This window comes from Apium graveolens, unplaced genomic scaffold (assembly GCF_009905375.1).
Source record: "Apium graveolens cultivar Ventura unplaced genomic scaffold, ASM990537v1 ctg7544, whole genome shotgun sequence".
Taxonomy (NCBI): domain Eukaryota; kingdom Viridiplantae; phylum Streptophyta; class Magnoliopsida; order Apiales; family Apiaceae; genus Apium; species Apium graveolens.
The window spans coordinates 104,980-177,068 of NW_027420410.1; the positions used below are offsets into that span (position 1 = coordinate 104,980).

Genomic DNA, 72,089 nt, shown 5'->3' on the forward strand with positions numbered 1-72,089 from the left:
CTAATTTCTCCATATGAAAATAAGTAGTTTAATTCATTTCATATAGTTTCTATAAAACATAGAAAACAATTAATTAAAGTGATATATAATTATATATGACAAGTCAAAGAAAAGGTTGTTATGACACAAAATACTTTTATGGAGGGTGATAATTTGGTTCTACACATGGCCTCTATCTAACATTTTATCAACTGTACCCTAGAATTCTGTATGTAAATAAGTTGTCCTATATTATGGTACTCCAGAATTTACAAATTTTAACAAGTTGTCTATTGAATAACAAATTTACAAACTTAAAGAGGCGTGAAATATTTAAAGAGACCTGAAATACTACTTACTATGTTCAAATATTTAATTAAACAATTTAGACATTGGAATATTAAGAATTTATTATATAATCAAAATTTCATATGTAAAAATTAACTTTTTTAATTAAATTTTATTCAAGTTAAGTGTGTATATGTTCTAGATTGATAGAAAAGAACAAAAATATCCCAAAACACCATTATTTGATAGAAAATTAATGATTAGTTTGATTATTTATTGGATATTCAAGTTCTAAGGTCATGAAAATTAACTCCATATAGTAATTATATTAACTTCATAAATGGCAAAGCAAGTAAAATACAATTTAGAATGAGATAGGGAAGGGAAGAGAGTCCTGATGACCTAAAGGATTCCATTACCACCATTCTGATCTTTACCTCCACTCAAGCTGTTCATCCCATTTCCCATGCCAAGAAAATCCCTGCTAAGAATATCACTATGCTCACTCTGAACTTTCATCTGCTGCTCCACCAAAACATTGTTATTCATCTCACCAATCAACATTCCATCAGCACATTGTTCACATCCGACATCATTCCTCCATATGCAACATTCATCTGATCACTTAAAGGCTCCATGCCACCTCGATACTGTTGTAAGATACTTCCACCCCCTCTCCCACCACCACCACTCGTTCCATCTCCCAAAGCTCCCCCATAGCTACTAAAAGCTGATCCAACCCATGGGCTTGATTGCAAACTCGTAAACGAATAAGGGCTTGAGGCCCCTTGTCCAAGCAGGGGAGTTAAGAGTTGCTGATGGCTCCATGGGATTAGTAAACCTCCAGCAGGGCCCAGGCTGGTGGAGCTAGTGTTACTAGCATTGGCGACAATGCCAGAAGCCATGCAGCTGTAGGGGGTGCAATTTGTTGTGTGCCTTGCCATCTTTTCATTAAGAGCCTCACAAATTGAACGATGATGGGTAAAACTTTCACCCCAGCTGTAAGTAATTATTTAATCTTTAAATAACATTCTTTGTATAAGTAAATATTAATTAAGACACATACTTGAAAAAAAAAACTTTTTGTAGGTATAAATACATAAAGAAAACTATATTTAAAATAAGCTCTTTATGGTCAAATGTGCACCGTTTCTAATTCTAGTTTAATTCCAAGTCTTAGAGTACGAAATAATAATTAATATGTTGTAAAGAAGAAAAGAAATGGAGTCTAAGATAAAAGGAATAATAATAGGAAAATGTTTGGTGCATAAAATTGTATATAAAATTGTGTAGAAAATGATATGTGTTTGGTTTTAACTGGAATGGTACATGTATTCACATCAACAGCCCCAATTAAAATATCACAAATCAATTGTCATGTCATTTTGTGCAAATTTTTGTACACAATTTTGTGCAAGTAGCAGTACTCATAATAATATCCAGAATATAATAACCTCGCTAAGATAATAATTTTTTTGCAGGGCTTATTTCAACTCATAAGAAATAAAAATAAGGGCTTATTTCAACTCATAAGAAATAAAAATAAAATCGCTAAAGCAAATTTTTTTTGGTCCAAAATAGCCTGCCATTTTGGTAAGACTAATTTCGACCGCTAGCCGTGGAATTTAGGAGCGCTAAATAATTCAGTTGGCGGGAAAATTCAGACCATTTTTTGATGGAGTCAAATTCAACCGCACAAAAAATCCAGTCGCATTTATTACTAAATTCAACTGCGGGCGGTTGTATTTAGCCTTGCCCAATGAAACAAGCGAAATCGGTCGAATTTAGGTCAGTTGAATTTAGGCTTACTTTTTTATAGTGTATTTTAAGAGAATTTTTCAAACTCTTTTCGTATTCAATTTCCAAACACATATTATATTGATAAAGAGATTCCATAAAATAATTCTAGATCAATTCACAATTTCAAGCACTAAAACACTGCATGACTTCTTCTACAGTCATGACTTCTTCCGGCTTATTAAACTAGACTCCTAAAACACTGCAACTACCTGAGACCAAGTCTGCAGCACTATCAAAACTACAGACACGTAAATTTATTCAAGGACCAAAACAAAATAGACAAACCAAATAAGTTTAGATTAAAAATAATTTCAACATAACAAAGTATAAAACTCATTATATTCAAATATGCAATTAAATATTCACAAAATCAACAAATTAACTAACTCATATTTTTACTCCATCTTCTCTCTACCCTCGTACTCTCTCCAATGAGAGTTGGCGGCTCTTTCCCATTCTATCCTTCATTCAGTATATCTACAATACTCTATCACCGTTTAATCATTTTCACTTTTCCATATTCTCTTTTATTTTATTGTTTTTCAAAATTTAGAATAAACATCTTTTATGGGTGTGATCTAATTCTTTTTGGTGAGATCTTTAGTGTACCTTATTATCAAGTTTGTTCCAAATCTGTTTTGGGTGTGAGTATATTTTATTTAAAGTATTTGTGTGTTTTGCAGTGGTTCCATTAGAAATAATTTATATGGTTTTTAGGATGTGGATTTCTTGCATATAAACTGAGACGGTGAATATCTCAACTGCTTAATTTTTCACAACTAAAGATTATTAATAGTTTGGGGTATTTTTTCCTCCTATTTTAGTTGATGTAACTAAAAATTCTGAATATTGGGCCATTAATGTGAAGGTTATCTTAACGGTTGTGTTCGCTGAATTGTGGGAAAGTTATTATAATCTTTTTATTTCAGAAAATATTATTTTATTTGTTAAGCAATGTGAAAATAAGACGACTATTTGTTTAGTTAGTTTATTTATTTCCCATTATTATCAATTGGAGGTTTGTTCCGTATTTTAATGAATACATTCTATTTTATTTGTAAAAAAAAATATGTAATTAAACAAACTATACCTGGAATATTATGAATTTAATATACAACCAAAATTTATATGTTAAAAATAACTTTTAAATGAAACTTTATTTAAGTTAAGTGTGTATATATATGTTCTTAATTGTACAAGTGTTTATTGTAAATTTAATAAGGAAAGAGGCTTAATTGTTAAATTTTAAAGCATAAATGCAACTTTCAAAACAAAGTTTATACTCCCTCTGTCCCTCCCATTTGTTTACACTTTTCTTTTTTGGATGTGCTTATAATTGTTTACATTTCAAAACTTTTCAAAAATAGTAAGATTTTTATAATTTTTAAAATAACTACATCCACTAGTTCTCTCCACTATACCCACTTTATACATATAATATTAATCGGTCTCACTACTTTACTCACTTTTCTAACTTTCCTCCACTATTTTATCATTTTTCTTAAACTCCGCGCCCCACCCAAATGTAAACATTTGGGAGGGAGGGAGGGAGTATATAAAGTTGAGATCAATAAAGATTCAAATCAACTTTCAAAGCATAAATGCAACTTTGTGAACAAAATGAAAAAAAAATATAAAATTAGCCTTTGATTTAAACTAACCATTTTTCATTTCAAATTAGAGAATATTAGAAACCAAGAAGAAGAAAATATCCCAAAACACCATTTGATAGAAGATTAATGATTAGCTTGAGAAGTTTATGGATGTTCTGTCAGGGAAATCAACTCCATACACCTGCCTTGATCACCAACTAGCTAAGATCTCCTGCACAAAAAGCTAATAGTTAGCCACTTTAAACATATATAGAGCAAATATTTGTACAAAATACTAAGTATATTTGATTGCACATGGAAAATAAATAGTAATTCAATTATTTTTTTGTTCTATAAAATTTTACATTCACATTACCCTAGACTAGCTGCTTACAATATATAGTAATAATTTTTTATTATGATAAAAAGTAATTAAAAAGAGAGGTGACTATTTTCCTCAGCCGCAATTTGCTACTGTGTTAGTGGATATATATTTAAACATGAAAATAATAACACTAGCTCCTTCTTTTTCAAAAAAAAAAGGTGAAAGTTGGTCTATGTATGGTAAAATAATCTGCCATATTTTTCCCCTTTTGGCTACATAGACCTTATTTTATGTAGATTTATATGGTCATGCAAACACATAGCGTACATATTGCTATAAAAACAGCACAGAGCATATAAGCATTGAGATAGAAAGGGAGACAGGGGCCTGACCTGAAGCATGGATGGCTTGAAAACCCAGGGCTACGGTGATGAATGAAAGGCCTGGCATCAGCTGATGTGGTAGCTTCCCTGTCCCACGAGTTGGTCGTCCCATTACCACTGTGATCATCACCCCCCATTCCACCTCCACTCACGCTGTTCATCCCAGTTCCCAAGCCAAGAAAATCCCTGGTAAGCCTATTACGATACTCACTCTCAACATTCATCTGTGGATCCCCCAAAACATTGTTATTTACTTCAGGACCAACCAACATTCCACCAGCATTTTTCACATCGGACATCATTGCTCCACGTGGAGCATTCATCTGATCAATTAAAGGTTCCATGCCACCGCCATATCCTCCACCACTTCCATAACTCCCACCACCCACATTCCAATTCTTGTACATTTCTTCCAAGGTGCGACCACCTCCATATACTCCAACACTGCTCATTCTATCTCCCAGAGCTCTCCCATAGCTATTAAAAGCAGATCCTATGGATTGTCCTGATAGCAAACTAGTAAACGAATTTGGATTTGAGGCCCCTTGTCCTAGCCGCGGAGTGAAGAGTAGCTGATGGCTCCCTGGAATTTGTGAATCTGCAGCTGGGCCCAGGTACATGGAGCCAGGGTTACTAGCATTTGCGGAAATACAAGCAGCATCACACATGGAACGATGGTAGGTAAAACTCTCAGGCCTGCAGCAAGTAATTATTTAACCTTTAGTTAATTATAGATAGAAAATTATAATTTGTTCATATTAAAACAATTTTTCTGCAATTTCCAAACACAGAGATTATATCAAGAGATACCAGAAAAAAGAACTTTACGAAACTCCAATGCTAATTAATTGGATACATCACAACTAACACCAAAACAGAAAACTATTTATGTAATCAATTAGAATTAAAAGAGAGACTTGTGGTATGACCATCACCTGGGAAAGGTAGTTCCACATTCACATTTATATTTTTTAGTACCACAAATCTTATTATGGTCTAAGGCATACTTCTTGTTACATTTATGGCAGCTAAATTTCTTTTCGCAATGTTTTCTAGAAAAGTGTTTCTTGATTCCGGTAATATCTCCAAGGGCCCTTGATGGATCGTGATGGACACAACCCATTTCAGGGCAAATGAAAACCTTTTTCCGGATTTCATGGCTTGTCTTTTGTTTGAGCTTCCCTGGCAAATTGTGTCTCCTTCTGTGGAGCTGCAAGTTCTGCTCCCTTGGAAAACCCTTCCCACACACATCACACGAAAACCTATCTGTGGCCAACAGAGTTTTGGGTGAGAGTGCGACAATTTCAGCATCTGGGCCTGTCACATACATACACATATATAGAGACGTCAGATAAACAGATTAAAAAACCATGTCAGAAACATTCTGACCCGGACATTAGATTTATTGAAATATATATCCTTGAAGACACAAAGATAAATTAAGACCAAAATACTCACACCGCACGTATATCTCTGTATATATAATATCTTACTTGAATTAATTCCTCGACGTTTTTGCTGTTTTCTCTCAGCAGCACTTGGTAAGGCAGAAGAAGCCATAACAGATAAAGTTGCAGATGAAGCCATTTCTCTAGGTGTTTCTTGAAACTAAAATTGATTTGTAGTAGAAGAATACTCAAAGCCTGGGATGTATGTGATCTATTTTTATCCTCTCTCAAATTTATAATAACATTTTAACCATGGTCACTTGACTCAGGTACCTTCCAGGGTTAATTCTAGCCACAATTAATTTTAAAAAAATATTTAAAAGCATTTCTTTCACCATATTAATTGTATTCAGGAAGGTAGTAAACAGGAAGGTGGTGAAAGGTAATGGTAATGTTATGGATTATGCACGCCCCTTTGGCCACATTTACAGCTGGGAATGAGGTCCCACTGACTTTTTTTTGTCATTTATTATATAGATTCCAGCTGGATTTTGGATTTTCTATTACTTTTTGAATGTCTTGGTCAGTTTCATTCTTGTAACTTTGAATTACAAGATATATTTAAATGACATATGATTTCGATATTAATTATATGATTCATAGGCAATTATCTCTAACTCAATGACCCCTAAAAAATTATTCACAATATAAATTGGAAAAAATTAACAAATAAACAATAGTAAAAGTTAATTAATTTATTAGCAAAAATGATTAATTTATTAGTTTAGGAGATTAGTACTACATTGAAATATAATTAGAGAATAATAGAAATATTATGTCATTTTGTCCTCGATTTTATGCATATAGGACAACTCATTTTGACCAATAACATAATCAAAAAGAAGAAAAAATTTGTTCAAATTAGCTAGCACCACATTTCTCACACGTTTCAATTTTGTACCTTAAATTATATCATCATCTTTTTATCTCACAACGACCGCGGACATAAATCTGTTTGTCATATATTTTTAACGACACACAATCAACCTGGGTTCCACACTGCATGTTAAGATGAGACATTGTAGTCGCATGGATTTATCTAACCGATTTAGCGACCCATGGCCAAGGGAGATGCAGCATGATCTCCCCAGTAGTGGTGAAGCCTTCTCAAATGCGCCCGCAAGGTTGGCTCAGTTGGTTAAAGGGGGATAATTATTCTCTTGGTTACATGTTCGAATCTCACGGGATGAAAATTAATGATTATGCCTCATGAACCAGAGTCTAACGCTTAAGTGTAGTTTATCTTGGTTCACGTGATTTGCACGCTATTATCTTGGTTCACGTGATTTGCACGCTATTATCTTGGTTCACGTGATTTGCAGGCTATTGCGTGAGCTTGTGGGATTTACAGCCTAAGGGTAGCGGCTGCGGGCCACCACTTTGGTTACACAATATGAACCTCGGTTATGAGGCGGAAGACAAATAGATAAATTATACACTTATCATTTCAGATATTTTTTATAATATTTACATATTTTTGTATTACAAATTTTAGCTATTTTAGTTATTTACAAAGTTTCTAACTTACAGACATAGGCGTCAGAGATGGCACGACAAGGCTGTGGCAAAAATACCAGCAGGAGCTAGGGAGGATATAGAGGGACAGGAAAGACGTGGAGGGAGACAGTGAGGATGTAGTAGGCAATGGCGGTGGCGCTTAGGTCGCTAGTTTGTTCTAAACTTTTGTTAATTTTATTATTGTTTATGATGGGAATTTAAATTGTTGGAATTAAGGTTTAATCTGTAAATATATATCATTATGTATTATGTGGGTTATTAATAGTCTAATAGTTTGATAGTATGTTTTATTATTTATGATTTGATTTAGTTTAATATTTTTGTGTTGTGGCTTGTAAGTGATTTGAACATGTTTGGATGATTGGCATTAATAATGTACACAATGGCATAACGGTTACATGAATTGCAGTAAAAATAAGTCTGGTAGATTATGACTAAAAGCAACTATTTGTACTATTCATAAACCAAAAAAATGACTACAATTTCTAGTGGGTAATACCGGCTGATTTTTATTGAATTACTTTTGGCTGATAAAGGCAATGTTACTTGTAGTACATATAGTCACACTTAAGTCACAGCTTATAGCATGGGTTGCATACAAATTTAAAAATGTTAATAAGTCAAAAATAGATTCATATCCTTGTCTCTTTTTATAATTGTCTTGACTTTGCTGACACATTCAATAATATGAGTCACCGGAGCACTATTCTCGAAAGCACTTGTACCGAGTAATTCAAGGAGAAAGTCGTTTATTAAAGGATCATTGGCCTACAAGTTTATGTATCATTTTTTTTCATTTTTAATTAGGGTATATGTAATAATATACAAGTTTTCAAGTATAAGCTAAATGAATAGAACTCTTTAGAAAACTCGTATATGTAATAATTGATATCTCATGTCTGTCTCGAGAGAAACCAAGGCGGCTCCCTCTCGAGAAACCACGGCGGCTCCCCGTCCACATCCTTGCCTCAGAACCTTGGGTAGTCGAGAATACTTCTTGACCCAAAAATATCATCATGACATTTTTAATATTTATTTTAAGTTGGCCAAGATGTTAAGTATTTTGTATACAATACACTCGGCATGTTACCCAAAAAAAAGTGAAAGTGTTTTTAACTAAATTTAAAGAAAAAGAAAGGTGCATATTGTTTTTGTTTTTGTATACGAGTGTGCATGTTGCCCTAAAAAGTGCACATTACAAGTTTTATGTCAATTTAAAGTTGAGGTAATTGTAATATCAGAAAATACCAAAAATACTAACTTTTCTAAATTTTTTTGCGATTTTACTATATTCAAATATAGTAACATTTATTTTCAAATATATATTACTGTTTTTATTCTAAAATTGTAGAAATTAAATTAAATTATACAAATTACAGTTCACATCCCCTATTTTGAAATCCGATTCAACATGCAGCATTTTTACCAAATTATTTAGTCATAATTGTTGCCTCCTACAATATATCTCATATTTCCTTTTCAAGAATAGATTAACTATATTATTGAAGACAAGAATTTGGGCTAAAAATTTGACAAAATTTGGCAAAAAGGGTGCAATTTGAATGGGATTTCAAAGAAAGGGATGCAAACTCGAATATTTGAAAGTAGGTATACAAAATTGATTTTTGGATAAATTTAAGGGGTGCAAAATGCAATTTTCTCTTGAAACAATTATATAGTTAAGATTTTGTTTGTTTAGGTGCCTGTTTTTTTTTACATATTTTTTATTTGAAAAAAATATATATTAAGTTAAATTAACTATTATTTTAAAATTTATATATTAAATATTTTGTTTGTTTAGTTCACTTTTACACTTTATTAAACCTTAACCGTTGATAGTTTATCTAGCAGCAATATAGGGTTGTGGGTTTGTGTAATATACTCGTTCCATCTCATATTATGTGTCACTTTTCCTTTTATAGAAGTCAAATTTACCAAACTAACGATTAAACATTACTGGTATATTATTTCAAAAAACTAAAAATTATATATTAAAGTAGATTAAATCTACTTTTCGGTGATGTAATTTTTTTATTTTGTTCAATTATAAATTATTAATAAATTTCAGTCAAACTTTAGTCAATTTGACACGCACAAATCGAAAGAAGACGCATAATATGAGATGGAGGGAGTACTTTTTATACTTTGATTAGCCTAAAGTTTGATATTTTGTTTAATCATAATATTTGAGTTAGGGTTGTAGATTTAAAGGTGTAGGTGTTTAACTATTACGAAATAAATTTTAGTTAAAGTTGTAACATTTGAGTCACAAATGTATATATATTTTGAGTTAGAGTTATAATATTTGAGTTAAGGTTGTATATTTGAGTTCAATGAATATAATGATCACCCGCCAAAGAAAAGGTTGTTAGGGCAGCGGAATGCTTATGGGGTGATTTGGTTATCAATGTTAACCCTACTTTAATGCGCCTTGTCCATATACCCTACCGTTATGTAAAAACAAGTTAACTATTTCATGAGCCCTGCAGGTAAAATAGTATATGTAACAAATTACCAAATTTAAATAGATGTAAAATTTTACACTAATTATAAATTTCAAAGCACAAATAAAACTACCAAATCAAAACAAAATATATACTATATAAGTTAAAAACTATAAAGATTCTAAATGAGCATATTATAAAACTGGCCACTGACTCAAAATTAACTGTCAAAAATTAAGGGTCATTCATTTCAAAGTAGAACATAATAAAAATTAAAACAAAAATATACCAAACACAATTATTATTATTTTCCCCGGCATATATTTGTTACAAAATATTAAATACACTTGATTGCAGATGAAAAATAAATGTTATACACTAAACCAAATTATCTATTAAATCATTTTATTTAAATACAAAAATTGTAAAAAAAAAGCAACTAAATTAAATCAGTAATTATCAAGCCAAGTTTGGTGTATTTTGCAGAACTAAAAATATTGACGAGAAAAATGTTTATATTTCCCATGGATGTTGCATTTCTAAATATAGGAAAGTTAAAAAGTGATATATAAGTTGGTGATGAAAAAAATATTCTTATATGCTATGATACTTTTAACTTTTGATTGTTATAAAATGTCACATTAAACTTGAATTTGTGCTACTATTGTATATTTAGATTGGAAAAATAAGTAGAGTGCAAAATCAAATTTAAACTTACGACCCGGTTAATTTAAGTCAATTATTAATTATTCTGTATAATTTACCTTTGTTATTAATTTGATGAAAGTCATTTTGTTCATTTTATACAATTATTAGTTATATGAAATCACAATTGGAACCATGTTTCTTGTAATTAATTATGTTGTTGAAATTAACATAGGAATTTGTTACTAAGTCTCTACTTCTAACAAAAATATTAACTTAATTTTCAAAAAAATGACTAAATTTTTCTATCATATTTGAACCGGTTTGTAACCACTTTAGCATAAAAATATCATGTGAATAAGGTTTGTTACAGAGAGATAACATAAAACAAATTTGAAATTCAAAAAGATGGTAAAGGAGATAAAAGAGGAAATGACAAAATTTAAGTACTATATCTTTAAATTAACAGGAGATGCATGCAAATGAGCATTTAAAATATTTAAATTACTACACAAAACAAAGGTTGTCCTCTATCCTAATTTTATTGATATCATTTAAAATATTTAAATTACTACACAAAACAAAGGTTGTCCTCTATCCTAATTTCTCCATATGAAAATAAGTAGTTTAATTCATTTCATATAGTTTCTATAAAACATAGAAAACAATTAATTAAAGTGATATATAATTATATATGACAAGTCAAAGAAAAGGTTGTTATGACACAAAATACTTTTATGGAGGGTGATAATTTGGTTCTACACATGGCCTCTATCTAACATTTTATCAACTGTACCCTAGAATTCTGTATGTAAATAAGTTGTCCTATATTAATGGTACTCCAGAATTTACAAATTTTAACAAGTTGTCTATTGAATAACAAATTTACAAACTTAAAGAGGCGTGAAATATTTAAAGAGACCTGAAATACTACTTACTATGTTCAAATATTTAATTAAACAATTTAGACATTGGAATATTAAGAATTTATTATATAATCAAAATTTCATATGTAAAAATTAACTTTTTTAATTAAATTTTATTCAAGTTAAGTGTGTATATGTTCTAGATTGATAGAAAAGAACAAAAATATCCCAAAACACCATTATTTGATAGAAAATTAATGATTAGTTTGATTATTTATTGGATATTCAAGTTCTAAGGTCATGAAAATTAACTCCATATAGTAATTATATTAACTTCATAAATGGCAAAGCAAGTAAAATACAATTTAGAATGAGATAGGGAAGGGAAGAGAGTCCTGATGACCTAAAGGATTCCATTACCACCATTCTGATCTTTACCTCCACTCAAGCTGTTCATCCCATTTCCCATGCCAAGAAAATCCCTGCTAAGAATATCACTATGCTCACTCTGAACTTTCATCTGCTGCTCCACCAAAACATTGTTATTCATCTCACCAATCAACATTCCATCAGCACATTGTTCACATCCGACATCATTCCTCCATATGCAACATTCATCTGATCACTTAAAGGCTCCATGCCACCTCGATACTGTTGTAAGATACTTCCACCCCCTCTCCCACCACCACCACTCGTTCCATCTCCCAAAGCTCCCCCATAGCTACTAAAAGCTGATCCAACCCATGGGCTTGATTGCAAACTCGTAAACGAATAAGGGCTTGAGGCCCCTTGTCCAAGCAGGGGAGTTAAGAGTTGCTGATGGCTCCATGGGATTAGTAAACCTCCAGCAGGGCCCAGGCTGGTGGAGCTAGTGTTACTAGCATTGGCGACAATGCCAGAAGCCATGCAGCTGTAGGGGGTGCAATTTGTTGTGTGCCTTGCCATCTTTTCATTAAGAGCCTCACAAATTGAACGATGATGGGTAAAACTTTCACCCCAGCTGTAAGTAATTATTTAATCTTTAAATAACATTCTTTGTATAAGTAAATATTAATTAAGACACATACTTGAAAAAAAAAAACTTTTTGTAGGTATAAATACATAAAGAAAACTATATTTAAAATAAGCTCTTTATGGTCAAATGTGCACCGTTTCTAATTCTAGTTTAATTCCAAGTCTTAGAGTACGAAATAATAATTAATATGTTGTAAAGAAGAAAAGAAATGGAGTCTAAGATAAAAGGAATAATAATAGGAAAATGTTTGGTGCATAAAATTGTATATAAAATTGTGTAGAAAATGATATGTGTTTGGTTTTAACTGGAATGGTACATGTATTCACATCAACAGCCCCAATTAAAATATCACAAATCAATTGTCATGTCATTTTGTGCAAATTTTTGTACACAATTTTGTGCAAGTAGCAGTACTCATAATAATATCCAGAATATAATAACCTCGCTAAGATAATAATTTTTTTGCAGGGCTTATTTCAACTCATAAGAAATAAAAATAAGGGCTTATTTCAACTCATAAGAAATAAAAATAAAATCGCTAAAGCAAATTTTTTTTGGTCCAAAATAGCCTGCCATTTTGGTAAGACTAATTTCGACCGCTAGCCGTGGAATTTAGGAGCGCTAAATAATTCAGTTGGCGGGAAAATTCAGACCATTTTTTGATGGAGTCAAATTCAACCGCACAAAAAATCCAGTCGCATTTATTACTAAATTCAACTGCGGGCGGTTGTATTTAGCCTTGCCCAATGAAACAAGCGAAATCGGTCGAATTTAGGTCAGTTGAATTTAGGCTTACTTTTTTATAGTGTATTATAAGAGAATTTTTCAAACTCTTTTCGTATTCAATTTCCAAACACATATTATATTGATAAAGAGATTCCATAAAATAATTCTAGATCAATTCACAATTTCAAGCACTAAAACACTGCATGACTTCTTCTACAGTCATGACTTCTTCCGGCTTATTAAACTAGACTCCTAAAACACTGCAACTACCTGAGACCAAGTCTGCAGCACTATCAAAACTACAGACACGTAAATTTATTCAAGGACCAAAACAAAATAGACAAACCAAATAAGTTTAGATTAAAAATAATTTCAACATAACAAAGTATAAAACTCATTATATTCAAATATGCAATTAAATATTCACAAAATCAACAAATTAACTAACTCATATTTTTACTCCATCTTCTCTCTACCCTCGTACTCTCTCCAATGAGAGTTGGCGGCTCTTTCCCATTCTATCTTTCATTCAGTATATCTACAATACTCTATCACCGTTTAATCATTTTCACTTTTCCATATTCTCTTTTATTTTATTGTTTTTCAAAATTTAGAATAAACATCTTTTATGGGTGTGATCTAATTCTTTTTGGTGAGATCTTTAGTGTACCTTATTATCAAGTTTGTTCCAAATCTTTTTTGGGTGTGAGTATATTTTATTTAAAGTATTTGTGTGTTTTGCAGTGGTTCCATTAGAAATAATTTATATGGTTTTTAGGATGTGGATTTCTTGCATATAAACTGAGACGGTGAATATCTCAACTGCTTAATTTTTCACAACTAAAGATTATTAATAGTTTGGGGTATTTTTTCCTCCTATTTTAGTTGATGTAACTAAAAATTCTGAATATTGGGCCATTAATGTGAAGGTTATCTTAACGGTTGTGTTCGCTGAATTGTGGGAAAGTTATTATAATCTTTTTATTTCAGAAAATATTATTTTATTTGTTAAGCAATGTGAAAATAAGACGACTATTTGTTTAGTTAGTTTATTTATTTCCCATTATTATCAATTGGAGGTTTGTTCCGTATTTTAATGAATACATTCTATTTTATTTGTAAAAAAAAATATGTAATTAAACAAACTATACCTGGAATATTATGAATTTAATATACAACCAAAATTTATATGTTAAAAATAACTTTTAAATGAAACTTTATTTAAGTTAAGTGTGTATATATATGTTCTTAATTGTACAAGTGTTTATTGTAAATTTAATAAGGAAAGAGGCTTAATTGTTAAATTTTAAAGCATAAATGCAACTTTCAAAACAAAGTTTATACTCCCTCTGTCCCTCCCATTTGTTTACACTTTTCTTTTTTGGATGTGCTTATAATTGTTTACATTTCAAAACTTTTCAAAAATAGTAAGATTTTTATAATTTTTAAAATAACTACATCCACTAGTTCTCTCCACTATACCCACTTTATACATATAATATTAATCGGTCTCACTACTTTACTCACTTTTCTAACTTTCCTCCACTATTTTATCATTTTTCTTAAACTCGGCGCCCCACCCAAATGTAAACATTTGGGAGGGAGGGAGGGAGTATATAAAGTTGAGATCAATAAAGATTCAAATCAACTTTCAAAGCATAAATGCAACTTTGTGAACAAAATGAAAAAAAAATATAAAATTAGCCTTTGATTTAAACTAACCATTTTTCATTTCAAATTAGAGAATATTAGAAACCAAGAAGAAGAAAATATCCCAAAACACCATTATTTGATAGAAGATTAATGATTAGCTTGAGAAGTTTATGGATGTTCTGTCAGGGAAATCAACTCCATACACCTGCCTTGATCACCAACTAGCTAAGATCTCCTGCACAAAAAGCTAATAGTTAGCCACTTTAAACATATATAGAGCAAATATTTGTACAAAATACTAAGTATATTTGATTGCACATGGAAAATAAATAGTAATTCAATTATTTTTTTGTTCTATAAAATTTTACATTCACATTACCCTAGACTAGCTGCTTACAATATATAGTAATAATTTTTTATTATGATAAAAAGTAATTAAAAAGAGAGGTGACTATTTTCCTCAGCCGCAATTTGCTACTGTGTTAGTGGATATATATTTAAACATGAAAATAATAACACTAGCTCCTTCTTTTTCAAAAAAAAAAGGTGAAAGTTGGTATATGTATGGTAAAATAATCTGCCATATTTTTCCCCTTTTGGCTACATAGACCTTATTTTATGTAGATTTATATGGTCATGCAAACACATAGCGTACATATTGCTATAAAAACAGCACAGAGCATATAAGCATTGAGATAGAAAGGGAGACAGGGGCCTGACCTGAAGCATGGATGGCTTGAAAACCCAGGGCTACGGTGATGAATGAAAGGCCTGGCATCAGCTGATGTGGTAGCTTCCCTGTCCCACGAGTTGGTCGTCCCATTACCACTGTGATCATCACCCCCCATTCCACCTCCACTCACGCTGTTCATCCCAGTTCCCAAGCCAAGAAAATCCCTGGTAAGCCTATTACGATACTCACTCTCAACATTCATCTGTGGATCCCCCAAAACATTGTTATTTACTTCAGGACCAACCAACATTCCACCAGCATTTTTCACATCGGACATCATTCCTCCACGTGGAGCATTCATCTGATCAATTAAAGGTTCCATGCCACCGCCATATCCTCCACCACTTCCATAACTCCCACCACCCACATTCCAATTCTTGTACATTTCTTCCAAGGTGCGACCACCTCCATATACTCCAACACTGCTCATTCTATCTCCCAGAGCTCTCCCATAGCTATTAAAAGCAGATCCTATGGATTGTCCTGATAGCAAACTAGTAAACGAATTTGGATTTGAGGCCCCTTGTCCTAGCCGCGGAGTGAAGAGTAGCTGATGGCTCCCTGGAATTTGTGAATCTGCAGCTGGGCCCAGGTACATGGAGCCAGGGTTACTAGCATTTGCGGAAATACAAGCAGCATCACACATGGAACGATGGTAGGTAAAACTCTCAGGCCTGCAGCAAGTAATTATTTAACCTTTAGTTAATTATAGATAGAAAATTATAATTTGTTCATATTAAAACAATTTTTCTGCAATTTCCAAACACAGAGATTATATCAAGAGATACCAGAAAAAAGAACTTTACGAAACTCCAATGCTAATTAATTGGATACATCACAACTAACACCAAAACAGAAAACTATTTATGTAATCAATTAGAATTAAAAGAGAGACTTGTGGTATGACCATCACCTGGGAAAGGTAGTTCCACATTCACATTTATATTTTTTAGTACCACAAATCTTATTATGGTCTAAGGCATACTTCTTGTTACATTTATGGCAGCTAAATTTCTTTTCGCAATGTTTTCTAGAAAAGTGTTTCTTGATTCCGGTAATATCTCCAAGGGCCCTTGATGGATCGTGATGGACACAACCCATTTCAGGGCAAATGAAAACCTTTTTCCGGATTTCATGGCTTGTCTTTTGTTTGAGCTTCCCTGGCAAATTGTGTCTCCTTCTGTGGAGCTGCAAGTTCTGCTCCCTTGGAAAACCCTTCCCACACACATCACACGAAAACCTATCTGTGGCCAACAGAGTTTTGGGTGAGAGTGCGACAATTTCAGCATCTGGGCCTGTCACATACATACACATATATAGAGACGTCAGATAAACAGATTAAAAAACCATGTCAGAAACATTCTGACCCGGACATTAGATTTATTGAAATATATATCCTTGAAGACACAAAGATAAATTAAGACCAAAATACTCACACCGCACGTATATCTCTGTATATATAATATCTTACTTGAATTAATTCCTCGACGTTTTTGCTGTTTTCTCTCAGCAGCACTTGGTAAGGCAGAAGAAGCCATAACAGATAAAGTTGCAGATGAAGCCATTTCTCTAGGTGTTTCTTGAAACTAAAATTGATTTGTAGTAGAAGAATACTCAAAGCCTGGGATGTATGTGATCTATTTTTATCCTCTCTCAAATTTATAATAACATTTTAACCATGGTCACTTGACTCAGGTACCTTCCAGGGTTAATTCTAGCCACAATTAATTTTAAAAAAATATTTAAAAGCATTTCTTTCACCATATTAATTGTATTCAGGAAGGTAGTAAACAGGAAGGTGGTGAAAGGTAATGGTAATGTTATGGATTATGCACGCCCCTTTGGCCACATTTACAGCTGGGAATGAGGTCCCACTGACTTTTTTTTGTCATTTATTATATAGATTCCAGCTGGATTTTGGATTTTCTATTACTTTTTGAATGTCTTGGTCAGTTTCATTCTTGTAACTTTGAATTACAAGATATATTTAAATGACATATGATTTCGATATTAATTATATGATTCATAGGCAATTATCTCTAACTCAATGACCCCTAAAAAATTATTCACAATATAAATTGGAAAAAATTAACAAATAAACAATAGTAAAAGTTAATTAATTTATTAGCAAAAATGATTAATTTATTAGTTTAGGAGATTAGTACTACATTGAAATATAATTAGAGAATAATAGAAATATTATGTCATTTTGTCCTCGATTTTATGCATATAGGACAACTCATTTTGACCAATAACATAATCAAAAAGAAGAAAAAATTTGTTCAAATTAGCTAGCACCACATTTCTCACACGTTTCAATTTTGTACCTTAAATTATATCATCATCTTTTTATCTCACAACGACCGCGGACATAAATCTGTTTGTCATATATTTTTAACGACACACAATCAACCTGGGTTCCACACTGCATGTTAAGATGAGACATTGTAGTCGCATGGATTTATCTAACCGATTTAGCGACCCATGGCCAAGGGAGATGCAGCATGATCTCCCCAGTAGTGGTGAAGCCTTCTCAAATGCGCCCGCAAGGTTGGCTCAGTTGGTTAAAGGGGGATAATTATTCTCTTGGTTACATGTTCGAATCTCACGGGATGAAAATTAATGATTATGCCTCATGAACCAGAGTCTAACGCTTAAGTGTAGTTTATCTTGGTTCACGTGATTTGCACGCTATTATCTTGGTTCACGTGATTTGCACGCTATTATCTTGGTTCACGTGATTTGCAGGCTATTGCGTGAGCTTGTGGGATTTACAGCCTAAGGGTAGACGCTGCGGGCCACCTCTTTGGTTAGACAATATGAACCTCGGTTATGAGGCGGAAGACAAATAGATAAATTATACACTTATCATTTCAGATATTTTTTATAATATTTACATATTTTTGTATTACAAATTTTAGCTATTTTAGTTATTTACAAAGTTTCTAACTTACAGACATAGGCGTCAGAGATGGCACGACAAGGCTGTGGCAAAAATACCAGCAGGAGCTAGGGAGGATATAGAGGGACAGGAAAGACGTGGAGGGAGACAGTGAGGATGTAGTAGGCAATGGCGGTGGCGCTTAGGTCGCTAGTTTGTTCTAAACTTTTGTTAATTTTATTATTGTTTATGATGGGAATTTAAATTGTTGGAATTAAGGTTTAATCTGTAAATATATATCATTATGTATTATGTGGGTTATTAATAGTCTAATAGTTTGATAGTATGTTTTATTATTTATGATTTGATTTAGTTTAATATTTTTGTGTTGTGGCTTGTAAGTGATTTGAACATGTTTGGATGATTGGCATTAATAATGTACACAATGGCATAACGGTTACATGAATTGCAGTAAAAATAAGTCTGGTAGATTATGACTAAAAGCAACTATTTGTACTATTCATAAACCAAAAAAATGACTACAATTTCTAGTGGGTAATACCGGCTGATTTTTATTGAATTACTTTTGGCTGATAAAGGCAATGTTACTTGTAGTACATATAGTCACACTTAAGTCACAGCTTATAGCATGGGTTGCATACAAATTTAAAAATGTTAATAAGTCAAAAATAGATTCATATCCTTGTCTCTTTTTATAATTGTCTTGACTTTGCTGACACATTCAATAATATGAGTCACCGGAGCACTATTCTCGAAAGCACTTGTACCGAGTAATTCAAGGAGAAAGTCGTTTATTAAAGGATCATTGGCCTACAAGTTTATGTATCATTTTTTTTCATTTTTAATTAGGGTATATGTAATAATATACAAGTTTTCAAGTATAAGCTAAATGAATAGAACTCTTTAGAAAACTCGTATATGTAATAATTGATATCTCATGTCTGTCTCGAGAGAAACCAAGGCGGCTCCCTCTCGAGAAACCACGGCGGCTCCCCGTCCACATCCTTGCCTCAGAACCTTGGGTAGTCGAGAATACTTCTTGACCCAAAAATATCATCATGACATTTTTAATATTTATTTTAAGTTGGCCAAGATGTTAAGTATTTTGTATACAATACACTGGGCATGTTACCCAAAAAAAAGTGAAAGTGTTTTTAACTAAATTTAAAGAAAAAGAAAGGTGCATATTGTTTTTGTTTTTGTATGAGTGTGCATGTTGCCCTAAAAAGTGCACATTACAAGTTTTATGTCAATTTAAAGTTGAGGTAATTGTAATATCAGAAAATACCAAAAATACTAACTTTTCTAAATTTTTTTGCGATTTTACTATATTCAAATATAGTAACATTTATTTTCAAATATATATTACTGTTTTTATTCTAAAATTGTAGAAATTAAATTAAATTATACAAATTACAGTTCACATCCCCTATTTTGAAATCCGATTCAACATGCAGCATTTTTACCAAATTATTTAGTCATAATTGTTGCCTCCTACAATATATCTCATATTTCCTTTTCAAGAATAGATTAACTATATTATTGAAGACAAGAATTTGGGCTAAAAATTTGACAAAATTTGGCAAAAAGGGTGCAATTTGAATGGGATTTCAAAGAAAGGGATGCAAACTCGAATATTTGAAAGTAGGTATACAAAATTGATTTTTGGATAAATTTAAGGGGTGCAAAATGCAATTTTCTCTTGAAACAATTATATAGTTAAGATTTTGTTTGTTTAGGTGCCTGTTTTTTTTTACATATTTTTTATTTGAAAAAAATATATATTAAGTTAAATTAACTATTATTTTAAAATTTATATATTAAATATTTTGTTTGTTTAGTTCACTTTTACACTTTATTAAACCTTAACAGTTGATAGTTTATCTAGCAGCAATATAGGGTTGTGGGTTTGTGTAATATACTCGGTCCATCTCATATTATGTGTCACTTTTCCTTTTATAGAAGTCAAATTTACCAAACTAACGATTAAACATTACTGGTATATTATTTCAAAAAACTAAAAATTATATATTAAAGTAGATTAAATCTACTTTTCGGTGATGTAATTTTTTTATTTTGTTCAATTATAAATTATTAATAAATTTCAGTCAAATTTTAGTCAATTTGACACGCACAAATCCAAAGAAGACGCATAATATGAGATGGAGGGAGTACTTTTTATACTTTGATTAGCCTAAAGTTTGATATTTTGTTTAATCATAATATTTGAGTTAGGGTTGTAGATTTAAAGGTGTAGGTGTTTAACTATTACCAAATAAATTTTAGTTAAAGTTGTAACATTTGAGTCACAAATGTATATATATTTTGAGTTAGAGTTATAATATTTGAGTTAAGGTTGTATATTTGAGTTAAATGAATATAATGATATTCGGCCGAAGAAAAGGCTTTTAGGGCAGCTGAATGCTTATGGGGTGATTTGGTTATCATTGTTAACCCTACTTTAATGTGCCTTGTCCATATAGCCTACAGTTAGGTAAAAACAAGTAAACTATTTCATGAGCCCTGCAGGTAAAATAGTATATGTAACAAATTACCAAATTTAAATAGATGTAAAATTTTACACTAATTATAAATTTCAAAGCAGAAATGAAACTACCAAATCAAAACAAAATATATACTATATAGTTAAAAACTATAAAGATTCTAAAGGAGCATATTATAAAACTGGCCACTGAACTCAAAATTAACTGTCAAAAATTAAGGGTCATTCATTTCAAAGTAGAACATAATAAAAATTAAAACAAAAATATACCAAACACAATTATTATTATTTTTTCCGGCATATATTTGTTACAAAATATTAAATACACTTGATTGCACATGAAAAATAAATGTTATACACTAAACCAAATTATCTATTAAATCATTTTATTTAAATACAAAAATTTTAGAAAAAAAAGCAACTAAATTAAATCAGTAATTATCAAGCCAAGTTTTGTGTATTTTGCAGAACTAAAAAAATTGAGGAGAAAAATGTTTATATTTCCCATGGATGTTGCATTTCTAAATATAGGAAAGTTAAAAAGTGATATATAAGTTAGTGATGAAAAGAATATTCTTATATGCTATGATATTTTTAACTTTTGATTGTTATAAAATGTCACATTAAACTTGAATTTGTGCTACTATTGTATATTTAGATTGGAAAAATAAGTAGAGTGCAAAATCAAATTTAAACTTAGGACCCGGTTAATTTAAGTCAATTATTAATCATTCTGTATAATTTATTTTTGTTATTAATTTGATGAAAGTCTTTTTGTTAATTTTAGATAATTATTAGTTATATGAAATCACAATTCGGACCATGTTTCTTGTAATTAATTATGTTGTTGAAATTAACATAGAAATTTGTTACTAAGTCTCTACTTCTAACCAAAATATTAACTTAATTTTCAAAAAAATGACTAAATTTTTCTATCATATTTGAACGGTTTGTAACCACTTTAGCATAAAAATATCATGTGAATAAGGTTTGTTGCAGCACAGATGACATAAAACCAATTTGAAATTCAAAAAGATGGTAAAGGAGATAAAAGAGGAAATGACAAAATTTAAGTACTATATCTTTAAATTAACAGGATATGAATGCAAATGAGCATTTAAAATATTTAAATTACTACACAAAACAAAGGTGGTCCTCTATCCTAATTTCTTTATATCATTTAAAATATTTAACTTACTACACAAAATAAAGGTTGTCATATATCCTAATTTCTTCATATGAAAATAAGTAGTTTAATTCATTTCATATAGCTTGTATAAAACATAGAAAACAATTAATTAAAGTGATTTATAATTATATATGACAAGTCAAAGAAAAGGTTGTTATGACACAAAATACTTTTATGGAGGGTGATAATATGGTTCTACACATGGCCTCTATCTAACATTTTATCAACTGTACCCTAGAATTATGTATGTAAATAAGTAGAATTTCAAATTTTAACAAGTTGTCTATTGAATAACAAATTTACAAACTTAAAGAGACTTGAAATATTTAAAGAGACGTGAAATATTACTTACTATGTTCAAATATTTAATTAAACAATTTAGATAATGGAATATTAGGAATTTATTATATATTCAAAATTTCATATGTAAAAATTAACTTTTTTAATTAAATTTTATTCAAGTTAAGTGTGTATATGTTCTGGATTGTACAAGTACGTATTTACGTATTTAGTATAAATCTAATAAGAAAAGTAACTTAATTCTAAATTTCAAAGCATAAATTCAACTTTTAAAACAAAATGTATATATAAAGTTGAGAACTAATAAAGATCTAAATCAACATTCAAAACAAAATGAAAAAAATATAAAACTAGCCTTTGATTTAAAACAGCGGTTTTTCACTTCAAAGTAGAGCATAATAAAAAAAGAACAAAAATATACCAAAACACCATTATTTGATAGAAAATTAATGGTTAGTTTGATTATTTATTGGATATTCAAGTTCTAAGGTCATGGAAATTAACTCCATATAGTAATTATATTAACGTCATAAATGGCAAAGCAAGTAAAATACAATTTAAAATGAGATAGGGAAGGGAAGAGAGTCCTGATGACCTAAAGCATTCCATTACCACCATTCTGATCATCACCTCCACTCAAGCTGTTCATCCCATTTCCCATGCAAAGAAAATCCCTGCTAAGAATATCACCATACTCACTCTCAACTTTCATCTGCTGCTCCACCAAAACATTGTTATTCACCTCACCAATCAACATTCCATCAGCGCATTGTTCACATCCTACATCATTCCTCCATATGCAACATTCATCTGATCACTTAAAGGCTCCATGCCACCTCCATACTGTTGTAAGATACTTCCACCCACTCTCCCACCACCACCACTCCTTCCATCTCCCAAAGCTCCCCCATAGCTACTAAGAGCAGATCCAACCCATGGGCTTGATAGCAAACTCGTAAACGAATAAGGGCTTGAGGCCCCTTGTCCAAGCAGGGGAGTTAAGAGTTGCTGATGGCTCCATGGGATTAGTAAACCTCCAGCAGGGCCCAGGCTCAGGCTCGTGGAGCTAGTGCTACTAGCATTGGCGACAATGCCAGAAGCCATGCAGCGCTGTAGGGGGTGCAATTTGTTGTGTGCCTTGCCATCTTTTCATTAAGAGCCTCACAAATTGAACGATGTTGGGTAAAACTTTCAGGCCTGCTATAAGTCATTATTTAATCTTTAAATAACATTCTTTGTATAAGTAAATATTAATTAAGATACATACTTGAAAAAAAAAAATTTTGTAGGTATAAATACATGAAGAAAACTATATTTAAAACAAGCTCTTTATGGTCAAATGTGCACTGTTTCTAATTCTGGTTTAATTCCAAGTCTTAGAGTACCAAATTATAATTAATATGTTGTAAAGAAGAAAAGAAATTGAGTCTAAGATAAAAGGAATAATAATAGGAAAATATTTGGTGCATAAAATTGTATACAAAATTGTGTACAAAATGATATGTGTTTGGTTTTAACTCGAATGGCACATGTATTCACATCAACAGCCCCAATTAAAATATCACAAATCAATTGTCATATCATTTTGTGCAAATTTTTGTTCACAATTTTGTGCAAGTAACACTACTCACAATAATATCGAGAATATAATAACCTCGCTAAGATAATAATTTTTTGCATGGCTTATTTCAACTCATAAGAAATAAAAATAAGGGCTTATTTCAACTCATAGAAAATAAAAATAAAATCGCTAAAGGAAATCTTTTTTGGTCCCAAATAGCCTGCCATTTTGGTAAGGCTAAATTCGACCGCTAGCAGTGGAATTTAGGAGCGCTAAAAAATTCAGTTGGCGGGAAAATTCCCACCATTTTTTGATGGAGTCAAATTCAACCGCACAAAAAATCCGGTCACATTTATTATTAAATTCAAGCGCCGGCGGTTATATTTAGCCTTGCCCGAGGAAACAAGCGAAATCGGTCGAATTTAGGTCGGTTGAATTTATGGAGTTGAATTTAGGCTTACTTTCTTGTAGTGTATTTTAAGAGAATTTTTCAAACTCTTTTCGTATTCAATTTCCAAACACATATTATATTGAGAAAGAGATTCAATAAAAATAATTCTAGATCAATTCACACATCTAGAGCACAACTAAAAGATAAACCAAATATACTCAATCACTTGGAGAATGTAGTTCCACATTCACAAATATACTCCTTTGTAGCACAGATCTTATTATGAGCCTTCCAGTCACCGTGCACAGCAAACTTCTTCTTACATTTATCACAGCCGAATTTTTTTTTGCCACTATGTTTTCCAGAGAAATGCTTCTTGATAGCAGTCAGATCTTCTAGTGCTCTTGAGGGATCATGATGAACACAACCAACTTTAGGGAAAATGTAAACCCTTTTCTTGAATTCATCGTTTGTCTTTTGCTTCAGCTTCCCAGGCCAATTATGTCCTCTTCTGTGGAGCTGCAAGTTCTGCTCCCTTTGAAAAACTCTATTACACACCTCACACCAAAATCAATTTGTTGCCATTAGACTATGCGGGGAAAGTGCTACAAACTCTGCATCAGGACCTGTCATTTACATATATACACATATCCCAAACCATCAAATGAACAAATTAAACAATCGAAAAACAATTCAAAAATCATATATGTCTAACTCATCCCCTTGAAATTTCCAGGTAACGGTAAAAGAAAAAAAATATATAAACTGACAGTTAATACATACACACACATGCACCCACAATATATAGAGCAGATCTTACTTGGATTTCCCCAAAGATATCTCCCTCTTCTTTTAGATGTAGCTGATGGAGAAGAAGCCATGGCAGGACTAGATTTTATGGAAACTCAAATTGATTTTTATTATTTTACTAGAAAAACATACAAAAGCTCAAATATGTAGGTACTATATATATGTGACACATATCTCAATACATACTCTCATATTGATAACAATTTTTCAACCATGAAACCCCCATATTAGATAATTATTTCTTATATATTTGTTTTGCAAATTATTGAAGGTTGGAGGTACACATGAATTTACAAACCATTTCTTTTATAAGTAAATATATTTAGAAAATATCTCAAAAAAGTCACATGTAATGAAAATTTAGGTGCAAGGAAGCGATAAAGAGGAAGGTAGTGTGGATGTTGGACATTACACTTACCTTTTGGCCATATATGCATGGTGAGGGACTGGTCTCCTTGTCTTTCTATATTGTATTTTTTTATTTCATGACATTTATTTTATAAGTAGTTTATATATATATATCATGATAACTCCAACTAAAAGAAACAGGCTAAACGCCAAATCGGTCATTATAGATTAAAATCATGAGTCCAGTAACACATGTCCTTATACGTCAATTAAATCCAACTGAATTATCGATCAATAATTCGGTCATTTTATATCCTTAACAATTGAATATTACAAGAAAAATGTCTATGAGCTCCTGAATTGGTTGATATCGTGTCAACATTTTTTTAGTGTTAAACTCAAAAACAACCAACTTATACCTACTGTTCATAAGGAGACGGTCATTTTTTGTATGAATCCACTCGATATGTTATTAATTCGGTCGGTTTTTCATGCCCACAAATGATTAATTTTGGCTCTAGAATAACTTTTTTGGGTTCTACAATTGACATTCCTCCTACGCAGACACGTACAATATCAACTCCAAACACACCACAATTATAACCAACTAACATTAATGTCAACAACAACCAAAAATAATAAAAACGATATACATTAACCAACCAATTGTTAAAGTAACTACATTTGCTTATTGTACTCCACTAAGCAAGCAATCAAATTAATAGATAAATGTTCGAAGCACACATACAACTAAATGTATACATGAAAATTCAAATAATAGCCCAAAGCATTGTTAAACCAAAAACTAAATAAAATTGAATAACGCTCTTCGCACCACTGTTTCTTTTCGCGCCACTCTCCTCGTCCTCGCAAAGCTCGGCATCCTCTTCATCTCCGTCCTCATTGCCGCTGATGGTGGTGTCATCCATAATCGACATCCATGATGGTGGTGTCATCCATATTTAAAGCTCCAAGCGATTTTTTTTGGTGGGATAATAAATTGAAAGAATGATAAAAAGTAAGATATCAATAATATTTATGTCGGTTCAACTAAGTACTAAAAATATCTTATTTTTTAAGTGATCTTTTCAAAAAAAAATAAAAATTGGGCCCCTAAATTTTATTTTATGCCTATATTTTTTAATATTTTTCTTTTGATCATTCATGTATATAACAAAAAATGTGTCCCTCAAAGTTCAATTTTTTCGATACCCTCATTCATTAGCACAAAGAGTTTGGTCCCAGGGTTGGATTTGATGTCTTCATCGCCACTTTCTTGAACCTTTCTTATAGCCTAATATATACATGATGTTAAAACGCTTTAAAATAACAGTACTAAATCTAAATTGAGAACTTTTAAGATTTTACCTCTTGGTTCTCTACGTCATACTTTTTGTAAAAGGCCATGGCACTAGCTTCTAGATTTTGTTGTATTTGAACCGCGACTCAGGCAAGCATTTACTTGCTCTTCTGTGGGTACCATATGAGATGTATATGAATTTACTCTTGCATTTTTCATCATATCCTGGACCATATTAAAAAAATACAATCCGGCACAACGGATCCGTTGAAGCTTGGCTAGAAAATCTTATGCCTCGACATGTCGAGTTTTATAATTCGCAGCAAGATCAGGGAGGAGTGTCGATATCGGAACTATTGAAAAACCAGTCAGTTTATTTCTAGGAGGACTTGTCATTTATGGTATTTTTGCCTCGAGCCACCATTGTATAGGATATTTTGCCACCTCGATCCCCTGTGCATACTAGCCAATGCTTGTCGCCTTAATCCCCGTGCATACTAGCCAATACAATGCGATTCCTTGGACAAATTTATATTATATTGTGAATTTTGTGACTTTGGTAAAGTAAAAGGTTCTACATTATATTCTAAAAAAGTCTGAATTTTCTCACATAATACATTGTATTGTTACGATAAATTTACAAACTAATTTTAGGGAAAAAAATACTTAAATGTCATTTGGGTATGAGTTAAAAGATAAAAAAATAAAAAAAAATTATCACTATTTATAATTTTCTACTTAAAACATAGAAAGCAATTAATTAAAGTGACATAATATTATATATGTGAAGCTAAAAAAAGGTTGCTAGGGTATGAAATATTTTTATGTCGGGTCATAATTTGATTTTACATATCAACCCTATTTAACAAGCGTTATCCATTTTATGAAATATGTTCTCGATTGTACGTTAACTATCCACGTAAACAAGTTGTCTATTTCATTATATATCAATTGTACCCTGGTATTACAAAGATGAACAAGTTGTCTATTTCATGAGCACTATCCTAAAATTGTCTTACAAACTTAAAGAGATGATGTGAAATATTACTTATGAAGTTCATATATGCAATTAAATAATTTAGATATGGAATATTAAAAATTTAAAATACAACCAAAATGTTATATGTAAAAAATAACTTTTTTAATGAAACTTTATTCAAGTTAAGTGTGTACATGAGTTTAATTTTACAAGTGTTTAGTATAAATTTAATAACGAAAGTGGCTTAATTCTAAATTTCAAAGAAAAAATGTAACTTTCAAAACAATATATATAGGGTCTTACTCCAATGAGAACTCTAGTATTGTGAGATATGAGATCTAATCATATCCACTCATTCAAATAAAACATATTCATCTCTAGCCGTTAATTTAATATTTAATATTTATAAATTTTAATATTCTTCCATCTTCTATCAAATTCTACCACCCATCAACCACCACCACCTCCGGTGATAACCATTCAAATGACGAAGGAACAAATTTTGACTAAATCATCATAAAAACGATGACACTCCGGTCGGTACGGAGACGCACGATTGTTTGGCCAAAAAAGCGACGAATAATGACGATGCAGATGGAGGGAGGGAGGGAGGGAGAGAGAGAGAGAGAGAGAGAGAGAGAGAGAGCGAGAGAAGGAGAGGGGGAGGGAGGGAGGGAATCTGATATGTGGGGACGGAATGATGGCGGTCGGAGCCGCGGCTGGTACGTGGTGGTGATGGGTAGTGATTGTGGGTGGTTGGTGGGTGTAGTGGGCAGAGAGGTGGATGAAAGAGATGAATTGTAAAATTAAAATATATGGTTGTAATTATATTTAGGGATAAAAATGTATGACTGAGATTAGATCTCATATCTCATTTTAATTGGGGTTCTCATTTGAGCAACTCCCTATATATATGAGAACCTTTTTTTGGTGAAATATGAGATCTAATCTGAACCATAAAAATTTAAATTATTTTTTAATCTAGACCATTCATTTTAAATATCATCATCTTCTCCAACCATCTATTCCATCTTCTTCTTTCTACTTACCACCCATCACCACCTCCAACAACTAGCAACCACCATTTCTGGCCACCACCACCTCCGGCGACCACCAGAAAATCACCACCGTCAAATATAAAATCACCACCGTCAAATCAAAAATCACCACCGAAAAACTAGAAAATCACCACAATTAAATCCACCATGTCATAATCACCACCAGAACCACCACCATCCACTAACCCCCCATATCGGAAGAATCCCCAGAATTTTATGAAAATTACATATGATATTGAGCAACGGATTTCAAACTATACAGATTGAAGCAATTGTAGAGCAAATATTCGAGGGGAAGCTCTGATCGGTGAAATTAATAGTGGATGAATCAATAAAAGTGGATCTAACGGGGAATGAACTGAGCTCAAACGGAAAGTGTGGTGGTGTGTGTATTTAATTCATTATGGGAGAGGAGAGAGAGGGGGGGGGAGTGAACATTCCGGTCAGGAGTGGTGGAGTGGCGGTGGTGGCATCGAGTAGTGAGGCTGGAGAGAGTGCAGTGGTTGGGTAAGTAGGTGGGGTCGGTGTGGAGAGAACCCATAAGAAAAGAGTTGGGTGGGAAAAGGAAATGTGTGATAGGGATTAAAAGAAAAATAAAATATATTATAAAATGGAGGGCTGAGATTAGATCTCATATCTCATTATAATTGGGGTTCTCATTTGAGCAATTTCATATATATATATATATATATAATATTGAAAACTAATAAAGATTCAAATCAACTTTCAAAGCAGGAATGCAAATTTCAAAACAAAATTATAAAATTATAAAATTAGCCTTTGATTTATAACCAACAGCTTTTTATTTCAAAGCATAGCATAATAAAAAAACAAAAATATCTCAAAACACCTTTATTTGATAGAAGATTAATGATTAGTTTGATTAGTTCTTGGATGTTCTGGTTCTAATTAAGGTCATGGAAATCAACTCCATACACCTTCCTTGATCACCAACTAGCTAAGATCTCTTGCACAAAAAGCTAATAGTTAGCCACTTTAAACATATATAGAGCAAATATCTGTACAAAATACTAAGTATATTTGCTTGCACATGAAAAATAAATACTAATACAATTATTTTTTGTTCTATAAAATTGTGCATTCTCCTAATGGTAGAATAGCTACTTACAATGTATACAAATAATTTTTTAGTATGATAAAAAGTAATTCAAAAGGAGAGGTGATTATTTCATAATCTACCCCCTTGGCCCTAATGTACATCAAATCTGTTAGTGGATATATATTTAAACATGAAAATAACAACACTAAGCACCTTTTTATATGTGAAAGTTGGTATATGTATGGTAAAATAATCTGCCATATTTTTTGGCTATTGGCTACATAGACCTTACTTTATACAGAATTATACAGTCATGCAAACACATATCGTACATATTGCTAAAAAACAACATAGAGTGTATAAACATTAAGATAGAGAGGGACACAGGAGCCTGCCTTGAAGCATGGATGGCTTGAAAACCCAGGGCTACAGTGGTGAATGAAAGGCCTGGCCTCAGCTGATATGGTAGCTTCCCTGTCCCATGAGTTGGTCGTCTTATTACCACTGTGATCATCATCCCCCCTCCACCTCCACTCACGCTGTTCATCCCAGTTCCCAATCCAAGAAAATCCATGGTAAGCCTATTACGATACTCACTCTCAACATTCATCTGTAGATCCCCAAAACATTGTTATTTACTTTACGACCAACCAATATTCTACCAGCATTTTGTTAAAATTTGCAATTGATAACAAAGTATATCCGTAAATTGTAAAATATGTTGGAATTTAATCATAGCATGGTAGTTTGAATAACAGTCAGCTTCCTGGTTTGTAGGAGTTGTGACTTAGTCTTCTGAGTAGTTCTAGTTTGTTAGGAGAGTTAGTGGATTAGTGGGAGTAGTAGCTAATTCTTAGGAGTTTAAGTTGCAGTTGCAACGTTAGAAATAGTAGCAGTTCTTTTCTATTCTCTGTAAGTTTTTCAAGTTCAGTAACAAAACTTTTCCCTTTGCAATATTTGTTCTGTGTATTGTGTCATGTGTGTGTATATCTATTCTGTGTTCTACACGTGGTATCAGAGCCTGAGTAAGGTGTATGCCAAAGTATATGCCCGGAGTAATGGCTATGGAGATGAACAAAAGCAAGGAGAGTACGTTGGGACTGAACTACCCGATGTTGACAAAAAGTAACTACACAGCGTGGTCATTAAAGATGAAAGTCTTTATGGAAGCACATGGTGTTTGGGAAGTTATTGTACCGAAGGACCCTAAAGCTGCTGTAGAAGAGAAGAAAGATAAAATGGCTTTAGCAGCAATATATCAAAGTATTCCAGATGATATGTTGCTCACTATTGTAGAGAAGATGACAGCTAAAAGGACTTGGGAAGCACTCAAAACAATGTGTCTAGGTGCAGATCGGGTTAAACAAGCTAAGGTACAGACAATGAAGGCAGAGTTTGAAGCTCTGCAGATGAAAGATGTTGAGGCGTTAGATGATTTTTGTATGAGGTTGAATGCCCTGGTTACTAAGATACGTGAGTTGGGAGAGGACATGGCTGAGTCGTATGTGGTTAAGAAACTCTTGAGAGCCATGCCTCCAAAATTTCTCCAAATTACATCGACAATCGAACAATTTGGAGATCTTAAAGTCATGACTATTAAAGAAATAATTGGGTCCCTTAAGGCCCATGAAGAACGTCTAAAATGATTAACCGAGCACGTAAGCAAACAACTGTTATTAACTGAAGATGAATGGAAGAAACGCGAGGTTGGAGAAGGGCAACTACTTATGACCAATGAAGACTGGGCCGAGAAATATAGAAAAGAAAGGACTGAGATGTCAAGACATCAAGGTGGTGGTAACTATTATAATCGAGATGGAGGACGTGGAGGTCATGAAAAGCGTAACATCAAATGTTTCAACTGTGGGTTCTATGGTCATTTCGAACGTGAATATAGAAAACCATGACGTGATCGAGAAAACGAATAAGGGCTTGAGGCCCCTTGTCCAAGCAGGGGAGTTAAGAGTTGCTGATGGCTCCATGGGATTAGTAAACCTCCAGCAGGGCCCAGGCTCGTGGAGCTAGTGTTACTAGCATTGGCGACAATGCCAGAAGCCATGCAGCTGTACGGGGTGCAATTTGTTGTGTGCCTCGCCATCTTTTCCTTAAGAGCCTCACAAATTGAACGATGATGGGTAAAACTTTCAGGCCTGCTATAAGTCATTACTAAATTCAACCGCGGGCGGTTGTATTTAGCCTTGCCCAATGAAACAAGCGAAATCGGTCGAATTTAGGTCGGTTGAATTTATGCAGTTGAATTTAGGCTTACTTTCTTGTAGTGTATTTTAAGAGAATTTTTCAAACTCTTTTCGTATTCAATTTCCAAACACATATTATATTGAGAAAGAGATTCCATAAAATAATTCTAGATCAATTCACAATTTCAAGCACAAACTCGGTTAATTACACCCAGAGCACAACTAAAAAATAAACCAAATATACTCAATCACATAGTTCCACATTCACAAATATACTCCTTTGCAGCACAGAACTTATTATGAGCCTTCCGGTCACCGTGCACAGCAAACTTCTACTTACATTTATCACAGCCGAATTTTTTTTGCCACTATGTTTTCGAGAGAAATGCTTCTTGATAACAGTCACATCTCCTAGTGCTCTTGAGGGATCATGATGAACACAACCAACTTCAGGGAAAATGTAAACCCTTTTCTTGACTTCGTCGTTTGTCTTTTGCTTCAGCTTCCCAGGCAAATTATGTCCTCTTCTGTAGAGCTGCAAGTTCTGCTCCCTTTGAAAACCTCTATTGCACACCTCACACCAAAATCGATTTGTTGCCATTAGACTCTGTGGGGAAAGTGCTACAAACTTTGCATCAGGACCTGTCATTTAAATATATACACATATCCCAAACCATCAAATGAACAAATTAAACAATCGAAAAATAATTCAAAAACCATATATGTCTGACTGATCCCCTTGAAATTTCCAGGTAACGGTAAAAGAAAAAAATATATAAACTGACAGTTAATACATACACACACATGCACCCACAATATATACAGCAAATCTTACTTGGATTTCCCCAAAGATATCTCCCTCTTCTTTTAGACGTAGCTGATGGAGAAGAAGCCATGGCAGGACTAGATTTTATGGAAACTCAAATTGATTTTTATTATTTTACTAGAAAAACATACAAAAGCTCAAATTTGTAGGTACCATATATATGTAACACATATCTCAATACATACTCTCATATTTATAACAATTTTTCAACCATGAAACCCCCACATTAGATAATTATTTCTTATATATTTGTTTAGCAAATTATTGAAGGTTGGAGGTACACATTATTTACAAACCATTTCTTTTATAAGTAAATATATTTAAAAAATATCTCAAAAAAGTCACATTTAATGAAAATTTTGGTGCAAGGAAGCAATAAAGAGGAAGGTAGTGTGGATGTGGGACGTTACACTTACCTTTTGGCCATATATGCATGGTGAGGGACTGGTCTCCTTTTCTTTGTATATTGTATTTTTTTATTTGATGACATTTATTATATAAGTAGATTATATATATATCATGATAACTCCAACTAAAAGAAACAGGCTAAACGCCAAATCCGTCATTCTAGATTAAAAACATGAGTCAAGTAACACATGTCCTTATATGTCAATTAAATCCAACTGAATTATCGATCAATAATTCTGTCATTTTATATCCATAACAATTGAATATTACAAGAAAAATGCCTATGAGCTCCTGAATTGGTTGATATCGTGTCAACATTTTTTTAGTGTTAAACTCAAAAACGACCAACTTATACCTACCGTTCATAAGGAGACGGTCATTTTTTGTATGAATCCACTCGCTATGTTATTAATTCGGTCGGTTTTTTTTGCCCACAAATGATTAATTTTGATTGTTATTTCTGCAGATAAGCCGGTATTGGCTCTGGAATAAATTGATTTGTAGTAGAAGAATACTCAAAGCCTGGGATGTATGTGATCTATTTGTATCCTCTCTCAAATTTATAATAACATTTTAACCATGGTCACTTGACTCAGGTACCTTCCAGGGTTAATTCTAGCAACAATTAATTTTAAAAAAATATTTAAAAGCATTTCTTTCACCATATTATTGTATTCAGGAAGGTAGTAAACAGGAAGGTGGTGAAAGGTAATGGTAATGTTATGGATTATGCACGCCCCTTTGGCCACATTTGCAGCTGGGGATGAGGTCCCACTGACTTTTTTTTATCATTTATTATATAGATTCGAGCTGGATTTTGGATTTTCTATTACTTTTTGAATGTTTTGGTCAGTTTCATTCTTCTAACTTTGAATTACAAGATATATTTAAATGACATATGATTTTGATATTAATTATATGAACATATTAATTATATGATTCATAGGCAATTATCTTTAACTCAATGGCCCCTAAAAAATTATTCACAATGTAAATTGAAAAAAATTAATAAATAAACAATAGTGAAAGTTAATTATTTTATTAGCAAAAATGATTAATTTATTAGTTTAGGAGATTAGTACTACATTGAAATATAATTAGAGAATAATAGAAATATTATGTCATTTTGTCCTCCATTTTATGCATATAGGACAACTCATTTTGACCAATAACATAATCAAAAAGAAGAAAAAAATTTGTTCAAATTAGCTAGCACCACATTTCTCACCTGTTTCAATTTCGTAACTTAAATTATGTCATCATCTTTTTATCTCACAAGGACCGCGGAGATAAATCCGTTTGTCATATATTTTTAACAACACACAATCAACATGGGTTCCACACTACACGTTAACATGAGACATTATAGCCGCATGGATTTATCTAACTGATTTAGCGACCCATGGCCAATGGAGATGCAGCCTATCTCTCCAGTAGTGCTCAAGCCTTCTCAAATGCGCCCACAAGGGTTGGCTCAGTTGGTTAAAGTGGGGATAATTATCCTTTTGGTTACAAGTTCGAATCTCACGGGAGGAAAATTAATGATTATGCCTCATGAACCAGAGTCTAACGCTTAAGTGTAGTTTATCTTGGTTCACGTGATTTGCAGACTATTATCTTGATATTTCCAGGCTATTGCGTGAGCTTGTGGAATTTACCGAGTGTGCACCCTAAGGGTAGCGGCTGCGGGCCACCTCTTTGGTTGGACAATATGAACCTAGGTTATGAGGCGCAAGACAAATAGATAAATTATACACTTATCATTTGAGATATTTTTTATAATATTTACATATTTTTGTATTACAAATTTTAGCTATTTTAGTTATTTACAAAGTTTCTAACTTATGGACATAGGCGTCAGAGATGGCACGACAAGGCTGTGGCAAAAATACCAGCAGGAGCTGCGAGGAGGATAGGGAGGATATAGAGGGCGACAGCAAAGACGCGGAGGGCGACAGTGAGGATGTAGTACGCAATAGCGGTGGCGCCTAGGTCGCTAGTTTGTTCTAAACTTTTGTTAATTTTATTACTGTTTATGAGGGGAATTTAAATTGTTGGAATTAAGGTTTAATCCGCAAATATATATCATTATGTATTATGTGGGTTATTAATAGTCTAATAGTTTGATAGTATGTTTTATTGTTTATGATTTGATTTAGTTTAATATTTTTGTGTTGTGGCTTGTAAGTGATATGAACATGTTTGGATGATTGGCATTAATAATGTACGCAATGGCATAAGGGTTACATGAATTGCAGTAAAAATAAGTCTCGTAGATTATAACTAAAAGCAACCATTTTTACGATTCATAAACCAAAAAAATGACTACAATTTCTAGTGGGTAATACCGGCTGATTTTTATTGAATTACTTTTGGCCGATAAAGGCCTTGATACTTGTAGTATATATAGTCACACTTAAGTCACAACTTATAGCATGGGTTGCATACAAATTTAAGAATGTTAATATGTCAACAATAGGTTCATATCCTCATCTCTTTTTATAATTGTCTTGAATTTGCTGACAGATTCAATATTATGAGTCACCGTTTATCTAACGGTTATTGGCCTACAAGTTTATGTATCATTTTTTTCATTTTTAATTAGGGTATATGTAATAATATACAAGTTTTCAAGTATAAGCTAAATAAATAGAACTCTTTAGAATACTCTTATATGTAATAATTGATATCTCATGTCTGTCTCGAGAGAGACCAAGGCGGCTCCCTCTCGAGAAACCACGGCGGCTCCCCGTCCACATCCTTGCCTCGGAACCTTGGGTAGTCGAGAATACTTCTTGACCCAAAAATATCATCATGACATTTTTAATATTTATTTTAAGTTGGCCAAGATGTTAAGTTTAAATTATTCTGTGCAACGACAGGTTAAAAAAAGGAAGTTGCGTGTTGTTTTTGTATACAATACACTGGGCATGTTACCAAAAAAAAGTGAAGTCTTTTTTAACTAAATTTAAAGAAAAAGGAAGGTGCATATTATTTTTGTTTTTGTATACCAGTGTGCATGTTGCCCTAAAAAGTGCACATTACAAGTTTTATGTCAATTTACGGTTGAGTTAATTATAATATGAGAAATTACCAAAAATACTAATTTTTCAAAGTTTTTTTGCGATTTTACTATATTCTCAATTTTTTTCCAAAAATTCGGACTCTACCAAAATCAACAAAATCAAACATATATGCAACTAGTTGAATGGTGTTTTTTTGGTTGCATGTAATTGCAGAAACTGGTTCAGTTGATTCGAGTTTCCAAAAACCATATTTTTACAAAAAAATGAAAAATAGTATTTTTTACAAATAAAAAAAATATTTTTGCAATTTTTAAAAAAATAACCGTATTTTTGCAAAAATATTATTAAACTTGGGTATTTTAAAAAAACCCTTGTAACATTTATTTTCAAATATATATTATTGTTTTTATTTTAAAATAGTAGAAATTAAATTAAATTATACAAATTAAAGTTCACATCCCCTACTTTGAAATTCGATTCAACATCCACCATTTTTACCAAATCATTTAATCATAATTGTTGTCTCGTAGAATATATCTCATATTTCCTTTTCAAGAATAGATTAACTATGTTATTGAAGACAAGAATTTGGGCTAAAAATTTGAGAAAATTTGGCAAAAAATGGTGCAATTTGAATCGGATTTCAAAGAAAGGGATGCAAACTGCAATATTTGAAAGTAGGTATACAAAATTGATTTTTGGAAAAATTTAAGGAGTGCAAAATGCAATTTTCTTTTGAAATAATTATATAGTTATGATTTTGTTTGTTTAGATTCCTGGTTTTTTTACATATTTTTTATTTGAAAAAAATATATATTAAGTTAAATTAACTGTTATTTTAAAATTAATATAGTAAATATTTTGTTTGTTTAGTTCACTTTTACACTTTATTAAACCTTAACTGTTGATAGTTTATTTAGCATCAATATAGGGTTGTGGGTTTGTGTAATATACTCCTTCAATCTCATATTATGTGTCACATTTCGTTTTATAGAAGTGAAACTTACCAACTTTTGTCTAACGATTAAACATTACTCGTATATTTTTTCAAAAAACTAAAAATTATATATGTTAAAGTAGATTAAATCTACTTTCCGGTGATGTAATTTTTATATTTTGTTCAATTATTAATTATTAATCAATTTCACTCAAACTTAAGTCAATTTGACCGGCACAAATCCAAAAAAGACGCATAATATGAGATGGAGGGAGTACTTTTTATACTTTGATTAGCCTAAAGTTTGATATTTTGTTTAATCATAATATTTGAGTTCGGGTTGTAGATTTAAAGGTGTAGGTGTTTAACTATTAGGTAATAAATTTTAGTTAAAGTTGCAACATTTGAGTCACAAATGTATATATTTTGAGTTAGAGTTATTATATTTGAGTTAAGGTTGTATATTTGAGTTAAATGAATATAATGATTTCCCCCAGAGAAAAGGTTGTTAGGGCAGCCCAATGCTTATGGGGTGATTTGGTTATCAATGTTAACCCTACTTTAATGCCCCTTGTCCATATACCCTACAGTTATGTAAAAACAAGTTAACTATTTCATGAGCCCAGCAGGTAAAATAGTATATGTAACCAATTACCAAATTTAAATAGATATAAAATTTTACACTAATTATAAATTTCAAAGCAGAAATGAAACTACCAAATCAAAACAAAATATATACTATATAAGTTAAAAACTATAAAGATTTTAAATGAGCAAATTTAAATAGATGTAACACTTCTAGTGTAAACTCTATGTCTGTGTTTATATAATACACAATTACAAGATAATCTTCTAATTGATATGAAATATAATTCTGCTTCCTAAAATATATCAACCAGTTATCTTTTCATCCAAGTATTCTATTCTTCATAGAATTCCTTCTTCATGCACAATTTTTTCAGTCTTAGTCTCGATTTTCTTTCGTTTCAATCAGCGGTCCGCCTGAAAGTCATCTTAAGTCCTGATATTATCTGCTGAAAAATATCTTCTGATCACTTAAGTTCTGATATATTAAATTATGTCTTCAGTATAAGTGTTGATTTGAAAACTAAACACAAATCATATTACACATAACATTATCAAATATATCTAACATTATACCTTGTATTTCTGATTATTTTTCCGTTTAACTTAGGATTAGTCTTGTTATCAGGCATTATTAGTTATATCAAATCACAATTGGGACCATGTTTCTTGCAATTAATTATGTTGTTGAAATTAACATAGGAATTTGTTACTAAATCTCTACTTTTAACAAAAATATTAATTTAATTTTCAAAAAAAATGACTAAATTTTTCTATCATATTTGAACCGTTTGTAACGACTTTAGCATAAAAATATCATGTGAATAAGGTTTGTTGCAGCAGAGATGACATAAAACCAATTTGAAATTCAAAAAAATGGTAAAAGATATAAAAGAGGAAATGACAAAATTTAAGTACTATATCTTTAAATTAACGATGAATGCAAATGAGCATTTAAAATATTTAAATTACTACACAAATCAAAGGTTGTCCTCTATCCTAATTTCTTTATATCATTTAAAATATTTAAATTACTACACAAAACAAAGGTTGTCCTCTATCCTAATTTCTTCATATGAAAATAAGTAGTTAATTCATTTCATATAGCTTCTATAAAACATAGAAAACAATTAATTAAAGTGATATATAATTATATATGACAAGTCAAAGAAAAGGTTGTTATGACACAAAATACTTTTATGGAGTGTGATAATTTGGTTCTACACATAGCCTCTATCTAACATTTTATCAACCGTACCCTAGAATTATGTATTTAAATAAGTTGTCCCATATTAATGGTACTCTAGAATTTACAAATTTTAACAAGTTGTCTATTGAATAAAAAATTTACAAACTTAAAGAGACGTGAAATATTACTTACTATGTTCAAATATTTAATTAAACAATGTAGACATTGGAATATTAGGAATTTATTATATAATCAAAATTTCATATGTAAAAATTAATGTTTTTAATTAAATTTTATTCAAGTTAAGTGTGTATATGTTCTGGATTGTACAAGTATTTAGTGTAAATCTAATAAGAAAAGTGACTTAATTCTTAATTTCAAAGCATAAATTCAACTTTTAAAACAAAATGTATATATAAAGTTGAGAACTAATAAAGATCTAAATCAACTTTCAAAAAAAATGAAAAAAATATAAAACTAGCCTTTGATTTAAAACAGCCGTTTTTCACTTCAAAGTAGAGCATAATAAAAAAAAGAACACAAATATCCCAAAATACCATTATTTGAGAGAAAATTAATGATTAGTTGGATTATTTATTGGATATTCAAGTTATAAGGTCATGGAAATTAACTCCATATAGTAATTATATTAACGTCATAAATGGCAAAGCATCAGTACAATTCAGTAAAATACAATTTACAATGAGATAGGGAAGGGAAGAGAGTCCTGATGACCTAAAGCATTCCATTACCACCATTCTGATCTTCACCTCCACTCAAGCTGTTCATCCCATTTCCCATGCGAAGAAAATCCCTGTTAAGAATATCACGAAGAAAACTATATTTTGTAGGTATAAATACATGAAGAAAACTATATTTAAAACAAGATCTTTATGGTCAAATGTGCACTATTTCTAATTCTGGTTTAATTCCAAGTCTTAGAGTACGAAATTATAATTAATATGTTGTAAAGAAGAAAAGAAATGGAGTCTAAGATAAAAAGAATAATAATAGGAAAATGTTTGGCGCATAAAATTGTATACAAAATTGTGTACAAAATGATATGTGTTTGGTTTTAACTCCCATGGCACATGTATTCACATCAACAGTCCCAATTAAAATATCAAAAATCAATTGTCATGGCATTTTGTGCAAATTTTTTACACAATTTTGTGCACGTAGCACTACTCATAATAATATCGAGAATATAATAACCTCGCAAAGATACTAATTTTTTGGAGGGCTTATTTCAACTCATAAGAAATAAAAATAAGGGCTTATTTCAACTCATAAGAAATAAAAATAAAATCGCTAAAGCAAATTTTTTTTGGTCCCAAATAGCCTGCCATTTTGGTAAGGCTAAATTCGACCGTTAGCAGTGGAATTTAGGAGCGCTAAATAATTCAGTTGGCGGGAAAATTTCCACCATTTTTTGATGGAGTCAAATTCAACCGCACAGAAAATCCGGTCGCATTTATTACTAAATTCAACCGTGGGCGGTTGTATTTAGCCTTGCCCAATAAAACAAGCGAAATCGGTCGAATTTAGGTCGGTTGAATTTATGCAGTTGAATTTAGGCTTACTTTCTTGTAATTTATTTTAAGAGAATTTTTCAAACTCTTTTCGTATTCAATTTCAAAACACATATTATAGTGATAAAGAGATTCCATAAAATAATTCTAGATCAATTCAAAATTTCAAGCACAAACTCGATTAATTATACCTAGAGCACCACTAAAAGATAAACCAAATATACTCGATCACCTGGAGAAAGTAGTTCCACATTCACAAATATATTCCTTTGTAGCTTATTATGAGCCTTCCAGTCACCGTGCACAACAAACTTCTTCTTACATTTATCACAGCCGAATTTTTTTTTGCCACTATGTTTTCGAGAGAAATGATTTTTGATAGCAGTCAGATCTCCTAGTGCTCTTGAGGGATCATGATGAACACAACCAACTTCAGGGAAAATGTAAACCCTTTTCTTGACTTCATCGTTTGTCTTTTGCTTCACCTTCCCGGGAAAATTATGTCCTCTTCTGTGGAGCTGCAAGTTCTGCTCCCTTTGAAAACCTCTATTGCACACCTCACACCAAAATCGATTTGTTGCCATTAGACTCTGCGGGGAAAGTGCTACAAACTCTGCATCAGGACCTGTCATTTACATATTGTTATTTACATATATACACATATCCCAAACCATCAAATGAACAAATTAAACAATCGAAAAACAATTCAAAAACCAGTCTGACTCATCTCCTTGAAATTTCCAGGTAAGGGAAAAAGAAAAATATATATAAACTGACAGTTAATTCATACACAAACATGCACCCACAATATATACAGCAGATCTTACTTGGATTTCCCCAAAGCTATCTCCCTCTTCTTTTAGACGTAGCTGTTGGAGAAGAAGCCATGGCAGGACTAGATTTTATGGAAACTCAAATTGATTTTTATTTTTTTACTAGAAAAACATACAAAAGCTCAAATCTGTAGGTACCATATATATGTAACACATATCTCAATACATACTCTCATATTTATAACAATTTTTCAACCATGAAACCCCCACATTAGATAATTATTTCTTATATATTTGTTTTGCAAATTATTGAAGGTTGGAGGTACACATGAATTTAAAAACCATTTCTTTTATAAGTAAATATATTTAGAAAATATCTCAAAAAGTCACATTTAATGAAAATTTAGGTGCAAGGAAGCGATAAAGAGGAAGGTAGTGTGGATGTTGGATGTTACACTTACCTTTTGGCCATATATGCATGATGAGGGACCGGTCTCCTTGTCTTTGTATATTGTATTTTTTTATTTCATGACATTTATTATATAAGTAGATTATATATATATATCATGATAACTCCAACTAAAAGAAACAGGATAAACGCCAAATTCGTCATTCTAGATTAAAAATATGAGTTCAGTAACAAATGTCCTTATACGTCAATTAAATCCAACGGAATTATCGATCAATAATTCGGTCGTTTTATATCGATAACAATTGAATATTACAAGAAAAATGCCTATGAGCTCCTGAATTGGTTGATATCGTGTCAACATTTTTTTAGTGTTAAACTCAAAAACGACCAACTTATACCTACCGTTCATAAGGAGACGGGCATTTTTTGTATGAATCCACTCGCTATGTTATTAATTCGGTCGGTTTTTCATGCCCGCAACTGATTAATTTTGATTGTTATTTCTGCAGATAAGCCGGTATTGGCTCTAGAATAACTTTTTTGGGTTCTACAATTGACATTCCTCCTACGCAAATACGTAGAATATCAACTCCAAATACACCACAATTATAACCAACTAACATTAATGTCAACAACACCCAAAAATAATAAAAATGATATACATTAACCAACCAATTATTAAAGTAACTACATTTGCTTATTGTACTACATTAAGCAAGCAATCAAATTAATAGACAATGTTCGAAGCACAGACAACTAAATGTATACATGAAAATTCAAATAATAGCTCAAAGCATTGTTAAACCAAAAACTAAATAAAATTGAATAGCGCTCTTCGCACCACTGTTTCTTTTCGCGCCACTCTCCTCGTCTTCGCCAAGCTCGACATCCTCTTCATCTTCGTCCTCGTTGCCGCTGATGGTGGTGTCATCCATAGTCGACCTAGAGATATTTAAAGCTCCAAGCAATTTTTTTTGGTGGGATAATAAATTGAAAGAATGATAAAAAGTAAGATATTAATAATATTTATGTCTGTTCAACTAAGTACTAAATATATCTTATTTTTTAAGTGATCTTTTCAAAAAAAAATTAAAAATTGGGCCCCTAAATTTTATTTTATGCCTATATTTTTTAATATTTTTCTTTTGATCATTCATGTATATAACAAAAAATTTGTCCCTCAAAGTTCAATTTTTTCGATGCCCTCGTTCGTTAGCACAAAGAGTTTGATCCCGGGGTTGGCTTTGATGTCTTCATCGCCACTTTCTTGAACCTTTCTTATAGCCTAAAATATATATGATGTTAAAACGCTTTAAAATAACACTACTAAATCTAAATTGAGAACTTTTAAGATTTTACCTCTTGGTTCTCTACGTCATACTTTTTGTAAAAGGCCATGGCACTAGCTTCTAGATTTTGTTGTATTTGAACCGCGACTCAGGAAAACATTTACTTTCTCTTCTGTGGGTACCATATGAGATGTATATGAATTTACTCTTGCATTTTTCATCATATCCTGGACCACATTAAAAAAAATACAATCCGTCGATGTCGAAGCTTGGCTAGAAAATCTTATACCTCGACATGTCGAGTTTTATAATTCGCAGCAAGATCGGGGAGGAGTGTCGATGTCGGAACTTTTGAAAAACCAGTCAGTTTATTTCTATGAGGATTTGTCATTTATGGTATTTTTGCCTCGAGCCACCATTGTATAGGATATTTTGCCACCTCGATCCCCTGTGTATACTAGCCAATGCTTGCCACCTCAATCTCGGTGCATACTAGCCAATACAATGTGGTTCCTTTGACAAATTTATATTATATTGTGAATTTTGTGACTTTGGTAAAGTAAATGGTTCTACATTATATTCTAAAAAAGTCTGAATTTTCTCACATAATACATTGTATTGTTACGATAAATTTACAAACTAATTTTAGAGAAAAAAATACTTAAATGTCATTTGGATATGAATTAAAAGATAAAAAAATAAAAAAAAATTATCACTATTTATAATTTTATACTTAAAACATAGAAAGCAATTAATTAAAGTGACAAAATATTATATATGTGAAGCCAAAAAAAGGTTGCTAGGGTATGGAATATTTTTATGCGGGGTCATAATTTGATTTTACATATCAACCCTATTTAACAAGCGTTATCCATTTTATCAAATATGTTCTCGATTGTACGTTAACTATCCACGTTAACAAGTTGTCAGTTGTCTATTTCATATATTATCAATATCAATTGTACCATGGTATTACAAACATGACCAAGTTGTCTATTTCATGAGAACTATCCTAAAATTGTCTTACAAACTTAAAGAGATGATGTGAAATATTACTTATGAAGTTCAAATATGCAATTAAACAATTTAGATATGGAATATTAAGAATTTAATATACAACCATAATTTTATAAGTAAGAAATAACTTTTTTAATGAAACTTTATTCAAGTTAAGTGTGTACATGAGTTTAATTTTTCAAGTGTTTAGTGTAAATTTAATAACGAAAGTGGCTTAATTCTAAATTTCAAAGCAAAAATGTAACTTTCAAAATAATATATATATATATATATATATATATATATATATAATGTTGAAAACTGATAAAGATTCAAAGCAACTTTCAAAGCAGGAATACAAATTTCAAAACAAAATTATAAAATTAGCCTTTGATTTATAACCTACACCTTTTTATTTCAAAGCATAGCATAATGAAAAAAATAAAAATATCTCAAAACACCTTTATTTGATAGAAGATTAATGATTAGTTTGATTAGTTCTTGGATGTTCTGGTTCTAATTAAGGTGATGGAAATCAACTCCATACACCTGCCTTGATCACCAACTAGCTAAGATCTCGTGCACAAAAAGCTAATAGTTAGCCACTTTAAACATATATAGAGCAAATATTTGTACAAAATACTAAGTATATTTGCTTGCACATGAAAAATAAATAGTAATGCAATTATTTTTTGTTCTATAAAATTGTGCATTCTCCTAACGGTAGAATAGCTACTTACAATGTATACAAATAATTTTTTAGTATGATAAAAAGTAATTCAAAAGGAGAGGTGATTATTTCATAATCTACCCCCTTGGCCCTAATGTACATCAAATCTGTTGGTAGATATATATTTAAACATGAAAATAACAACACTAAGCACTTTTTTATATGTGAAAGTTGGTATATGTATGGTAAAATTGTTGGAATAATCTTAAATTTAGTTATTAATTATTTGTTTATTTAATTATTAGATATTTAGCAATGATTAATTATTAGAGAAAAATATTATTTTAGAATTGTTTAGTAGTGGGGTAGTGGAGTTATGGAGTAAATTATGGACATGTAATTTACCCATTAATTAGTAGTGGTTAGTTTTAGTAATAGTTAGTTTTAATATGTTTGTAAAGCCTATATAATGGCTAGTTTACCTTGAGTTTTAGGAGAAGAAAAGAAAACAAGAAATATAGCAGTATAAGTTCTCTGCAAAAAAAATGTAGGTGTCTTTTTCTCTAAGTTTTTTCAACATGGCATCAGAGCTATATGTTCTAGGGCTTGTGAGACTCTTATAAAAATACATACATTTATATATATATATATATTAAGTATTTATCTGAGATTTCAAATGGCATTAAAAATTTCTCCATATATATTTAGTGAAATATCAAGATGAAATGGTACGTGGAAAAAGAAAAGAGAAGCAAGAATAAAAATGAAGGAGGAACATGAGGGGTGGAAATAATGAGAAAGATATCATGACACAAGAGGCCATGAAAGAAATTTTATTTTAGAGTTGTGGAGAGAAAGTGCTCCAAAGTGTTTTTGGAGAGAAAGTGCTCCAAAGTGTTTTTGATGAGATAGTGCATCAAAATTGATGGTGGTGAGAAGTGCATCACAGGCGAAGAGAAAGTGCTTCGTAAATTTAAGATTATGGGGGTGAATGTTGGAATAATCTTAAATTTAGTTATTAATTATTTGTTTATTTAATTATTAGATATTTAGCAATGATTAATTATTAGAGAAAAATATTATTTTAGAATTGTTTAGTAGTGGGGTAGTGGAGTTATGGAGTAAATTATAGACATGTAATTTACCCATTAATTAGTAGTGGTTAGTTTTAGTAATAGTTAGTTTTAATATGTTTGTAAAGCCTATATAATGGCTAGTTTACCTTGAGTTTTAGGAGAAGAAAAGAAAACAAGAAATATAGCAGTATAAGTTCTCTGCAAAAAAAATGTAGGTGTCTTTTTTCTCTAAGTTTTTTCAACAAAAATAATCTCCCATATTTTTTGGCTATTGGCTGCATAGACCTTACTTTATACAGAATTATACAGTCATGCAAACACATATCGTACATATTGCTAAAAAAAACAACACAGACTGTATAAACATTGAGATAGAGAGGGACACAGGGGCCTGAAGCATGGGTGGCTTGAAAACCCAGGGCTACAGTGGTGAATGAAAGGCCTGGCCTCAGCTGATATGGTAGCTTCCCTGTCCCATGAGTTGGTCGTCTTATTACCACTGTGATCATCATCCCCCCTCCACCTCCACTCACGCTGTTCATCCCAGTTCCCAAGCCAAGAAAATCCAAGGTAACCCTATTACGATACTCACTCTCAACATTCATCTGTGGATCCCCCAAAACGTTGTTATTTACTTCATTACCAACCAACATTCTACCAGCATTTTGTTAAAATTTGCAATTGATAACAAAGTATAGCCGTAAATTGTGAAATCTACCAAAACAAACTCACATAGTTATCGTAAATGAAGCTTACCGTATAAACTTTCATTAGAGAGATGAACCCATGTTTTGATACAATACTGTGATGAATTAGAGAGAGAGAGAGAGTTTACTGATTGAGAGAGTGAGAGAGAGATCAATCTACATTCCTAAAACTCATTTCTGCAAAACTTAGTTACTAAGCAACTAGCACTGGTCTTTGTTTATACATGAAAGAAGTTTGTTATTTTGCTGAGCTGTCATAATTAACTCCATGCTGAGCTGTTTATGTTCTGATGTCATGTGATGATTTGTCGAGCAGCTGCTTCTCTTTATCATACTGGAATGGCATTAGAACATTTCTAGTTTGGAGAGTAACTCTTGAAAATATCCGGAATAAAGAACTTTAGGGAAAAACTCTGCAAGTTGTGAAGCAGTAGGAACATAAGATAGCTGCACCAATCCTTCTAACACCTTATCTCTTTAGCAATGTTAATGGCACTCTGGTTGTTGCAATGCAGAGTAACTGGCTTAAGATTTGTAACCCCTAGTTCTTCCAATAATCTGACCAACCAAGTGATCTCTGAAGTCGCAGATGATATTGAACGATATTCAGCTTCATAGGAACTTCAAGAGACAACACTTTATTCCTTTAATTTCCAACTTACTGGTGAGTTTCCTAACAACAGCACATAGCCAGAAATTGACCTCCTAGAATCCTGACAAGCTCCCCAGTATGAATCAAAGTATGCTTTTAGTGTTAATTGCTCACCTCCTTTCAAGGGAATCCCTAGTACTCCAGATGTGGAATCCACATATTCAACACATGCATAAGTGCATCAAAATATGGGACTTTAGGGGACTGCAGATATTGACTTAAATGTTGGACAGTATAGGCAAGATATGGCCTTGTGTGAGTAAGAAAATTAAGTTTTCCTACTAAGCACCTGTAATAGCTAGGATCAGTATATAATTCTCCTTTATCAGCTGAAAGCTTTAAGTTCAAAGGCAGTGGAGTAGCTTCAGTCTTGAAATCTGTTATATTAACTTCCTTCAGCAATTCTTGTGTAAACTTTCTTTGGGTTAATGTGAGACCTGAAGCAGTATAAGCAATTTCTATACCCAGAAAAAAAAACCTAGTTCCCCTAAATCTTTGATGTTGAATGTCTTGTATTAATGCACCTTGGGATCAAGAGTACCTTGTGCATCATTACTAGTGAGAATTATGTTATCAACATATACTGCAACAATGGTAATGCTATCATTGGTTTTTCTAGATGAACATAATGAATAATCATTCTTAGATTGCAGAAAACCTTTATGAGGCAATTCTCCAACAAGCTTTGCAAATCACTGTCTAGAAGCTTGCCTTAATCCATACAATGATTTAAGTAACATGCAATCTTTATTGCATGAATTAGATAATCCCTCCGGAACCAGCATATATACCACTTCAAGTAAATCTCCATGCAGAAATGCATTGTTAACATCTAATTGATGTAACTTCCAACCTTTATGAGATGCTACTACAATGATACACCTGACTGTGGTCATCTTCACCACAGTAGAAAATGGTTCTTCTAAATCTATTCCCCATTTCTGATTATAACCCTTAGAAACCAAACGTTCTTTGAAACCTTTCAACAGTGCCATCAGCTTTTATGTAGTTGGTTCTGTTAAAGAACTTGTTTGGCTAATCAAAGCATGAAAAGGTGATGGTAAAGCAGAATATGTTTCTAGGTTACACCAAAGCATGAAAAGGTGATGGTAAAGCAGAATATGTTTCCAGGTTACATCAATGAGTAGACAATCTTTGTTATTTTTGTGAATTTACAGGATCTTATATCATAACACTCCCCCTCACTTGAAAGCCATTTATGAGTCGAATAGTGGATCACGGGCGCTCATCTTTGGGGCTTAAATTTTCCTTTCGTGTCCCTCATAAATTGTGAGAAATGTTGGGGGTGGCAGGGATCGAACCTGAGTCCTCTGTCATCCTGAGATCTGAGAATGGCCCTTTACAGGATCTTATATTATTTTCACAAGACAGAAGTTAACTTCACATTTCTAGTACTCCTTAGATTCAAATTATCAATTGAAGATGCATTGTCTCTACAATGAATCATTAGATGAATTGTCTTGATGAAAATCTGTTAGAAGTGTCAGGTGAAGAATCATCCAAAGAACCCATAGGTATGGTGACTTCAGGAGTGTCAAAAAACTGAAAGATATCTGGAAATTCTGTATCATGAAGAGATTTGTGATCAGTAGATACTGGTAATAAGAAAGAAGGTGCATTCCCAGAAATTTGCTTGTGATGGACAGGAAAATGGTGCTCATGAAATATTAGATCTCTGGAAATAAATATATGTCATGTCTACATATTAAGAACTTTATATCCTTTATGACCAGCAGGATATCCAAGAAAAACACATTAATTTGCTCCACAAAATAAGAAGGCTCCCGCAATTAATACTTAAAAATCATCAAAAGAATTCATCATCTCAACTCATCTAATTGATGATGTGTACAATAATCAATCAACAAAGAACATATGAAGAAAAATCGCTCAAAATGCTTGAAAAAAGGATGAAATACCTCAAATTTGTGTACCAAAGAAAGTCAAAATACTTACTTCAAATCTTGATCAAAAAAATGCTCATAATCGATTCTGGTTGCTTTGATACCATGTTACAATTTGCAATTGATAACAAAGTATAAAACTCATTATATTCAAATATGCAATTAAATATTCACAAAATCAACAAATTAACTAACTCATATTTTTACTCCATCTTCTCTCTACCCTCGTACTCTCTCCAATGAGAGTAGGCGGCTCTTTCCCATTCTATCCTTCATTCAGTATATCTACAATACTCTATCACCGTTTAATCATTTTCACTCTTCCATATTCTCTTTTATTTTATTGTTTTTCAAAATTTATAATAAACATCTTTTATGGGTGTGATCTAATTCTTTTTTGTGAGATCTTTCTTGTACCTTATTATCAAGTTTGTTCTAAATCTTTTTTGGGTGCGAGTATGTTTTGTTTAAAGTATTTGTGTCTTTTGCACTGGTTCCTTTAGAAACGATTTATATGATTTTTAGGATCTGGATTTCTTGCATCTAAACTGAGACGCTGAATATCTCAACTAATTAATTTTTCACAACTAAAGATTATTAATAGTTTGGGTATTTGTTCCTCTTATTTTAGTTGATGTAACTAAAAATTCTGAATATTGGGCCATTAATGTGAAGGTTATCTTAAGGGGTGTGTTCGCTCAATTGGTGGGAAAGTTATTATAATCTTTTTATTTCAAAAAATATTATGCTTTTTGTTAAGCAATGTGAAAATAAGACGACTATTTGTTTAGTTAGTTTATTTATTTCCCATTATTATCAATTGGAGGTGTGTTCGGACTATGTTCACGTATTTTAATCAATACATTCTATTTTGTTTGTCAAAAAAAAATATGCAATTAAACAAACTAGACGTGGAATATTATGAATTTAATATACAACCAAAATTTATATGTTAAAAATAACTTTTAAATGAAACTTTATTTAAGTTAAGTGTTTATTGTAAATTTAATAAGCATAAATGCAACTTTCAAAACAAAGTTTATATATAAAGTTGAGATCAAAAAAGATTCAAATCAACTTTTAAAGCATAAATGCAACTTTGTGAACAAAATGAAAAAAAACTATAAAATTAGCTTTTGATTTAAACCACCCATTTTTCATTTCAAATTAGAGAATATTAGAAAAAAAGAAGAAGAAAATATCCCAAAACACCATTATTTGATAGAAGATTAATGATTAGCTTGATAAGTTTAATGATTAGATTGATAAGTTTATGGATGTTCTGTCAAGGAAATCAACTCCATACACCTGCCTTGATCACCAACTAGCTAAGATCTCCTGCACAAAAAGCTAATAGTTAGCCACTTTAAACATATATGAAATATTTGTACAAAATACTAAGTATATTTCATTGCACATGGAAAATAAATAGTAATGCAATTATTTTTTTGTTCTATAAAATTTTACATTCACATTACCCTAGACTAGCTACTTACAATATATAGTAATAATTTTTTATTATGATAAAAAGTAATTAAAAAGAGAGGTGACTATTTTTCTGAGCCGCAATTTATATCGAATGTGTTAGTGGATATATATTTAAACATGAAAATAATAACACTAGCTCCTTTTTCAAAAAAAAATTGTGAAAGTTGGTATATGTATGGTAAAATAATCTGCCATATTTTTCCCCTTTTGGCTACATAGACCTTATTTTATGTAGATTTATACGGTCATGCAAACACATAGCGTACATATTGCTATAAAAACAGCACAGAGCATATAAGCATTGAGATAGAAAGGGAGACAGGGGCCTGACCTGAACCATGGATGGCTTGAAAACCCAGGGCTACGGTGATGAATGAAAGGCCTGGCCTCAGCTGATGTGGTAGCTTCCCTGTCCCACGAGTTGGTCGTCCCATTACCACTGTGATCATCACCCCCCATTCCACCTCCACTCACGCTGTTCATCCCAGTTCCCAAGCCAAGAAAATCCCTGGTAAGCCTATTACGATACTCACTCTCAACATTCATCTGTGGATCCCCCAAAACATTGTTATTTACTTCAGGACCAACCAACATTCCACCAGCATTTTTCACATCGGACATCATTCCTCCACGTGGAGCATTCATCTGATCAATTAAAGGTTCCATGCCACCGCCATATCCTCCACCACTTCCATAACTCCCACCACCCACATTCCAATTCTTGTACATTTCTTCCTAGGTGCGACCACCTCCATATACTCCAACACTGCTCATTCTATCTCCCAGAGCTCTCCCATAGCTATTAAAAGCAGATCCTATGGATTGTCCTGATAGCAAACTAGTAAACGAATTTGGATTTGAGGCCCCTTGTCCTAGCCGCGGAGTGAAGAGTAGCTGATGGCTCCCTGGAATTTGTGAATCTGCAGCTGGGCCCAGGTACATGGAGCCAGGGTTACTAGCATTTGCGGAAATACAAGCAGCATCACACATGGAACGATGGTAGGTAAAACTCTCAGGCCTGCAGCAAGTAATTATTTAACCTTTAGTTAATTATAGATAGAAAATTATAATTTGTTCATATTAAAACAATTTTTCTGCAATTTCCAAACACAGAGATTATATCAAGAGATACCAGAAAAAAGAACTTTACCAAATCACTTCCACTATTAAATTGCAGTGCTAAGCACAAACTCCAATGCTAATTAATTGGATACATCACAACTAACACGAAAACAGAAAACTATTTATGTAATCAATTAGAATTAAAAGAGAGACTTGTGGTATGACCATCACCTGGGAAAGGTAGTTCCATATTCACATTTATATTTTTTAGTACCACAAATCTTATTATGGGCCTTCAAGTCAGAGTCTACGGCATACTTCATGTTGCATTTATGGCAGCTAAATTTCTTTTCGCAATGTTTTCTAGAAAATTGTTTCTTGATTCCGGTAATATCTCCAAGGGCCCTTGATGGATCGTGATGGACACAACCCATTTCAGGGCAAATGAAAACCTTTTTCCTGATTTCATGGCTTGTCTTTTGTTTGAGCTTCCCTGGCAAATTGTGTCTCCTTATGTGTAGCTGCAAGTTCTGCTCCCTTGGAAAACCCTTCCCACACACATCACACGAAAACCTATCTGTGGCCAACAGAGTTTTGGGTGACAGTGCGACAATTTCAGCATCTGGGCCTGTCACATACATACACATATATAGAGACGTCAGATAAACAGATTAAAAAACCATGTCACAAACATTCTGACCCGGACATTAGATTTATTGAAATATATATCCTTGAAGACACAAAGATAAATTAAGACCAAAATACTCACACCGCACGTATATCTCTGTATATATAATATCTTACTTGAATTAATTCCTCGACGTTTTTGCTGTTTTCTCTCAGCAGCACTTGGTAAGGCAGAAGAAGCCATAACAGATAAAGTTGCAGATGAAGCCATTTCTCTAGGTGTTTCTTGAAACTAAAATAGATTTGTAGTAGAAGAATACTCAAAGCCTGGGATGTATGTGATCTATTTGTATCCTCTCTCAAATTTATAATACCATTTTAACCATTGTCACTTGACTCAGGTACCTTCCAGGGTTAATTCTAGCCACAATTAATTTTAAAAAAAAATTTAAAAGCATTTCTTTCACCATATTAGTTGTATTCAGGAAGGTAGTAAACAGGAAGGTGGTGAAAGGTAATGGTAATGTTATGGATTATCCTTTGGCCACATTTGCAGCTGGGAATGAGGTCCCACTGACTTTTTTTTGTCATTTATTATATAGATTCCAGCTGGATTTTGGATTTTCTATTACTTTTTGAATGTTTTGGTCAGTTTCATTCTTGTAACTTTGAATTACAAGATATGTTTAAATGACATATGATTTTGATATTAATTATATGATTCATAGGCAATTATCTCTAACTCAATGGCCCCTAAAAAATTATTCACAATATAAATTGAAAAAAATTAACAAATAAACAATAGTAAAAGTTATTTATTTTATTAGCAAAAATGATTAATTTATTAGTTTAGGAGATTAGTACTACATTGATATATAATTAGAGAATAATAGAAATATTATGTCATTTTGTCCTCGATTTTATGCATATAGGACAACTCATTTTGACCAATAACATAATCAAAAAGAAGAAAAAATTTGTTCAAATTAGCTAGCACCACATTTCTCACATGTTTCAATATTGTACCTTAAATTATATCATCATCTTTTTATCTCACAACGACCGCCGACATAAATCTGTTTGTCATATATTTTTAACGACACACAATCAACATGGGTTCCACACTGCATGTTAACATGAGACATTGTAGTCGCTTGGATTTATCTAACCGATTTAGCGACCCATGGCCAAGGGAGATGCAGCGTGATCTCTCCGGTTGTGTTGAAGCCTTCTCAAATGCGCCCACAAGGTTGGCTCAGTTGGTTAAACGGGGGATAATTATCCTCTTGGTTACAATTCGAATCCCACGGGAGGAAAATTAATGATTATGCCTCATGAACCAGAGTCTAACGCTTAAGTGTAGTTTATCTTGGCTCACGTGATTTGCAGGCTATTATCTTGGTTCACGTGATTTGCAGGCTATTGCGTGAGCTTGTGGGATTTACCCAGTGTGCACCCTAAGGGTAGCGGCTGCGGGCCACCTCTTTGGTTGGACAATATGAACCTCGGTTATGAGGCGGAAGACAAATAGATAAATTATACACTTATCATTTCAGATATTTTTTATAATATTTACATATTTTTGTATTACAAATTTTAGCTATTTTAGTTATTTACAAAGTTTCTAACTTACGGACATAGGCGTCAGAGATGGCACGACAAGGCTGTGGCAAGAATACCAGCAGGAGCTGCGAGGAGGATAGGGAGGATATAGAGGGCGACATCAAAGACGTGGAGGGAGACAGTGAGGATGTAGTAGGCAATGGCGGTGGCGCTTAGGTCGCTAGTTTGTTCTAAACTTTTGTTAATTTTATTATTGTTTATGATGGGAATTTAAATTGTTGGAATTAAGGTTTAATCTGTAAATATATATCATTATGTATTACACTAAAACAAAATAGGCCAATTACGACGACCAACTTACGACGGAAAAAAAATGTGCGCCCAACTTACGACGGAAAAAAGTAAAACGTCGTAATTATTTATGACGAAATCCAAAATCGTCGTAAGTTTAGTATTTTATTAATAAAATTATGCACGACACGATTAAAAAAAATGAAAATTATTTGAAGTTGCGACGATTTAAACATTTCGTCGTAAGTTAATTATTTTTATTAAAATTTTAACTTGATATTAAATAAATAAATAAATTCATCTAAATTTACGACGAAATATTTGTGACGGAAAATATTGGAACATCTAATTTACGACGGAAATTAAAAATCGTCGTAAGTTATCAAAGAGGAAAATTTAACTTTTTCCCCAATTTTTTGGCGGGAAAATAAAAATCATTTGAAATTGCGACGATTTTAACATTTCGTCGTAAGTTAAATATTTTTTTTTAAAATTTTAACTTGAAATTAAATAAATAAAATTTCATCTAAAGTTGCGACGAAATATTTGTGACGGAAAATTTTGGAACATCTAATTTACGACGGAAATTAAAATTCGTCGTAAGTTATCGAAAAGGGAAATTTAAGTTTTTCCCCAAAAATTTGGCGGTAAATTTGACTTTTCTGAATTTTTTTGCAAATAATAATTTATGACGGATTCCTTCGTAAATTAGCACATCCATACGGTTGTATCGTTGAAAAATATTTTTAAAATAATCGAAACACTAATTCAGGATTAAACATTAGTTAGCTGTACTAGTCAAAATGATGTTTGACCGTTAAAATGGCAAGCCAAATAAAACTATTTTGATATAAAATTTTGGTTATATCACTAATATATATATCTATTGACATCTATAAGGTTGGATCATTGATTTTTTTTTAAAAATAATCGAAACACTGATTCAGGATTAAACATTAGTTAGTTCTACTAGTCAAAATGATGTTTGACTGTTAAGATGACAACCCAAATAAACTTATTTTCATATGAAATTTTGGTTATATCACTAATATTATCTATTGACATCCATATGGTTGGATCGTTGAAAAATATTTTTAAAATAATCGAGACACCAATCATGATTGAATACTAGTTAGATGTAGTAGTCAAACATCGGGTTGACTGTTAAAATGGCAAAACAAATCAAATTATGTTGATATGAAATTTTAGTTGTATCACTAATATATATATCTGTTGACATCCACATGGTTGGATTGTTGAAAAATATTTTTAAAATAATCGAAATACTAATTCATGATTCAACACTAGTTAGCTGAACTAGTCAAACTGATGCTTGACTATTAAAATGTCAAACCAAATTAAATTATTTTGATCTGAACTTTTGGTTATATCACTAATATATATATTTATTGACATCCATACGGTTGGATCGTTGAAAAATATTTTTAAAATAATCGAAACATTAATTCAAGATTCAACACTAGTTAGCTGAACTAGTCAAACTGATGTTTGACTATTAAAATGTCAAACCAAATTAAATTATTTTAATACAAAATTTTGGTTATATAACTAATATATATATTTATTGACATCCATACGGTTGGATCGTTGAAAAATATTTTGAAAATAATTGAAACATTAATTCAAGATTCAACACTAGTTAGCTGGACTAGTCAAACTGATGCTTGACTGTTAAAATGTCAAACCAAATAAAATTATTTTGATATAAAATTTTAGTTATCACTAATATATATATATATATATATATATCTATTGACATCCATATGGTTGGATCGTGGAAAAATATTTTTAAAATAATCGAAACACAAATTCAGAACTAAACACTATTTAATTGTACTAGTCGAACTTATACTTAACTGTTAAAATGACAAACCAAATAAATTTATTTTTATATGAAATTTTGGTTATATCACAAATATATATATTTATTGACATCCATACAGTTGGATATTTTAAAAATATTATTAAAATAATCGAAACACCAATTTAGGATTAAACACTAGTTAGCTGTACTAGTCAAACTGATGCTTGACTGTTAAAATGTCAAATAAAATAAAATAATTTTGATATGAAATTTTGGTTATATCACTAATATATATCTATTGACATCCATATGGTTGGATCGTTGATTTTTTTTTTAAATAATTGAAACACTAATTCAAGATTCAACACTAGTTAACAATACTAGTCAAACTGATGCTTGACTGTTAAAATGTCAAACCAAATAAAATTATTTTGATATGAAATTTTGGTTATATCACTAATATATATCTATTGACATCCATATGGTCGGATCGTTGAAAAATATTTTTATAATAATCGAAACACTAATTCAAGATTCAACACTAGTTAGCTGAACTAGTCAAACTGATGCTTGACTATTAAAATGTCAAACCAAATTAAACTATTTTGATATACAATTTTTGTTATATAACTAATATATATATTTATTGACATCCATACGGTTGGATCGTTGAAAATTATTTTTAAAATAATCGAAACACTAATTCAAGATTCAACACTAGTTAGCTGGACTAGCCAAACTGATGCTTGATTGTTAAAATGTCAAACAAAATAAAATTATTTTGATATTAAATTTTGGTTATATCACTAAAAGTGGATTTTTTTTAAATTTACAATTAAGGGTAATTAGATAATATATAATTTATAAGTACGTGTAATTTGGTAAAATTAATGAAAGATTGTAAATATCAATATTGATGCTAGTTATAAAAATCCATGCTTTTGAATTTAGATTTTCTGGAATCTATTAAATTAAATTATAATCTTATATCTTCCCAAAAAAAATATTATAATCTTATTTCTCAACGGACAATTGTTTCCGTGAGGGTTTGTTTGCTGGATAGAAATTATGTCGAACAAGAAAGTATATGGTATGAAACTAAAAGGGGAAAAATATTTTTAAATTTACAATTAAGGGTAATTAGATAATATATAATTTATATAAGTACGGGTAATTGTATAAAATTAGTGTGTATCAAAAAACAGGTTTCGTAAATTTTTAATGTTTTTATATAATAGTAATAGATATGTTATACATTTAGCCCAACGCACTCCGGTCAAATCAAGTCAAAAACCCAATTATCTCATTCATCCACTTCTTTTTTTGTTCAGATCCGCCTCTATCCCTCTTCTCTTCCTCTTTTATGAGTTCTATCTTTTTGTCCTTCAATTACATCTCTCAAATCCTGACCAACACCGTATGTAATATACGTATTCCCAATCTCTCAAAATCTAGCTATTTCAATCTTTCAAATCTCTTAATTTGGTGATGGTAATGATGATCAGTTGTTACGTATGTGTATTCGTATATGTGTGTATTGATTTTAATTTGTGTGTATATAGACGACGAAGAGGTAGCAACAAGCATGAACGTGGTTTCCTCTTCATCACAAGTCTTACGATCCTTTGTTTTCATAGCATTTGTTAAAATACAAGGTCAGGTTACATTTGTTTGTGCAGTACCTTGTACATAACACAGTGCCTTAATTATATTAGTTTCTTGTTTTGTAAACATGTTTCGGTTAGTCTACAGAATGTACTTGAGTTTTGGTTATGGCTTATATAATCAAAGTTTCTTTCAGGATACAATTCATTATTGTAGAAGGGCTAACTTTTATATTTAATTACACCCCTCTAATCCTATATACTATATCGATAAGTGAACATTCAAGTATGTACGGGACTATAAGATTGATATAAATCACCGGGTTGTAGGTCACTGAATGAACCTTCAATCTGTGGCCTGTGGTCCTAACCTAACCACAGTGGGGAAATTTTCAAATAAATGCCAAAGAACAAATTGTGTCATCCATCACTCAAGTTAGTAACTTTACTTAATAATTTGTTTAGTTTTTTGAATTTATGTAAAGGGCTGTTGGGAAATATAATGCTCATTGTGATGATTTTGGCATTCCTGATTATTTTTGCAGGTTGAAGATACAATTGGTCAAGTGCAAGAAGTGGGTTCCAGTGTTTTCGATGTTTTAAGCAAAGTTTTTGGAGCTGTTTCTGAAGTGGTAAATCCTGGGGTTGATGCAGTATTGCCTATCTTGCAGCAAGCTGGAGACCAGGCTGGGAAGTATGCTTTTCCTACAATTTCAGAAGCTTCCAAAAAAGCTCAAGAAGCAATAATGCAAAGCTCTGGATTTGATATGGAAACTGCTGCTAAGGTTTTCAATTTTCTTTCGATTTGATATTTTGCATTAGGAACTTCATATTTTCCTTTCAAATTTTCATCAAGCTTGCTACATGGTATATCCTTAATGTATTAGAAATTTGTGCTTTTTGTATGGAGTTCTGATCTTGAAATATCGCTAGCATTATAGTACGAGTACAGCGAATATCCCTTTTCTCTTGGTAGTAACAAGAAGTTGAGTGTTGGAGACTCAATGCAGGCGTGTGTGTTATTATCAGGATTAAGGCCATGTAAAAATTTTGTATGTCTTTCAAAAACAATGTTCAGTTGTATTTTGACAAAACTAATGTTCTTGAAAAGTAAATTAGAAGTTCAAGAATTAGGGGAAACTCGTCATTTCTTGGAAGGATGATATCATTAATTGTTGATAAATTGATTAGCATGTTTATCGTCATTCGTAACACATTGTTGAATCATATATATAGGCTCACCACTGCTCTGACTATAGCATCATCGACTGCTGAAACCATCATTTCAACCGACCTGTGGTATTTGCAGGGACTGACGGAGCATTATTCCTTGCATATTTGCTACTTCCTCCAGCTATAATTTTACGGGGAAACAGTACTTTATGCTCCAAAGTTTGATATGCAGACTGCAGCCTTATGGCTATCTCCAGTAAGTTTAGGAAGATCACTTTCTATTTTCAATTGATATCTAAAATTCAACTTCAAAATATCAAAGAGGTTCTAGTGCATGCTTTAATAACTTGTTTTGGAACAGCTTATAGCTACTTGTGCTGCGGGAGGAATTTGGTCTTACAACAAGCACAGACAAAGGACCAATGTGCACATAATGGCCTTAAACCTTGTTAAGGCCTTTTTCTGATTTTTTATTTTTGTTGACTTTGGGGTTTATTTGTTGTTATGGTCATTTCTAATTTGTCAGAGTAGTTTAAAATTCTCTGGTGGGCAGCAACATCTTGAAAAATGCTGCCGGAAACCGGAAATCTCACCGGATTTGGTAAATTTCTAGTTTCCGGCGAGTTTTTTTGTCGGAAATTTCTAACTTACGACGCATTTTTCCGTCGTAAAATTACATTTTATCTTATAAAAAGTGGGTCCCGTAAAGTAATATCCGACGTTTTTTCCGTTGTATTTTGGTATCTTACGACGATATATTCCGTCGTAAGTAGATTTATTATTTTATTGAGTATGTGGGCCCCTACTTTCTAACTTGTGACGCAATTTTATCTTGTGACGAAAAAACGAACTTACTACTCGACCAAAAACGACGATTTTTTTCCGTCGTAAATGGCTCAATTACGACGATTTCAGTTCAAAAAAACCGTCGTAAATGGCCAGATTTGTTGTAGTGTTATGTGGGTTATTAATAGTCTAATAGTTTGATAGTATGTTTTATTGTTTATGATTTGATTTAGTTTAATATTTTTGTGTTGTGCCTTGTAAGTGATATGAACGTGTTTGGATGATTGGCATTAATAATGTACGCAATGGCATAAGGGTTACACGAATTGCAGTAAAAATAAGTCTGGTGGATTATGACTAATAGCAACTATTTTTACAATTCATAAACCAAAAAATTGACTACAATTTCTAGTGGGTAATACCGGCTGATTTTTATTGAATTACTTTTGGCCGATAAAGGCCATGTTACTTGTAGTATATATAGTCACACTTAAGTCACAACTTATAGCATGGGTTGCATACAAATTTAAAAATGTTAATAAGTCAAAAATAGATTCATATCCTTATCTCTTTTTATAATTGTTTTGACTTTGGTGACACATTCAATAATATGAGTCACCGGAGCACTATTCTCGAAAGCACTTATACTGAGTAATTCAAGGAGAAAGTCGTTTATCAAAGGATCATTGGCCTACAAGTTTATGGGTCATTTTTTTCATTTTTAATTAGGGTATATGTAATAATATACAAGTTTTCAAGTATAAGCTAAATGAATAGAACTCTTTAGAATACTCTTATATGTAATAATTGATATCTCATGCCTGTCTCGAGAGAGACCAAGGCGGCTCCCTCTCGAGAAACCACGGCGGCTCCCCGTCCACATCTTTGCCTCCGAACCTTGGGTAGTCGAGAATACTTCTTGACCCAAAAATATCTTCATGACATTTTTAATATTTATTTTAAGTTGGCCAAGATGTTAATTTTAAATTATTTTGTGCAAGGACACGTTAAAAAAAGGAAGTTTGCGTGTTGTTTTTGTATACAATACACTAGGCATGTTACCCAAAAAAAAGTGAAAGTGTTTTTAACTAAATTTAAAGAAAAAGGAAGGTGCATATTGTTTTTGTTTTTGTATACGAGTGTGCATGTTGCCCTAAAAAGTGCACATCACAAGTTTTATGTCAATTTAAAGTTGGGGTAATTGTAACATGAGAAATTACCAAAAATACTAACTTTTCTAAGTTTTTTTGCGATTTTACTATATTCAAATATAGTAACATTTATTTTCAAATATATATTACTGTTTTTATTCTAAAATTGTAGAAATTAAATTAAATTATACAAATTACATTTCACATCCCCTACTTTGAAATCCGATTCAACATGGAGCATTTTTACCAAATCATTTAGTCATAATTGTTGTCTCCTACAATATATCTCATATTTCCTTTTCAAGAATAGATTAACTATGTTATTGAAGACAAGAATTTGGGCTAAAAATTTGACAAAATTTGGCAAAAAGGGTGCAATTTGAATGGGATTTCAAAGAAAGGGATGCAAACTGCAATATTTGAAAGTAGGTATACAAAATTGATTTTTGGACAAATTTAAGGTGTGCAAAATACAATTTTCTCTTGAAACAATTATGTAGTTAAGATTTTGTTTGTTTAGGTGCCTGGTTTTTTTTACATATTTTTTATTTGAAAAAAAAATATATTAAGTTAAATTAACTGTTATTTTAAAATTGATATAGTAAATATTTTGTTTGTTTAGTTCACTTTTACACTTTATTAAACCTTAACGGTTGATAGTTTATCTAACAGCAATATAGGGTTGTGGGTTTGTGTAATATACTCAGTCCATCTCATATTTTGTGTCACTTTTCCTTTTATAGAAGTCAAATTTACCAACTTTTGACTAACGATTAAACATTACTCGTATATTATTTCAAAAAACTAAAAATTATATATTAAAGTAGATTAAATCTACTTTCCGGTGATGTAATTTTTTTATTTTGTTCAATATAAATTATTAATAAATTTCAGTCAAACTTAAGTCAATTTGACCGGCACAAATCTAAAGAAGACGCATAATATGAGATGGAGAGAGTAATTATTATACTTTGATTAGCCTAAAGTTTGATATTTTGTTTAATCATAATATTTGAGTTAGGGTTGTAGATTTAAAGGTGTAGGTGTTTAACTATTAGGAAATAAATTTTAGTTGAAGTTGTAACATTTGAGTCACAAATGTATATATTTTGAGTTAGAGTTATAATATTTGAGTTAAGGTTGTATATATGAGTTAAATGAATATAATGATAACCAGTCAAAGAAAAGGTTGTTAGGGCAGCTGAATGCTTATGCGGTGATTTGATTATCAATGTTAACCCTACTTTAATGCGCCTTGTCCATATAGCCCACAGTTATGTAAAAACAAGTAAACTATTTCATGAGGTGAAAAAATCCCTGCTAAGAATATCACCATACTCACTCTGAACTTTCATCTGCTGCTCCACCAAAACATTGTTATTCACCTCACCAATCAACATTCCATCAGCGCCTACATCATTCCTCCATATGCAACATTCATCTGATCACTTAAAGGCTCCATGCCACCTCCATACTGTTGTAAGATACTTCCACCCACTCTCCTACCACCACCACTCGTTCCATCTCCCAAAGCTCCCCCATAGCTACTAAAAGCAGATCCAACCCATGGGCTTGATAGCAAACTCGTAAACGAATAAGGGCTTGAGGCCCTTTGTCCAAGCAGGGGAGTTAAGAGTTGCTGATGGCTCCATGGGATTAGTAAACCTCCAGCAGGGCCCAGGCTCGTGGAGCTAGTGTTACTAGCATTGGCGACAATGCCAGAAGCCATGCAGCTGTAGGGGGTGCAATTTGTTGTGTGTCCTTGCCATCTTTTCATTAAGAGCCTCACAAATTGAACGATGAATGGGTAAAACTTTCAGGCCTGCTATAAGTCATTATTTAATCTTTAAATAACATTCTTTGTATAAGTAAATATTAATTAAGATATATACTTGAAAAAAAAACTTTTTGTAGGTATAAATACATGAAGAAAACTATATTTAAAACAAGCTCTTTATGGTCAAATGTGCACTGTTTCTAATTCTCGTTTAATTCCAAGTCTTAGAGTACGAAATTATAATTAATATATTGTAAAGAAGAAAAGAAATGGAGTCTAAGATAAAAGGAATAATAATAGAAAAATGTTTGGTGCATAAAATTGTATACAAAATTATGTACAAAATGATATGTGTTTGGTTTTAACTGGAATGACACATGTATTCACATCAACAGCCCCAATTAAAATATCCAAATCAATTATGTGGGTTATTAATAGTCTAATAGTTTGATAGTATGTTTTATTGTTTATGATTTGATTTAGTTTAATATTTTTGTGTTGTGGCTTGTAAGTGATATGAACATGTTTGGATGATTGGCATTAATAATGTAAGCAATGGCATAAGGGTTACACCAATTGCAGTAAAAATAAGTCTGTTAGATTATAACTAAAAGAAACCATTTTTACGATTCATAAACCAAAAAAATGACTACAATTTCTAGTTGGTAATACCGGCTGATTTTTATTGAATTACTTTTGGCCTATAAAGGCCATGTTACTTGTAGTATATATAGTCACACTTAAGTCACAGCTTATAGCATGGGTTGCATACAAATTTAAGAATGTTAATAAGTCAAAAATAGATTCATATCCTTTTCTCTTTTTATAATTGTCTTGACTTTGGTGACATATTCAATAATATGAGTCACTTGAGCACTATTCTCGAAAGCACTTGTACTTCGTAATTTTAGGAGAAAGTCGTTTATCAAAGGATCATTGGCCTACAAGTTTATGTGTCATTTTTTTTCATTTTTAATTAGGGTATATGTAATAATATACAAGTTTTCAAGTATAAGCTAAATGAATAGAACTCTTTAGAATACTCTTATATGTAATAATTGATATCTCATGCCTGTCTCGAGAGAGACCAAGGCGGCTCCCTCTCGAGAAACCACGGCGGCTCCCCGTCCACATCCTTGCCTCAGAACCTTGGGTAGTCGAGAATACTTCTTGACCCAAAATATCTTCATGACATTTTTAATATTTATTTTAAGTTGGCCAAGATGTTAAGTTTAAATTATTTTGTGCAAGGACAGGTTAAAAATAGGAAGTTGCGTGTTGTTTTTGTATACAATACACTAGGCATGTTACCAAAAAAAAGTGAAAGTGTTTTTAACTAAATTTAAAGAAAAAGGAAGGTGCATATTGTTTTTGTTTTTGTATACGAGTGTGCATGTTGCCCTAAAAAGTGCACATCACAAGTTTTATGTCAATTTAAAGTTGAGGTAATTGTAACATCAGAAATTACCAAAAATACTAACTTCTCTAAGTTTTTTTGCGATTTTACTATATTCAAATATAGTAACATTTATTTTCAAATATATATTACTCTTTTTATTCTAAAATTGTAGAAATTAAATTAAATTATACAAATTACATTTCACATCCCCTACTTTGAAATCCGATTCAACATGCAGCATTTTAAATCATTTAGTCATAATTGTTGTCTCCTAGAATATATCTCATATTTCCTTTTCAAGAATAGATTAACTATGTTATTGAAGACAAGAATTTGGGCTAAAAATTTGACAAAATTTGGCAAAAAGGGTGCCATTTGAATGGGATTTCAAAGAAAGGGATGCAAACCGCAATATTTGAAAGTAGGTATACAAAATTGATTTTTGGACAAATTTAAGGTGTGCAAAATGATATTTTCTCTTGAAACAATTATATAGTTAAGATTTTGTTTGTTTAGGTGCCTGGTTTTTTTTACATATTTTTTATTTGAAAAAAATATATATTAAGTTAAATTAACTGTTATTTTAAAATTGATATAGTAAATATTTTGTTTGTTTAGTTCAATTTTACACTTTATTAAACCTTAACGGTTGATAGTTTATCTAGCAGCAATATAGGGTTGTGGGTTTGTGTAATATACTCGGTCCATCTCATATTATGTGTCACTTTTCGTTTTATAGAAGTCAAATTTACCAACTTTTGACTAACGATTAAACATTACTCGTATATTATTTCAAAAAACTAAAAATTATATATTAAAGTAGATTAAATCTACTTTCCGGTGATGTAATTTTTTTATTTTGTTCAATTATAAATTATTAATAAATTTCAGTCAAACTTAAGTCAATTTGACGGACACAAATCCAAAGAAGACGCATAATATGAGATGGAGGGAGTAATTTTTATACTTTGATTAGCCTAAAGTTTGATATTTTGTTTAATCATAATATTTGAGTTAGGGTTGTAGATTTAAAGGTGTAGGTGTTTAACTATTAGGAAATAAATTTTAGTTAAAGTTGTAACATTTGAGTCACAAATGTATATATTTTGAGTTAGAGTTATAATATTTGAGTTAAGGTTGTATATATGAGTTAAATGAATATAATGATAACCAGCCAAAGAAAAGGTTGTTAGGGCAGCTGAATGCTTATGGGGTGATTTGGTTATCAATGTTAACCCTACTCTAATGCGCCTTGTCCATATAGCCTACAGTTATGTAAAAACAAGTAAACTATTTCATGAGGTGAAAAAATCCCTGCCAAGAATATCACCATACTCACTCTGAACTTTCTTCTGCTGCTCCACCAAAACATTGTTATTCACCTCACCAATCAACATTCCATCAGCCCCTACATCATTCCTCCATATGCAACATTCATCTGATCACTTAAAGGCTCCATGCCACCTCCATACTGTTGTAAGATACTTCCACCCACTCTCCCACCACCACCACTCGTTCCATCTCCCAAAGCTCCCCCATAGCTACTAAAAGCAGATCCAACCCATGGGCTTGATAGCAAACTCGTAAACGAATAAGGGCTTGAGGCCCCTTGTCCAAGCAGGGGAGTTAAGAGTTGCTGATGGCTCCATGGGATTAGTAAACCTCCAGCAGGGCCCAGGCTCGTGGAGCTAGTGTTACTAGCATTGGCGACAATGCCAGAAGCCATGCAGCTGTAGGGGGTGCAATTTGTTGTGTGCCTTGCCATCTTTTCATTAAGAGCCTCACAAATTGAACGATGATGGGTAAAACTTTCAGGCCTGCTATAAGTCATTATTTAATCTTTAAATAACATTCTTTGTATAAGTAAATATTAATTAAGATACATACTTGAAAAAAAAAACTTTTTGTAGGTATAAATACATGAAGAAAACTATATTTAAAACAAGCTCTTTATGGTCAAATGTGCACTGTTTCTAATTCTCGTTTAATTCCAAGTCTTAGAGTACGAAATTATAATTAATATGTTGTAAAGAAGAAAAGAAATGGAGTCTAAGATAAAAGAAATAATAATAGAAAAATGTTTGGTGCATAAAATTGTTTACAAAATTGTGTACAAAATCATATGTGTTTGGTTTTAACTGGAATGACACATGTATTTACATCAACAGCCCTAATTAAAATATCCCAAATCAATTATGTGGGTTATTAATAGTCTAATAGTTTGATAGTATGTTTTATTGTTTATGATTTGATTTAGTTTAATATTTTTGTGTTGTGGCTTGTAAGTGATATGAACATGTTTGGATGATTGGCATTAATAATGTAAGCAATGGCATAAGGGTTACACCAATTGCAGTAAAAATAAGTCTGGTAGATTATAACTAAAAGAAACCATTTTTACGATTCATAAACCAAAAAAATGACAACAATTTCTAGTTGGTAATACCCGCTGATTTTTATTGAATTACTTTTGGCCTATAAAGGCCATGTTACTTGTAGTATATATAGTCACACTTAAGTCACAGTTATAGCATGGGTTGCATACAAATTTAAGAATGTTAATAAGGCAAAAATAGATTCATATCCTTATCTCTTTTTATAATTGTCTTGACTTTGGTGACATATTCAATAATATGAGTCACCCGAGCACTATTCTCGAAAGCACTTGTACTGAGTAATTCAAGGAGAAAGTCGTTTATCAAAGGATCATTGGCCTACAAGTTTATGTATCATTTTTTTTCATTTTTAATTAGGGTATATGTAATAATATACAAGTTTTCAAGTATAAGCTAAATGAATAGAACTCTTTAGAATACTCTTATATGTAATAATTGATATCTCATGTCTGTTTCGAGAGAGACCAAGGCGGCTCTCTCTCGAAAAACCACAGTGGCTCCCCGTCCACATCCTTGGCTCGGAACCTTGGGCAATCGAGAATACTTCCTTGACCCAAAAATATCATCATGACATTTTTAATATTTATTTTAAGTTGGTCAAGTTGTTAATTTTAAATTATTTTGTGCAAGGACAGGTTAAAAAAAGGAAGTTGCGTGTTATTTTTGTATACAATACACTGGGCATGTTACCAAAAAAAGAGAAAGTGTTTTTAACTAAATTTAAAGAAAAAGAAAGGTGCATATTGTTTTTATTTTTGTATAGGAGTGTGCATGTTGTCCTAAAAAGTGCACATCACAAGTTTTATGTCAATTTAGAGTTGAAGTTGAGGTAATTGTAACATCAAAAATTACCAAAAATACTAACTTTTCTAAATTATTTTTGGGATTTTACTATATTCTCAATTCTTTTCCAAAAATTCGGACTCAACCAAAATCAACCAAATCAAAACATATATGCAATTAGTTGAATGGTGTCTTTTTGGTTGCATGTACTTGCAAAAACTAGTTCAGTTGATTCGAGTTTCCAAAAACCATATTTTTACAAAAAAAATGAAAAATAGTATTTTTTACAAATAAAAAAATATTTTTGCAATTTTTAAAAAAAATAACCGTATTTTTACAAAAATATTATTAGACTTGGGTATTTTAAAAGAACCCTTGTAACATTTATTTTCAAATATATATTACTGTTTTTATTCTAAAATTGTAGAAATTAAATTAAATTATACGAATTACAGTTCACATCCCCTACTTTGAAATCCGATTCAACATGCACCATTTTTACCAAATCATTTAGTCATAATTGTTGTTTCCTAGAATATATCTCATATTTCCTTTTCAAGAATAGATTAACTATGTTATTGAAGACAAGAATTTGGGCTAAAAATTTGACAAAATTTGGCAAAAAGGGTGCAATTTGAATCGGATTTCAAAGAAAGGGATGAAAACTGCAATATTTGAAAGTAGGTATACAAATTGATTTTTGGACAAATTTAAGGGGGTGCAAAATGAAATATATATTAAGTTAAATTAACTGTTATTTTAAAATTGATATAGTAGATATTTTGTTTGTTTACTTAACTTTTACACTTCATTAAACCTTAACCGTTTGATAGTTTATTTAGGAGCAATATAGGGTTGTGGGTTTATGTATACTCCCTCGATCTCATATTATGTGTCACGTTTCCTTTTATAGAAGTCAAATTTACCAACTTTTGAGTAACGATTAAACATTACTCGTATATTATTTCAAAAACTAAAAATTATATATTAAAGTAGATTAAATCTACTTTCCGTTGATGTAATTTTTTTATTTTGTTCACTTATAAATTATTAATAAATTTCAGTCAAGCTTAAGTCAATTTGACCGTCACAAATCCAAAGAAAACGCATAATATGAGATGGAGGGAGTACTTTTTATACTTTGATTAGCCTAAAGTTTGATATTTTGTTTAATCATAATATTTGAGTTAGGGTTGTAGATTTAAAGGTGTAGGTATTTAACTATTAGGAAATAAATTTTATTTAAAGTTGTAACATTTGAGTAACAAATGTATATATTTTGAGTTAGAGTTATAATATTTGAGTTAAGGTTGTATATTTGAGTTCAATGAATATAATGATCACCCGCCAAAGAAAAGGTTGTTAGGGCAGCGGAATGCTTATGAGGTGATTTGGTTATCAATGTTAACCCTACTTTAATGCGCCTTGTCCATATACCCTACCGTTATGTAAAAACAAGTTAACTATTTCATGAGCCCTGCAGGTAAAATAGTATATGTAACAAATTACCAAATTTAAATAGATGTAAAATTTTACACTAATTATAAATTTCAAAGCACAAATAAAACTACCAAATCAAAACAAAATATATACTATATAAGTTAAAAACTATAAAGATTCTAAATGAGCATATTATAAAACTGGCCACTGACTCAAAATTAACTGTCAAAAATTAAGGGTCATTCATTTCAAAGTAGAACATAATAAAAATTAAAACGAAAATATACCAAACACAATTATTATTATTTTCCCCGGCATATATTTGTTACAAAATATTAAATACACTTGATTGCAGATGAAAAATAAATGTTATACACTAAACCAAATTATCTATTAAATCATTTTATTTAAATACAAAAATTGTAAAAAAAAAGCAACTAAATTAAATCAGTAATTATCAAGCCAAGTTTGGTGTATTTTGCAGAACTAAAAATATTGACGAGAAAAATGTTTATATTTCCCATGGATGTTGCATTTCTAAATATAGGAAAGTTAAAAAGTGATATATAAGTTGGTGATGAAAAAAATATTCTTATATGCTATGATACTTTTAACTTTTGATTGTTATAAAATGTCACATTAAACTTGAATTTGTGCTACTATTGTATATTTAGATTGGAAAAATAAGTAGAGTGCAAAATCAAATTTAAACTTACGACCCGGTTAATTTAAGTCAATTATTAATCATTCTGTATAATTTACCTTTGTTATTAATTTGATGAAAGTCATTTTGTTCATTTTATACAATTATTAGTTATATGAAATCACAATTGGAACCATGTTTCTTGTAATTAATTATGTTGTTGAAATTAACATAGGAATTTGTTACTAAGTCTCTACTTCTAACAAAAATATTAACTTAATTTTCAAAAAAATGACTAAATTTTTCTATCATATTTGAACCGGTTTGTAACCACTTTAGCATAAAAATATCATGTGAATAAGGTTTGTTACAGAGAGATAACATAAAACAAATTTGAAATTCAAAAAGATGGTAAAAGAGATAAAAGAGGAAATGACAAAATTTAAGTACTATATCTTTAAATTAACAGGAGATGCATGCAAATGAGCATTTAAAATATTTAAATTACTACACAAAACAAAGGTTGTCCTCTATCCTAATTTTATTGATATCATTTAAAATATTTAAATTACTACACAAAACAAAGGTTGTCCTCTATCCTAATTTCTCCATATGAAAATAAGTAGTTTAATTCATTTCATATAGTTTCTATAAAACATAGAAAACAATTAATTAAAGTGATATATAATTATATATGACAAGTCAAAGAAAAGGTTGTTATGACACAAAATACTTTTATGGAGGGTGATAATTTGATTCTACACATGGCCTCAATCTAACATTTTATCAACTGTACCCTAGAATTCTATATGTAAATAAGTTGTCCTATATTAATGGTACTCCAGAATTTACAAATTTTAACAAGTTGTCTATTGAATAACAAATTTACAAACTTAAAGAGGCGTGAAATATTTAAAGAGACCTGAAATACTACTTACTATGTTCAAATATTTAATTAAACAATTTAGACATTGGAATATTAAGAATTTATTATATAATCAAAATTTCATATGTAAAAATTAACTTTTTTAATTAAATTTTATTCAAGTTAAGTGTGTATATGTTCTAGATTGATAGAAAAGAACAAAAATATCCCAAAACACCATTATTTGATAGAAAATTAATGATTAGTTTGATTATTTATTGGATATTCAAGTTCTAAGGTCATGAAAATTAACTCCATATAGTAATTATATTAACTTCATAAATGGCAAAGCAAGTAAAATACAATTTAGAATGAGATAGGGAAGGGAAGAGAGTCCTGATGACCTAAAGGATTCCATTACCACCATTCTGATCTTTACCTCCACTCAAGCTGTTCATCCCATTTCCCATGCCAAGAAAATCCCTGCTAAGAATATCACTATGCTCACTCTGAACTTTCATCTGCTGCTCCACCAAAACATTGTTATTCATCTCACCAATCAACATTCCATCAGCACATTGTTCACATCCGACATCATTCCTCCATATGCAACATTCATCTGATCACTTAAAGGCTCCATGCCACCTCCATACTGTTGTAAGATACTTCCACCCCCTCTCCCACCACCACCACTCGTTCCATCTCCCAAAGCTCCCCCATAGCTACTAAAAGCAGATCCAACCCATGGGCTTGATAGCAAACTCGTAAACGAATAAGGGCTTGAGGCCCTTTGTCCAAGCAGGGGAGTTAAGAGTTGCTGATGGCTCCATGGGATTAGTAAACCTCCAGCAGGGCCCAGGCTGGTGGAGCTAGTGTTACTAGCATTGGTGACAATGCCAGAAGCCATGCAGCTGTAGGGGGTGCAATTTGTTGTGTGCCTTGCCATCTTTTCATTAAGAGCCTCACAAATTGAACGATGATGGGTAAAACTTTCACCCCAGCTGTAAGTAATTATTTAATCTTTAAATAACATTCTTTGTATAAGTAAATATTAATTAAGACACATACTTGAAAAAAAAAACTTTTTGTAGGTATAAATACATAAAGAAAACTATATTTAAAATAAGCTCTTTATGGTCAAATGTGCACTGTTTCTAATTCTAGTTTAATTCCAAGTCTTAGAGTACGAAATATAATTAATATGTTGTAAAGAAGAAAAGAAATGGAGTCTAAGATAAAAGGAATAATAATAGGAAAATGTTTGGTGCATAAAATTGTATATAAAATTGTGTAGAAAATGATATGTGTTTGGTTTTACTGGAATGGTACATGTATTCACATCAACAGCCCCAATTAAAATATCACAAATCAATTGTCATGTCATTTTGTGCAAATTTTTGTACACAATTTTGTGCAAGTAGCAGTACTCATAATAATATCCAGAATAATAACCTCGCTAAGATAATAATTTTTTTGCAGGGCTTATTTCAACTCATAAGAAATAAAAATAAGGGCTTATTTCAACTCATAAGAAATAAAAATAAAATCGCTAAAGCAAATTTTTTTTGGTCCAAAATAGCCTGCCATGTTGGTAAGACTAATTCGACCGCTAGCCGTGGAATTTAGGAGCGCTAAATAATTCAGTTGGCGGGAAAATTCAGACCATTTTTTTTGATGGAGTCAAATTCAACCGCACCAAAAATCCAGTCGCATTTATTACTAAATTCAACTGCGGGCGGTTGCTATTTAGCCCTTGCCCAATGAAACAAGCGAAATCGGTCGAATTTAGGTCAGTGAATTTAGGCTACTTTTTTATAGTGTATTTTAAGAGAATTTTTCAAACTCTTTTCGTATTCAATTTCCAAACACATATTATATGATAAGAGATTCCAATAAAATAATCTAGATCAAATTCACAATTTCAAGCACTAAAACACTGCATGACTTCTTCTACAGTCATGACTTCTTCCGGCTTATTAAACTAGACTCCTAAAACACTGCAACTACCTGAGACCAAGTCTGCAGCACTATCAAAACTACAGACACGTAAATTTATTCAAGGACCAAAACAAAATAGACAAACCAAATAAGTTTAGATTAAAATAATTTCAACATAACAAAGTATAAAACTCATTATATTCAAATATGCAATTAAATATTCACAAAATCAACAAATTAACTAACTCATATTTTTACTCC

The 72,089-nt window shown here is 31.5% G+C and overlaps 3 protein-coding genes and 1 long non-coding RNA gene across 4 annotated transcripts; 2 read left to right on the forward strand and 2 right to left on the reverse strand.

Annotated features, from left to right (window-relative positions):
- Positions 1 to 24,483: 24,483 nt before the first annotated feature.
- LOC141704195 (zinc finger protein GAI-ASSOCIATED FACTOR 1-like) lies at positions 24,484 to 26,375 on the reverse strand. The gene is made up of 2 exons (XM_074507498.1): positions 26,244 to 26,375; positions 24,484 to 24,789 (listed from the first exon to the last, which is right to left on the reverse strand). The coding sequence occupies exons 1-2, from the start codon at positions 26,373 to 26,375 to the stop codon at positions 24,484 to 24,486; spliced, it is 438 nt and encodes a 145-aa protein (XP_074363599.1).
- A 4,499-nt stretch (positions 26,376 to 30,874) lies between these two features.
- Positions 30,875 to 31,462, forward strand: LOC141704196 (uncharacterized). The gene has a single exon (XM_074507499.1). The coding sequence runs from the start codon at positions 30,875 to 30,877 to the stop codon at positions 31,460 to 31,462; it is 588 nt and encodes a 195-aa protein (XP_074363600.1).
- Positions 31,463 to 51,240: 19,778 nt separating this feature from the next.
- On the reverse strand, positions 51,241 to 52,465 carry LOC141704197 (zinc finger protein GAI-ASSOCIATED FACTOR 1-like). Its single transcript, XM_074507500.1, has 3 exons — positions 52,372 to 52,465; positions 51,799 to 52,195; positions 51,241 to 51,523 (listed from the first exon to the last, which is right to left on the reverse strand). The coding sequence occupies exons 1-3, from the start codon at positions 52,463 to 52,465 to the stop codon at positions 51,241 to 51,243; spliced, it is 774 nt and encodes a 257-aa protein (XP_074363601.1).
- A 4,704-nt stretch (positions 52,466 to 57,169) lies between these two features.
- Positions 57,170 to 58,281, forward strand: LOC141704200 (uncharacterized). The gene is made up of 3 exons (XR_012567869.1): positions 57,170 to 57,290; positions 57,436 to 57,912; positions 58,023 to 58,281. It is a non-coding gene; the product is annotated as an uncharacterized LOC141704200 (long non-coding RNA).
- Positions 58,282 to 72,089: the final 13,808 nt, after the last annotated feature.

Coding starts and splice junctions, on each gene's coding strand:
- LOC141704197 (XM_074507500.1), bottom strand. CDS start 52,465: ATGGCTTCATCTGCAACTTTATCTGTTATGGCTTCTTCTGCCTTACCA. Junction 52,196..52,371: donor ACGTCGAGGAATTAATTCAA/GTAAGATATTAT, acceptor TGTATGTGACAG/GCCCAGATGCTGAAATTGTC. Junction 51,524..51,798: donor TATGGAACTACCTTTCCCAG/GTGATGGTCATA, acceptor TACTTGCTGCAG/GCCTGAGAGTTTTACCTACC.
- LOC141704195 (XM_074507498.1), bottom strand. CDS start 26,375: ATGACACCACCATCATGGATGTCGATTATGGATGACACCACCATCAGC. Junction 24,790..26,243: donor GAAACAGTGGTGCGAAGAGC/GTTATTCAATTT, acceptor CAAAGGGAGCAG/AACTTGCAGCTCCACAGAAG.
- LOC141704196 (XM_074507499.1), top strand. CDS start 30,875: ATGGCTATGGAGATGAACAAAAGCAAGGAGAGTACGTTGGGACTGAAC.